Source organism: Castor canadensis, chromosome 15 (assembly GCF_047511655.1).
Source record: "Castor canadensis chromosome 15, mCasCan1.hap1v2, whole genome shotgun sequence".
Classification (NCBI taxonomy): domain Eukaryota; kingdom Metazoa; phylum Chordata; class Mammalia; order Rodentia; family Castoridae; genus Castor; species Castor canadensis.
Window position 1 is genome coordinate 47,186,017 of NC_133400.1, and position 72,089 is coordinate 47,258,105.

Here is a 72,089-nt window from a genome sequence, read left to right on the forward strand (position 1 = left end):
AGTAATATGAATAGTCACTAATCAGAGACCACCATGAAAGATATAAAAGTGATGATATTATTTGAAACACTATGACTATTACCAAAATGAAGTTGGAAAAACATGGCATTGACAGTCTGGCTGGACAGATGGTTCTCACAAACCTTCAATTTGTAAAGAATGCAATATCTGCAAAGCTCAATAAAGTGAAACATAATAAAATGAGATGAGCCTGTATATAAGGGGAAATATGATTGTGTTAGTGCTTAGGAGAAATACTAAAATCATTGAATGGATTTAGAAGATTATTGGAGATTATAAAGCATCTTTCTGGGTATGTCTTTTAGGGTGTTTCCAGAAAGGATTATCTAGGAAGGGGAGGAACATCCATGAATGTGGGTTGTAGAGTCATGCATGGCATAAAAGGGGAAGACAGAGAAGGCTGGCCCAGTGCAGGCATGCCCACTTTCTCCTTCCTGATTGCCATGGGTTGAACATTTCTGCTCCAACATGATGGTCTGAACCCTCTGAAACCATGAAGTAAAATAAATCTTCCCCTCTTTAAATTATTTCTGTTATTAAGTTAAATATTTGGCCATACCAATGGTTTAATTAATACAACCACTGTAACAAAATTGCTTAGACAAGGTAGTTTACAAGCAGATTTGGTGGAGGTTGCTTTCTATTTCATGGGTAGCAGTGTCTTCACATGGCAGAAGAGACAAACAAGTTTCCTTCAAACTCTTTTAGATAAATCCTAACCAGTCCTTAGGGTTCCCTTCTTAAGGTTGCCACAGCAGGGGTTCAAATTCAGTATATGAGTTCTGAAAGACCATAACAATAATTTAACATCGAATCATTTTTTTACATAAAGTAAGACATAGAGTAAAATGTCATAATAAGTAAACCTAATGAAATAAGATATGACTGAAAATGAAATACAGGAAATAATATTCCATAGTTCACATATTTCTTTGGGGTTTTTAGAAGACTTACACTTAAAGAAGGAATTTGAGGAATTATTCTTCACCTTAAGGTTTCTTTCAGTCTATTTTATTTCAGCATTTAAAATATTGGCAGGGATGTTCAAAGATGGTGGCATTCTAACAATAACCACCTTTCTGTGTCTCTACAAACCAGAAATAACACCTCAGATGTGTGGCTGCAAGGAGAGGTGGACAAGTCAGTAAGCTGAAAGAGGACACCATTATGAGAACAAATATTAGCTAGAGAAAATCAACTACAACTAAGCTTCTAAAAGTGCAGCCTGTCACAAAGACAGATTTGCTCTTTCATAAGTCCCTCTCAGCCCATTTTTTAAAAACTTTTCTGGTTTGAATTGCTTCCAGGAAGAACTATGTGTATGAGCCACCCTTGTTAAAGAAAAACAAATGCAAAGAGGGATAAAAGCAGGTCAGCAAGCCTTGACTCGGCCACTAGAAAGAAACCAACCAGCATCTGGAACCCAATTTCAAAGGCAAAAAGGTCAACATGGAAATGAAACAGTGGGATATCCAGTTTCAGATGCAATACATCTGACCCCCAAGAAAAATTTTTACTATGAGGGGAAATTGAAGTTCTACACATGTGACAGTGGAACAGTGGGGATGAGGTGAAGCCACCTGGCCCAGAATCTCTATCCAAAAAAAGGAACAGAGGAAGAAGTCTAATGGTTAGAGCTCAATATCCATGTCCCTATTCTGAGACAAGAGAGGCACAGATGTAATCTAGTCAGCTAACTAGAATTCTGAACCCATACCCCAATAAATAGCATAGCATTTATTAATAAATAAATATTAATAAATGAAATATTAAACTGGAAGCCTAGTCAGAAAAAGGATAAAAACTCATTGTGGCAAGCCAGAGCAACCACTAGACTTACTGAGCAGGGAAAAGCATGGGCTTTCTGAGCAGCACAGTGCTTTCTGACCAACTGCCTGTGCACAGAGCCCCACCACCCACACCTAAATGCTTCCTCATATCCCTGGAATTTGCTACCTCACTATAGCAGCTGCCATAATCCAGAGCTTCCCTTCCAGGCTACATATGGTCAATCTCTGAGGACCCTGAGGGAATATATGAGAAAATACAACAGGAGAATGGAACACAGAAACATGAGGACCAGAGACTGGAGGGAAGCATCAAGGGTCCTGACAGAGTCCAGCAGACATTCATTCTCTGTTCACCAAGAAAGAAATACTGAAATTTTTAATTAAAAACTTTTTAATCTGTTTTCATTGTCATTTCATTTTTCCCCACTTTTCAATTTTTGAGCAAAAAAGAATGACAATAAGATTAATGAGGTGAAAGAAAGCATGCATAAACACCTCAACAAAATCAAGGAGAATACAAATAAACAACTAAATGAATTTAAAAAATAAACAAGTAAGTGAATTCAAAGAGGATAAAACAAATCAAGGGGGACACAAATAGGTAAATGAGTATGTAAGCAATATAGAAAAGGAGTAGAAGCTTTCTCCATTGGACTCTGTGAATAAGAGTGTGGACAAAAAAGAAGAAACTTACATATAGAAGGGAAAAAGAGAGAAAGAGCACTGGGAACCAAAAAAAGAGGGACAGAACAGAAACAGAAAGATGACAGAGTAAATTAAGATGAGTTTGCAGCTCTATATCTACCTTCTGAACCAAAGCGTCCAAGCCTCCACAATAGACTGCAGATGTAGCTGTGGGACAAACCACTCCTCCTGCAAATCTTAACCTCAGTGTGAGATTTGATGGAACAGTGGCTTCTGTATTACAACAGTCCAACTCGCATCAGCCAAGACAACCTTTTATTTCTCATACCTTAGAGAGCTATGGCAAGAGCAAAAAGGGTCTCCTGATTGATACTAATGTTCTGGGGGGATCTTGAAAACAAACAAAGAGCAGTCACAGTTTTAGGCATTTGAGACACCTGGTCACAGTTTATATGAGAAGATGGCTAAAAATGCTCATGGAGAGGGAGAGGTATGAGCTGAGAGGTTAAAGGGAGCTTGGGAAGTAAATGCCTTTACCTTCCCAAGTGTTAGGTGATCCTACCCTAACTGCCTGTGGAAGATTTTAAAAACAAAGCACCTGGGCTGGAGATGTGGTTCAAGCAGTAGAGCACCTGCTTTGCAAAACCAGAGGACCATGTCTTTGCTGGGAGAGAGCACAGGTACAGAAGCTTCCTACAAGCAGCCTTCAGGCAGACAAGCTTTAAGACAGAGCAACTCAGGGGGTTTGAAAGCCACAACCCATGGAGATCTGGGACTCCCAGTCTGTGCACACATGGAAGGCTGCCACCAGAGGCAGACATAGAGAAGGAAAGCTTTTGAATAGGGCAATATGAAAACATCAAAAGTCCCAGAAGTCAGTGGCCCCATCCTAACCAGCAACAGTAGCTCCATTGACTAAAATCAGTTTCAAAAGCCAAGCAACTAGCCTCCACTACCAGGGAGCTCAGGTTAATGAAGCTACTTGCAATTGTCTGCAAACATGTGATCCTTAAGAATGAGCAATCCTGGGGATTTAAAGGGTTGCAGCCTGGGGATTTTCGGGATTCAAAGCCACAGTGCCCACATGAGTCACTGAAACCAGAGGCAGATGTAGAGAGCTAGAGGCATTGAATGGGGCAATCTGAAAAGCAGCAAATGACCCAGAGATTAGCAGAGCGCCCTATCCATTGACAGCAGTTTAATTTACTAAGGTAAATTTAAAAATGAAAACACCTCACCACCATCAACAGAAAGCTTAGGTTACAGGAGCTCCCCAACCTGCTGCTAACCAAGCTAGATTTGAGACCAACCCAGCCTGGTCATTCAAAAAATTAAGAAAAAAATCACAGCTCATGATAGCATTGTTGGGAGAGACATATACAAGAACTGGTCAGGGAAAGTGTGGGGCTCTGACATGGGTAAGCTGAAAAACTAAAGCAGCACCAGGATCTCAGGCTGTGAAGACCCTAGTGCTTGGTGGCCCCGGTCTTCTTGGATCTAGTGCCAGGGAATCACTGCACAAACAGCACCAAACCTGACTGGCACAGTGTTTAGCAACCATGACCTAAGGTATCTTTGGGGGCTTGCTTTCAGGGATAGCTGAAAGCTATGAGCACAGGACCAGTGGTTCACACAATATTTCCCAGCTCATCCCCTTCACAGGGTGATGAACTGCTAGATAATGTCTTAAAGAACTGAAACCAGAAGGTAGAGCAGCTGAGTCTGTGAGTTCTCCTCCACTGGTGCACAGCTCAGTACACTATTTGTTTTCCCCATTGTCAGTGAATTTAGGGGATATCCTAAGGTGTGCATTGCCCCAAGGGGCATAAATGGGGGAAAAATGTGTAATAAGTGGAAACACACTTGGCCTACAAACCAAAAAGCAGCATTAGAAGCAATGGCTTCCAGTATAAAAAGAAGGGAATCCTCTAAAGTAAAAATAGCATAGAAATGGACAACTTAGACATGATCAGTCCAGGCTCAATGTATAACAACATCCATACATAAGGAAACACAAGAGACCCAACTACTCCTCTGTCTGAGTGCTACTGGGAGCCATGTCTGGTGCTTTGGACACATGTGCAAAAGATTTCCTGCAGAGCTAATGATCAGTCTATACTGCAACCCTCCCACTATACAGTCCTGTCTGAACACTCAGAATAATTTGACTACAGACCACTGGTGTTCAAAATGTTCAACCAATAAATATGTCTCAGATCAATAAATCTCAAAGCAGAAACATGAGAACTATGAATGAACAATGCAACATGACACCCCTAAAGATCAAAAGAAACAGATACTATGGATAGTGAGGAAGAAGAATGTCCAAAGAACTCAAAACATGATTATAAGAATGATCAGCAAATAAAAGAGGACACATATAGAAAATCAAAAGAATTTTTAAAATGAAATAGAACATGTATAAAAAGATGAATGAATTCAAAGAATATACATAGCTGAACAAAATTAGGACAAAAGTGCATGATATGAAAGGATGATTCTGAAAAAAATACAAAAATCCTGAAAATGAAGCAGATTGAAATCCCATAAAAGGAAAGCTCAATAAGTCAAATGAAAAAAATTCAGTAGATAGCCTCTTTGATAGACTGGATCAAATTGAAAACAGAATATCAGGGCTTGAAGATAAGGTAGATGTAGCAGAACAACCAGATGAAGAAAAAGGAAAAATAAAGAAATACAAATAGAAGATGCAAGAATCTCTGACTCCATTAAAAGACCAAACCAATGAATTATGGAAATTGAGGAAGGAGAAGAGGTACATGGTAAAGGCATGGGAAAAGTATTTGAAAAATAATAGCAAAAACTTCACAAATCTTGAGAAATAAGTACCCATTTAGCTACAGGAGGCCTCTAGATCTCCAGATATTCATGACCAAAATAGAACCTCTCCACAGTATATTATATTTAAAACATTAAGTACAGAGAACAAGGAAAGAATATTGAAACCTGAAAGAGAGGAGCACTGAGTCACCAATAAATGCAAATCCATCAGAGTAGCAGATTTCTCAACAGAAATATTAAAAGCAAGGAAAACAAAGAATGATTTATTTCAAGTGTTCAAAGAAAATAACTGCTAACCTAGAACACTCTACCCAGCAAATATTTTATTCATAATGAAAGGAGAAATTAAAAGTGTCCCTGGTAAACAAAAACTAAAGGAATTTATGACCAACAAACTACCACTTCAGAAGATACTCAAAGGAATCCTACAGACAGAAGAGCAAGAAAAATGTAACCATGAAAATATGGGAAAAACATAAATTCAAAGATGAAAATATGAGCAAATGAAATTTAGAAAAAGGATTAAACAATACAAAAATAACAAAATGGCAGTAATTACAACATAATTTTCAATACTAACATGGAATGTTAATGGTCATAATTCTTCAATCAAAAGACATAAACTAGAGGATTGAATAGAAAAGCAAAACCCAACCATTTGTTGCCTACAAGAAACAAATCTCACTGACAAAAATAAACATTGGCTTCGGTTGAAAGGATTGAAAACAAACTTCCAAGCTAATAGACCCTGAAGCAGGCACATATAGCTATATCATTATCTGATAAAGTAAACTTCCAACTAAAATTAGTCAAAAGAGACACAGAAAGTTATTTTATACTAAAAGAGAAATCAAGTGAAAATGAGAGGGGGGCAAGAGAGAAGAATAGAAACTTTCTCCATCAGGCTTTGTGAATGAGAGTTTGGATAACAAACAAGAGACTACATAAAGAAGGGGCAAAAAGAGGAAGAGCATAGTCAAACACTAAAGAGTGATGAAATATCTGAGATATATAATGAACCAGAAACACAACACACTAAATCAAGAAACAGTTTGTGGTTCCAACCTGGACATCAGTCCCAGCTTCTCTGGGACAAGGGGAAGCAGAAGCCTCCATCTCACAGTAAGCCAGGCAACTGCCATGATGGATTGGCAGACTTACCTCTCTGAGGCAATAACTATACTGCCAGTAAACCTTAATCCACATGCAGGGATATGATGGAACAGTACCTTGCACAACAGGTAAGCTACAGACAAGAACATCCCTCATTCTCCATAGCTCTGAGAACAATGGCAAGGCACCATCTTGAGAGAGTACCCTTTATTGAGTTTGAATTACTCTGGGGATCTTGAAAACGAGGAGCAATCACTGCTCAAGGCATTTTGGGATGCCTGATGACAGAGAGGTTTTGACTCACAGCAAGATGGGAAGTAAAAGGGAATCAGGGTATGGAAATGACCCCACCTACTTTCCTGTGGATATTCTCCAAAACAAGGCACCTAGCCTTCACTGGCAGAGGTCCCTTGCAGAAAAGCAAGGTTTGAGACTGAGAAATTCAGGAGGTTTGAAAAATCAGTCCAGAGAGTTCTGGAGCTCCCAGCCAGTGTCCATATGGGAAATCTGCCACAGAGGTAAACACAGGGAGGGAGAGAGTAAGACTAAGTAATCCGAAGGTTCCTGGCAGTAAAACATCAAAAAAGTCCCCAAAAGTCCCAGTCTCATCACAGCAGCTCTATTGAATAGGGACATTTAAAAAAACAAAGCACCAAGGCCCCATGCAATGAAACTCTAATTATACCAGCTACTTTCCAGCAAACAACAACAAGCAGCAAGTTTTGAAGCTGAGCATTTCTGGGGATTTAAAATGTGGCATCCTGGGGAGTTGCAGGTCTCACAACCACAGTTTCTGTGTGGGAGACTGCCATCAGAGGCAGACATAGAGAGGGTGAGATTTTGACTAGGGCAACCTGAAAAGCAGCAAAAGGCCCAGATGTCAGTGACCCTGCTCTTTCAAGGTACCTGTGCCCTACTCACAAAATGAGTGGCCCTGGCCACATATATCTTTCTGCATTTCAACAGAAATTATGACCCCCATAATGACAAAGGCAGTACAGACCCACGACAACCCAGAGGGACAAGCTCTTTAAGAGAATTGATCCCAATAATGTTGATCGTGCAATCCCAACTGGCCTCCCCTAAGTTTCCTGCTGCAACATAAGCTAGAGGTGCAGCACTGCCCTCCTGAATCTGTTCCTATAGTAACCAGAACAAGGACTAACTTGAACAAATGCAAGGATACCATCACTTCTCTCTAACAAGAATTTTTTATTTGTTTACTTGTTTGTGGTTTTGATTTTTTGGTTTGGTTTCTTTGTCTTTTTCCCCCTTCATCAAATTTGTTTTTGTTTGGTGGTTTCTCTCCTTTTTCTTTTTTTCCTCCTATTTATTTTTTCTCTCTTTTTAAAGTTGATTTCTAATTGTTGGAATCTTTTTGTATGTTACTAGGGTTTTAACTCAAGACCTCAAATTTGCTAGGCAGGTGCTCTACCACTTGAGCCAGTCCACCAGCCCCTGGAATCTTTTCTTTTACTTTTCCCTATCCCCCAAACCATTCTCCATTAACCTGTTGTAAATATATACATTTCTCTCATATTATTTTCTCCTTCATCTACATCCTCTTATTTCCATCAGTACTACTCCCCTCCCATTCTTATGGCCAAACTTCAAAATACTCAATATCCAATCTTTATAACTTTTAAACAGTGTTAAGATCCTAGATCATCCCCACAGAAACCAGAGCTTTGTTCCCAGATAACCTTAGCAGAGTGGCAGATAAGGGTTACAGTTGTTCCTTACTCATTCAAATACCTGATTTATTCCGAAATTGTTAACCTTGTTACTGCACTAGGTTATATGCTTACATAGAAAGAAAAAGGAAACTTCAACTAATGTGTACACAAATCACAGTCTAACAATTTAAATATGAAAAACCAAGGTAATGTCTCACCTCCAAATCCCACAACTCAGCATCTGAATTCAAAGATAATAAATTGCCAAAAATGTCTGAGAGAGAATTCAGAAGTCCACAGTTAAAAATGATCAGCAACCTCAAAAAGGATTCAAATGAACAGATCAATGAAGTTAGGAAACCAATCCAAGACCTAGATAAGAAAATCAGCAACATAAAAGAGAAACTCAGCAAAGAAATGGAAATTATGAAAAATAAACTAGTAGAAATGTTAGAAATGACAACCTCATAATTCAAATGCACACCAAAGTGGATAGTATCAGCAGACAAGATTAAACAGAAGAAATAGTATCAGAGATGGAGGAAAAGATTTAGGAGTTATTGTATGAAAATAATCAGAAAGAAAAAAATGAATACAGAAGAATACAGCATACAAGAACTCTGGGCCACAATCAAAAGACAAAACCTAAGAATTCACATGGTAAAAGGAAAAGGAGCTGAAATACAAACTGAAGGCCTAAGAAACCCATTCAATAAAATAATAGCAGAAATTTCCCAAATTTATTTAATAATATAGACACCCATGCACAAGAGAAATTTCAGTGTTCAACTAGACATGACTTTGAAAAAGAACAATTCTATGTCATATCCTAATTAAAATGGCAAAACTAGTGAATAATGAAAGCCTAGAGGAGATAAATGTCAGCTTACAAAGATAATCACATAAGAATTACCTCAAAATCTCAAAGTATCTCAGACCTTAATGGCCCAGGAAAGCATACAACAATATAATTGAAGCTCTTAAGAAGAATAACTGCCAATCAAGAATACTATATCTAGCAAAGCTGTCCTTAGCTCTCCATGGAGAAATAAGGACCTCCCAAGGTCCAAAACTTTGAAACTACTACAGGAAGCTGTAGGGGAGTACACTGGAACACATAAGCATAGGCAACAACTTCCGAAATAGAACCCCAGTGGCTCATCAACTAAAAGAAAGTATTGAAAAATTGGACTACATAAAAATAAAAGCTTCTGCACAGCAAAAGAAATGGTCACCAGACTGAAGAGGTAGCCCATAGTATGGGAGAAAATCTTTGCAATCTGTCTATCTGACAAGGGGCAGAATTTACAGGGAGCTCAAAAAAGAAAGAGTAAATGACCCAATGAAGAAATGGGTAAAAGAAAAAAACACAGCTTTTTCAAAAGAAAAAAGTACAAATGGCAAAAAAAAAAATAAGAAGAGATGGTCAACATCCCTGGCCATAAAGGAAATGCAAATCAAAACCACATTAAAATTTCACCTCACTTCAATTGCCATGGCTATCAACAAGAAAACAAACAACAAATATTGACCAAGAAGGGGGAAAAGAACTCTCATACACAGTTGATGGGAATTCAAATTGTTGCAACCACCAATGAATACATTATGGATGCTCCTCACAAAACTAAAAATAGAACTACCATATGATCCAAAGATACTACTCCTAGGGATGTACTCAAAAGAATGTAAGTCAGGTTACAATAAAGACACTTGCACCTCCATGTTTATTACAACATTATTCAAAATAGCTACACTATAGAAATAGACAAGATTCCCTGCTACTGAAGAATGGATTAAGAAAAAAATATACAGGTATATTATGTATACACACACAAATATATACATATATATGTATATACAGATATATATATTTATATTTATATGTATATATGATGGTACTTTATTCAGCCATAAAGAAGGAAATCTTGTTTTTCACATGTGAATGGATGGAATTGGAGAACACTACCTTAAGTGAAGTTGTCCAGGTTCAGAAAGACAAAGGTTTTATGTTTTCTTATATATATATGGAAGATAGATCCAACACAAATACAAGCATTATAATACATTCATATAAATATACATAGACATTTTTTTCCAAAAGTGGGAGTGTTATAGGAGAGTAAGGGAGGAGGAAAATAGGAAAAGAATGATAGACAGTGATTAATAATGAAATATATCCTTTGTTTAAGAATGAGATACAATGAAATACACTTAAAACTAATGAACAAAACAGGGTAGGGGGAAAGTAATAAGGTAGAGTAGGGTAGTGGATCAGACTGACTTACACACAATATATTCATAGGTAAAATACCAAAGCAAAATCCCTAGTGAACAATGAACAGACAAACAATGCAAGACAAGAATGCAAAAGAGCTTATGTTAAGTAAGGGGAGGTCACTAGTGGGAGGGGGAAGGTAAATTAAGAGTGTTAAGGAGAATGAATATGGATGAAGTATTTTCTATACAAGTATGAACATGGAACATTGAAGCCACCTTAAGAAAAGGAATGAGGTAGGAGGGAGAAAACTGGAGAGAATGATCCAAATTCATGTATATATACAAATGCTACAATGAATAAAAATGCTTTAAAAATAATAGAGCAGTACAACTCTGATATATTTTAAGACTTATTACCTGACTTTCTTTAGGCCTGTTATCAAATCTTTAGTAGCTAAAAATCATTTTACTTCAGAGCTTAAAACACAAATGTGCTATTTTCCCACTTGATTTACAATATGCCTTTGCATTAAGAACTGAATTTTCTTGCACATTTTAAGACCATTTTTAGTCAGGAGTGTTCAGGCTAGTCTGTAGCTCAAATATTCTTACTGAAGTAAAGAAGCTCAAAGTTTGTTTTCTATTCATATTTCTACCATGCCACAAAAGCGCCTCTTTTAAATTCTCTATGTTTCTCCAAATTCAAACTACAGTGTACCTCAGACAGTGTGGATGAGACAAATTCAAGATGTTGCTTCACAAATATTTCCTTCCAAAATAGGGTTATTTCTGTAGTATACAATAGAGTTTTGAAGACACTCAAACAGTTAAGTGTAAGTTTCTTTATCATATGGCCTTTGGTTGTAGGAGAAATGGGAAGATGCTGGTCAAAGTATACAATAATTCAACTATAAAATGAATATGTTCTTATGACCTATAGCCATTAGAGTAAATCATGTTGCATTTATCACTTGAAACATCATAACAGAACAGATTTTAAGTGCCCTTACCACGCATATGAAAAAAATGACTATGGGTGGTGATCATGTGTTATTTAATTTCACTGTGGTAATTGGTGCCAAATGTAAATATTTACCAAACATCATGTTGTACTTCTTGAATGTATGTAATTCTTGTTTTTTTAACAGAATGTTTTAATATAAAAATTTTCATTAATTAAAAAATAGAAAATAAATGGCTTGCCTCAAGAAATGATTTTGGCAGAAATGTGCTTTCAACAACAAATTTTCCAGTGTTTTGATTATTTAATATTATTTTGACAGTTCCCTGAGTAGAATCTTATAAACATTATGAATTGTAGATATTAAGTAGGTGATGTCTTTATGTTTTTATGGGCATAGGACCCACATTTAGAATGAATAAGTACTGTAGAATGCAGAAAAATTTTAGAGATATAATTATTTTATCAATTCTCTAAAAGAAATGATATGCTACCTATGGAATACAAAATGTTAATCAGTAATCATTACATATGTTTGAAATGAGTTTTTAGCAATAGAAATTTTTTAATAATTTTAACATTAATTAGAGTGATGTTACTGGTGATGATGATGAAAATTATATGTACCCATTCCAACCCATTATTATTTTTGTGAAACAGGATCTCTCTGTGTAGCCCAAGCTGATCTTCAACTCACAATCCTCCTGCCACCATACCTAGCTACATAAAGTATTCTTGGTTGACAGTTACTTCATTTTCTTTCTTCATCACATCCTCCCATTTTTTCCTGGCCTGTGATGTTTCTGCTGACAAATTTTCTGGAAGCTGTGTGCAGTCCCATTGTGTGTGATATGCCTCCTTTCCCATTCATTCCTTTGTCTTTGTTTTTCATTTGGACACTTAGCATTTTTTTTGAGTTTCATTTTGGGTGGTTTTGACTACTTTTTACTTGGGTAGTCATAGATTTTCTCATATTTTGGAAATATTCAGTTATTTTATTAAATGAACTTTGTCACTTTTTCTACTGTCTTTTAAAAATTACTACAATTTCAGCATTTTTTCTTTTGATGCTGTCTCATATATTTGTAGGCTGTCTTGCTTCTTTTCAATTTTTCCAATTTGTTATTTTTAAAGATTCCTTATTAATGTAATAAACAACCATATTTATGTAGTACAGCATGATTCTTCAACTCTTGTATTAAATGCATGATGGCCACACCCAGCAAAACAGTCTATTTTTATATAATAAAGTAACTTTTAAAAAAATTTTTATTGTTCCACTAAGTAGGGGTACATTTTGACATTTACAAAGATTCTTACAATATATCAAATAAATCATACTTGAATTCAACACATCCACCATTCTCCTTTATATGTGCCTCCTCCCACTTCAGGAATAGTTTCAATAGGTATCTTTTTTCCATTTCCATTCATGTACACAGTATTTACACCATATTCACCCTCCTACACCCTTTTACCACCTCCTCTCCCCTCCCACTAGTATCAATCCCCCCAGGTAGGACCTGTTCTCTGATTTGCAAATATGGTTCTGATTTGCAATAGAGAGAATTAAGAAATGATATTTTTCCTTCTTTATGATAGCTACACAGGGAGTTTCCTTGTGGCACTTCCTTGTGTATATAATATCCTGGTTTGTTCATTTTCTGTATTTTTCTTCTTCCTACTTTTTATGGTTGTTTTAACCAGCTTAAATTTTTTTCATCTGCAGATAAACAGATGTAACTGTAGCACATCATCTTAAGTGAAGTTAGCCAAGTTCAGAAGGCCAAAAGCCACATGTTTTCTCTCATATGTGGAATATAGACTTAAAACAAATGAATAACTAGCATGAAGCACTGGTCACATTAAGGGGAAGTCATGCATGGGAGGGGTAGGGAAACTAAGAACTTGAACATGGTTAATATGGTTGATGTACTCTCTTTACAAGAATGAATATAGAAATCTTAAACTAGCTGAAACACCATAAGAAAGGGATTAAGGTAGAATGAAGAGAATTAGAAGAGATAATCCAGTTGGGGCTAAAATATATATATATACGTATATATATATGTATATACATGGAAATATCACAAGGAAACTCCCTGTGTAGCTACATTTATCTCAAACAAGATAAAATGTCATATTTTTATTTCTATCTTTTCTCTTTTTTTCTTGTACAAAATTAGAAAACAGGAGGCCAGAACAGTTCCCTTCCAGGGGGAAGGGCTGACACCAGTTGCGGAGGATTCATGGGGAAAGAGGGTAGAAGAGTGAATATGATGCAAAAATGTGTACACATGAATGTAAATGCAAAAATGATACCTGTTGAAACTATTCAAGGAATCAGGGTGGGGAGGATAAAGGAAAACCATAGAGGGGATGAATTAAAGTATAATATATTTGCTATATTGTAAGAAACTGTGTAAATGCCACAATGTACTCCCAGCCAGCATAAGAAAGGGAAAAAATTCTATTTCCATTGTCATGTAGAGAGTACATTAACCACATTCACCTTAAGTTCCTTCTCTTAAACTCCCCCTCTTATATGTGGCCTCTCCTTAGCGTGACCTGTTTTTCATAATGTTGTTACATTTGTATTAGGTCTATATTCCACATATGAAAGAAAACATGCTGATTTTGGCCTTTTATACCTGGCTAAATTCACTTAAGATTATGTTCTCTGGATCCATCTGTTTACCTACAAATGACAAAATTTCGTTCTTCTTTGTGGCTGAATAAAATTCCATTGTATAGAGGTACCACATTTTCTTAATGCACTCATCAGTAGTAGGACATCTTGGCTGTATCCATAGCTTTGCTATTGTGAATATTGCTACAACAAATATGGGTGTGCAGGTGCATTTGTTGTAACATGACTTACATTCCTTCTGGTATTCCCTAAGAGTGGAATTGCTGGATAGTATGATAGTTCTATTTTTAGTTTGCAAAAGTAGTTGAACTAATTTACACCATCAGTGTATGAGGGTTCCTTTTCCCTACATCCTTATCAACATCTGCTCTTTGTATTCTTGATGACAGCCATTCTAATAAGTGTGAGGGAGAATCTTAACATGATATTGATTTACATTTCCTTTATGGTCAGGGATGTTGAGCATTTCTTAATGTGTGTTCTTAGCCATTTGGACTTCTACCTTTGAGAAAGCTCTGTTCAGTTCTTTTCCCCATTTCTTCTCTGGGCCTTTAATTTTTTGGTAATTTAGTTTTTTGAGCTCTCTTTATAATCTGGTTATCAAACCCTTGTCAGATGTATAGCTGGCAGAGATTTTCTCCTATTCAGTAGGCAGCCTCTTCAATTTAAAGACCATTTCTTTAGTTGTGCAGAAGCTTTTTAACTTCATGCAGTCCCATTTGTTAACTTTTTCTTAGTTGCTGAGCCATCTGAGTTCAGTTGAGGAAAGCATTGCCTGCACCTATTAATTCCAGTATAGTCCCTGCTCTTTCTTGAACCAACTTCAAAGTTTCTGCTGTTATATTAAGGTTCTTAATCCACTTTGAGTTGATACTTGTACAAGGTGACAAACATGGACCTAGTTTCAGTTTTCTTCAGGCAGATATCTAGTTTTCCCAGTAGCATATCTCCATCATATGTTTTTGGCATCTTTGTCAAAAGTCAGGTATGCATGACTGTGTGGATTCATAGCTGGGTCTTCTATTCTCTTCCACTGGTTTTCATGTCTGCTTTTGAGCCAGTACCATACTGTTTTTATTTCTATGGCCCTATAGTATAGTTTGAAGTCAGATATTGTGATACTTCTAGAATTGCTCTTTTTGGTTAGTATTGCCTTGTCTATTTAGGGTCTTGTAATTCCAGATGATCCTTAGGGTTGAATTTTTCAATTCTGTAATGAATGTCATTAGGATTTTGATGGGAATTGCATTAAACATGTAGATACCTTTTAAACCATTCTATTTTATTCAATATAATTAATAGCTATATTCAATGAGATAAAATATTTATTTATTCCTCAAGCATGATCCTACAGCAAAAAAAATTTGATATGTGTGCAGTCTCCAGGGTTTTGTTGTTGTTCTTATTTTTGTTGTTGTTGAAAAGGGTTTCACTATGTTGCTCAAGATGGCCACAAACTCCTGAGCTTAAGTAATCTTCCTGCCTCATGGTATGGTTTTAATGTTGGTCCCCTCCAAAACTCAAGTTGAAACCTAATAAGCATTATAAGAGTATTAAAAAAGGATATCTTTAAGAAGTAATTAAGTCGTAAGGACTCCAGTCTAATGGGGGGTGGGGAATTAATGACATTATGAAAGGATAATTTAGCTGGGCTTGATGGTGCGTGCTTAGAATCCCAGAACTAGAAACGTTGAGGCAGAAGGACCAGAAGATCAAGTCCAGCTTGAGCTACATAGTGAGACTGTGTCTCAAAAACAGTAAAAAATACAAAAGTGAATTTGGCCCCATCTTGCCCTCTCTCACCCTTCTGTCTTCTACCATCTGATGAGGTGGTAAGAAGGCCCTTGCCAGATGCAAGGTCTATGAATTCTGACTTTCCACTGAGGCAGGATAGATCATGGGAAGTGAAGCATAGAAAACAGGGTCCAGAAATTTGCAGATAAATACTCATTTATGAATATCTTTTTTATTGTTGTAGCACTTATAAAAGTTCTCATAATATATAATAGTTGTTTTCACCCACAATCATTCTCCTTTATCCCCACTCCCCTCATCCTGAAATAGTTTCAACAAGTTTCATTTTTCCATTAACAGACATGTGTACATAATATTTCCATCATATTCCCCCTTCTACACCCTTTCCTCATATCCTGTACACTCCCATTTGTACCTATCCCCTAGAAAGGACCTGTTTTGCTTTCCTGTTCTCCATTTTTGTAAAAAAAAATGACTTAAGATGGCTATACAGGGTATTTCATTGTGACATTTCCATTAATATATGATATATATATATATATGTACACACACATATACATATAATGTATCTATGTATTATAAGCAAAATTGGCTCATCTCTGCTATTTTTCTCCTTTCTACCTTAGTCTGCTGCTTATGGTGATTTCTAAATGTTTCAAAAATTCTACATTCATTCTTGTATAGGAAGTACATCAACCACATTACCCTACCTGTTGAGAATGTCATTAATGAACATTTTGATTAAAAGCACACAGACACCACTTTCTTTAAGCTTCATATTCCCCCCACGAAGCTGCAACAGGTAGCAAAAAAAGGGAGCCTTCTCCTTCTCACCTTGCTGACTTGAACAAACAATTACTACACTCTGGAAACTAGGAAAGGATATCTTAGAGAACTACACTTGTCTTGGGAATAAAATGACTCCTTTGATAACAGAAGTTTTCAAAGGAAAAAATTTTCTTAAGCTAGGACACCTATGCTGAATGTAGCATCTTTTGTTTAAACTAATTCTCAGATATCAGTTATACTGACACAAATTTAACATACAAAACAGCTTTGATATCTCTGAGCCCAATTGATAGTGATTAAATGTGTCAGGTGCCCAGAGCAAAGTTGAACATTCATTCTATGGCAAATTTAGGGTTAACCCTCACCCACTTTTTCACCATAAGTACACTTGATGTTAGAGCACTCCTTGTACCAGTTATAAGATGTGCCCATACCTATTTCTTGTTTGTGTACTCTGCTTTGGTTGTTTTGCTAATTAACTTTTTTAGTTATTATCTTGATGTGTCCTAAAATTCCTTTTAGTGACACAATTACAAATTCAGTACCCAGGGTCCAGGTAAAGGCCTCCTACCTTTCAGAAACCTCCTCCCTGAAGCCACATGAGTTGCAATAAAAAAGCCTCCAGAAATGTGAGAAAATAAATTTCCATTCTTTATATATTATCCAGTGTGTGGTCTTCTGTTATAGAAGCATACAATGAAAGGAGACACAGTTTGTTGCTTAATAGGATAAACGAAAGTAATAGAGTAAAATGGTGAACACACACCATCAGACAAACATCACGATTCATCAAAATGCCTACCATTTAAGTCAGTTTAAGTCTCAGGGTTTATTGCATGAAAGGTAGACAAGATCCCCCAGAGGACGGGGCACAAGAAGCATATGTGTTTGCTTCTTGTGTAACAAATCTTCTATCAAGCAGCTGACAACTATTTATCAAAACAAAGACACAGGCAGGAAGCAAAATCCTTGGATCTCATGAGAGATATTGGTTACAGGGCCTAAACTAACACCAGGGTGGAACACTTATAAAGGCCTGCCTCTCTCATTACTCCTTGCCTAGAAACTGGGAAACCTGTGCAATCAGAACTTTTTCATCTTTCCAATACAAAATCTAGGGTTGCTACCAGCTGCTTTAAGCTTGCTCTTCATGTTTGAGTTCCAATCCATTTTCTGGCTAAAATCTGGTACTGGAACTTCCAGTAAACCAGTTCTTTTGGTGGACTGTTGATTGTTGATAGCTGTCATTTATGCTCCCTATCAAATTATACACCTGCCATGTCCTAGGGTAAATGAACCCATGAGCATACTGTTACAGGGCCCTCATTCTGCCCTGTGTGATGGATTTTGGCTACTGCAGTGCCATGTACTTTATCATTGCTCTTCATTCCCCCTCTCCCCTTCCTTCATGATGGAAATGTGTGCTTCCAGCTGCTGGGGTGCTACTACCTGACAACTCTTAGCTAAGTCACTCTTAAAGTATTTTCCTTGTTTGAGGAAACATCCCAAGACTGTGATCATGCTTTGTTCCTGGAGGCAAACCATACCCAATTAATATGACACAAAGGTAGGATCACCAGACTTATTGCAGGACACCTCAGAGGGCCATTCCAGAGATCCTACCTTGGGTGTCTGAGGCCTTATCTGTGACCATGTCATCCTATGCCCAACTCTGCTTCATTCATCCTATAGATGTTGACCCTAAGTCACTCATGCATGCACTTAGTGCATTTCTGAATGACTCTCCATGTCTGTGAATTTCCAGGATTCCCATGTGTGCCCCCTGGGGGTGAGGAGGACAACAGCAGAGTAAGAGATGACAGCATATGTGTATGAAGTTAGAGGCTTCCTTCAAGAGAATAGTGCACAAGACATCATGATCTTGGCACTTTCACAACTCCAATGCCTGGTTTTATTATGTTTTCAGGCTCCTGATGGAGTTCTTTGTGTTTGTTCTTTCTCTTATCACAATCAGACTTTCTTTGATCACCATTATTATGCAATGGGTTTTATTTAATCACAATGAAGGCTGTTTTCCCATAGGACAGTGGCAACTCTGTATTACCAGAGCATTGTTTTGATTGGCCTAGAGACCTCAGAAACAATAATGCACAGAAAAAAAATGGCAAAAACTTTACTGTAATAACTGTTACACTCTCAAAGAGTTTTCTTTGAAATTTTATATACTAAACAGAGATGGCACATAACTTGTACTCATGTGAATCTTGGGGTATTTCATAGGAAATAAGATAACCTGACTCCAAATGTAGACTGCACGCATTTGACCAGTCACATTCTAAATCAGAGTGGGATTTATCAGTGTGGGAAAATTCAACATTCAATGAAAGAAAGGCCACTAAAATTGGTGATATACTTTGCTTTAAGAAAAACTAAGTGGAAATTACATACCATAAGATCATCTCACATTTTTGACTAGGGCAAGTTTCCCATCACCTGTTCTATGATAAAGATTTCTTAATTACCTGTTTACATTGCTTGGGCCTGGAATTTATATCTATTAGCAGACAAGCCAATGACTCAGAAGCTGGAAGGTATGGATCCAGATTCTATGGGTACCTGGCAGCAGAAAATCTTAAAAGAATATTTGTTCTTAATGACAGGTCATGAGCTACATCCCCAGATACAACCAATCAGTGAAGGGTCTGGAAATAGGAATGTAGCCTGTTGGTAGTCCTGATGTTATTATAAAAGATTTCACTGCATAGACAAAAACATACAACTATGAAAATAAAATATCTCTGTCTTTCTTTATGCATGCAAACAGAAAGATACTATGCAGCACTGATTCTCCCACATTAATTCCAAGAGGGAAAAATATACAAATAAATTCTACCAAGGGCTTCGTTTTGTTAAATCACCATTTTGACAAGAGCTGATATGAATAGCATACTTATTGATCTACCTATTTACTGAAATCTACAAAAATAACATAACAATCATATTATATCACTCATTAATGTGTTCTAAAACCATGAGCACTTTCCAAGGTCATTTATTTATATCTTACCCTTGTTGCTAAATGACACCTCATCATTTTAATGAATCACAGATTTCTGAAGCATGTGGAAAGTATATAGATAACCTGGCAATCTCTAAAATGGCCCTGAAAATTAAACATCTTTGACACCTGGCACTTAGCAACTCTGGTGTGTTAACTTGGCAGTGTTTTTAGCTAAGGCTGGAAGAATGCCACCTCCCATAACAGTTCACTCCAGGCACTGATATAAGTGTGGTGAGCCCAGCTAAATCAGATCTTCCCTCCACAAAGAGGGCATCACAACAGTACTTTTCACAGAGGATGTAGACCAGCCTATTGGGACACCGTGTTTATTTTCTGTAGGTATGTTATGCCAAACTCTTAATATCTGATTTTTTACTATGAAGTTTGAACTATAGCATATGCAATAAACTATTTACCATGTAGATTTTAGAAGAAAATGCTCTCTATTATACATCTTAGCATCTGAAGAATTAAAGTATTTGATAGCCAATGCTGTTATCAGATTAATTCTATTATATAAGTGATTTGTCTATTCCTATGATTTTTCATGCAGAACATAGTGATTTTCATCTCAGTTTCTTGGATAAGAAATGCATAGTTTTAAAATTACATTTTGGTAATGAATTTGGCAAGAGTATAAGAAGGAAACTCTCAACATTCTGAATTAAATGTAATTACCCAATGGTTTTAGGAACAAAAAGAGAGACTCTATGTGTGCCTCTGATTTAATACAAAAAACTTGAGTGTTATGTAAAGATACCATATTTTTCAAACCATTCTAAGTAAAATCTATGGAAGCAGAAGAAAATATAATTAGGAAATCACTAACATCTGAACACATATGAATAAAGGAAAAGGAAATATTTGTTTTTCAGGATAATAACTTTTTCTACCCCCACACTCATCATTCCTCCCTTTAGTGGCAGTTAGTATTTTAGTGCAAGATAAGCTACCTCTTCATTACTAATTTTAAACACTCTATGTATCTGTGGTCATTTTTTAGAAAGTTGAGCTGGATAACATGCTTTGGATAGTTTAGAAACATTTTAATTAGTGGCAAATTGTCTCTTTTATGTAATAAAGGCAGCAACTTTAAAACATTATCATATCCTACATAAAAGTAGTACTTTTCATTTTATTAATTAACACATTTAATTGATCTTTCCATTAAATAATGTAACTTCTATAGTATGTTGATTAGACAGTTAGGTTCATAATGGTTAAGCACATTTATCCATTGATTTCACCTTTAAAAGGACACACATACCACCCATTACCATTTGAAAATCAAGAGCCAATGATTTCAAATGTAAAAATTACTTAAATACAGTTAGAGACATCATAGTAAGAAAATATTTTCTAAACTGAAATGTCATGGTGATTGTTGAATTTTTTCTGTAAAAGCCCATAAATCTGTCTTGCATGATTTAAACCGATAATTCACTGGAGTTGCTATATTTCATGTGATATCTTATTTTCTTTTAATTCTGTAAATAGAGCTAGTGTACTACCAATAATAAATTAGGTCATGCTATATCTGCAGATTCTGTCTTTCCAGTTTCTAAATCTGAGACCGAGAGCCCTTTTGTTTGGAATGGCCTTCACGGAATTAATGAAAGTTAGGGGAAACTATCTGAATCTGGCAATTTCATTAAATTTTGATATATTATAGATGTATAACTTCCATTATCAAGTACCTAACTTATAAGTAACATATTTACTTAATTCAGCTTCTAAGAGTATTGATTATACAAGATGTAATGCAAGTACAAATGTAAATGAATTATAATATAACCTGAATTATTTCTATATTAACAATTTATGTGGGTGTCAGTTAATGGAAAATCACATTTACATGTTAGCTGCAACATTTTGAGAATTTTGATTCTTCATGCTGATTGAGCAGTACTGAACCTGTGGGGTATTTATCATGCAAGTCTTAAAAAGGAGAAAAAGCAGAAGTTAATTTCATGCCCATGTTAAAACATTTTGCAAATGTTGAAATAAGTTTCAATATTTTCACATGAGCAATTTTCTATAAATACATAATTCACCTAGAGCATTGCAAATGATGACACTCATGTGTTTCTCCACTCACAGTGTCATTTCTGTTTGAAATCATGGAAAATGGAAACATCACATCTGGTTTCATTCTCCTTGGACTCCTTAACCACACCAGAGCCCACCAAGTTCTCTTTGTGATGATTCTAACTATTGTCTTCACCTCCCTAGTGGGCAATGCCCTCATGATTTTCCTGATCCACCAGGACCACAGGCTCCACACACCCATGTACCTCCTCCTGAGCCAACCCTCCCTCATGGACATGATGCTGGTTTCTACCAAGATGCCCAAAATGGCCACTGACTACCTGACTGGACAGAAGTCCATCTCCACTGCTGGCTGTGGCCTGCAGATCTTTTTTTCTCACTCTAGGTGGTAGAGAGTGCTTTCTCTTAGCCATCATATCCTATGACCACTATGTGGCTGTGTGCCACCCACTACGATATCCCATTCTCATGAGCTGGCAGTTATGTCTGAGAATGACTTTGGGGTCTTGAGTTCTAGGAGCAACTGATGAGCTTATGCTGGCAGTTGCTATCTTCACTTTCCCATTTTGTAGTGGACGTGAGATTGATCATTTCTTCTGTGAGGCCCCTGCATTACTGCAATTGGTTTGTGGGGATATGTCTCTCTTTGAGCATCTCATATATATCTGCTGTGTGCTGATGCTCCTGATTCCATTTTCCCTCATCCTGACATCCTACAGTCTCATCCTCACTGCTGTCCTCCACATGCATTCCACAGAAGCCCTCAAGAAGGCCTTTGCCACCTGCTCTTCATATTTGGCTGTGGTAGGCCCCTTGTATGGATCTGTCATTTTCATCTACATGATACAGAAATCCTACAGGTCAGCTAACCACAACAAGGTTTTGTCAGCATTCTATACCATCTTCACCCCTGTGCTGAACCACCTCATCTATAGTATCAGGAACAGTGAGGTCAAGGGCACTCTGAGAAAGTGTATTGCCTGCTGGGCTCTTTAACTCATTACTAACAATGCACTGACTGACCCCTTTTATCATGGTTTTATAAAGTGACTTTTCACTCCATTCCTTCCTGATTTTTTTCCTTTTTAATGGAATAGCAGAGGTTTTCAAATGGACTCCCTTTCACTTGTTTCAGATAACCACTGTTGGACACTTTATATCACTTCCTTTCTTCTTCCTGACCTCAAAATAAAGTATGTTTAGTATGCTGACAATAACATCCATTTTTATTATTCTAAAACATAATCCTATACATTGAAAAAGAGGTAGAAACCTAGTAATTCCTGATACAGTGTGCAGACACCCTCTGCTTTGCATGATTCCAATTGACATGAATGGTCATCAAGAGGTAGCTAAATAACAGCAGTTACTCAACAATCTTTTCCATTTCAGTCACCAAGTGTTGATAATTCTGAGAGTTTTCACAGGGCAGAAACAATGTCTGAAATCTCTTTGGTCCACAAATAACCACATACATAATAATTAAACAATGATCAGTGATCAATCATTACCCCTTTCAAAGTATATGTGGTTAGTCACTGCATGTTTATTATTTATTTCACAGACACAAGAATAGGAAGCTATAGTTGTGTTGCCTCCTTGTCTCCAGTGATTAACCCACAAGCATTGTAAAGAGATATATAACTGACATAACTGACCAGCAAACTTGAGCATATAGCAAGGAGAAATAGGCTAGAAGTAAAATTCGACAAGCATGCAAATAGAGATATGGAAGACAACCTTGGTGGGGGAATGCTGTTATTATTGTCATTCTAGAGACTGGAAATGTAGCTGAGAAACCTAGTGAAGGAAAGTGACAGGAATAAATGAGGAAGGTGACAAGCATGAACATGTTACCATGGAAATAACCCTGACAGTAAGTTTTAGGTTAATGGGACTCTGGGAGGTATTTCCTGATGTTAAAAGCACAAATGACAAAAGGTTAGAAATGAATCAAGTCTTAGAAATGAGTGAGACCATTTGCCAAGGCATGGAGAAGATGATGGGCTGGGGATGCATTTCAGAGGTAAGGTATGTGCTTAGGTACACTGGGCCCTGGGTGCAGTCCCCAGTTCCAAGCCACAAATGACACTCACTCTGTATAGTGAATTGTCCAATGAGGAAAATAAAGGGAACACTGCTTTTTTTGTTTACAAAGAAAAACATTTGATTTACAACTTTTCTAATGTTTTGAATTATAGCCTATTAAATTACCATGAGTTTTAATATTTTTCATTTCTTTTCTTTTTTGTTTTGGTGGTACTGTGGTTTTGAACTCAGGGCTTCATAACTTATAAAGCAGGCATTCTACTGATTGAGCCATAACTCCAGGATACTTTGCTCTGGCTATTTTGGAGATGATTCCTCACAAACTATTTGCCCAATCTGATCTTGAATTGCAATCCTTGTGAATTTAGCCTCCCAAATAGCTAGGATTACAGGTGTCAGCCACCAGTACCTACCTATTTTTCATTTCTCATGTATTTAACAGTAAGGTTTTAATATTTTGACAAAAATTTTAAAAGTCACAGAATAGTTGGAATCTTTTCCCAAAGATTATTCAAATAGCTTTGATGGTTCTAGAAAGCACATTATTTTTATGGTCCTGCACTACTGTGCACAGCGAAGACTGTGAATAGAATTTTTTGGATTAGTTGAGTATACAAACTTACAGCTTTCTCTTTTTTGGTGAATTGGGAAAGTGGTGAAAACAAAGGAAGTGGTGTTCTTTTTAAAAGAATAGACCAGAGGGGCACAAGAATCACTTTCAGAGCTCACAATCTCATGGTGAGAGCTAATCAGGGGCTTAATTTATTCTATAATTTAAGATCATAAAATTAGATTCACCACTGCAAATCAATTAATCTACTTATTATGCTTTCTTCAAATGTCAAATATTTTTAATGATTATTCAAGTATAATTATAATAGTTAAATTTTCTAAACTGAAGGCTAAAGGGCAAAAAGAATCTTCTAAAACCTATTGATATGAAATGTTGCTTAAGTGGAAGTCATTGGACCTCAGAGGTAAATGTATAAATGAACACTTCTAACCAAATCAGAATAGACATCTGTAGTTATCCTTCAAATCAGTTACCACGTTGCTGGTCAAATTAGACCTAGTGCTAAACTATACTATACTATTCTTGTGGGCAATGGTAACTATGATGATACCAGGTGAAAGCCTCTTTGTAACACAATAAAAAGCAAAATAAGTGCCCAGAGGTATAGCTCAGTGATAGATAGAGCACAGGTTTCACTTGCATGAGACCCAGGGTTCAATCCCTACTCTCCTGCTGCCCCCAATAGAAAACAAGCAAAGTGGATATATAGCAGTTTCACATTTGCTAATGAGAAATATAATTTCAAACATATGGAAAGAAGCAATTCATGGTTTTACACTTGTTCTTTAGGTGAAAGAACTAAGATCGTTTATCTCAATTACAAATGCTTTGTGCACATGAAGAGTTTCATTACATACTAGCAATTTACTCTGAATTTCTGTCTATGAGCTTCAGTGATATTAAAGGAGATAAAATTGCTGAATCTTGCCATAAGGTTTCTATCCTTTCAAAGGCTGAAGCCACCGGCCTGGTGGGAGGGCATCTCAGCTCCTCCAGTGCCCCACGATGAGAGTTCCAAGACCAAGGAGGAGTCAACCCAGCTGTCCTGGGTTGGCTTGGTGCCCGCTTCCATGTGGCCCGCGGTTGGACGTCTCAGGCCCATAGCATCCCTGCCTTGCCTTCTGGAGAGGCTCCCAATATCCAGCAGCCCGTGGGACATCCTCCTCATCACCTGTGCAGACCACCAAGCACCAGGTGCCAGGACCCGAAGGTGATGAGCACACTTCCCTCCAACTACCTGCAGGGCGGAAGCAGGGGCCGGAGGGAGCTGCTCTGATCCTCATCTGCCAGCCTGGACAGCACAGTATCAGGTGTCCACCCAGCCGCCCCACGTGAGATCCTGGGTCTGCAGTTCTGCATGCTTCCCGCCTGTGCTGCCACCTGTCAGCCCTGCTCTTGCCTCCTGGCCATTCCCAGCTGTTTAAGTGTTGGTGAAATGCCTGAGCACTCCTCACCCCTCCAAGCTCTGGTTCCCAGAAGGAATAGCCAGCAGGCCTGTGAACTGGCTTCAGACCTGGGGCTCTGGACTCAGACTCCCATCAGCTTCAACATCTCCTCCACCTTATGGGAGGGATTCAGCCCTGGTGTTTTGAAGAGAGTGTGTGATGTAAAGAGAGGAATCTTGGGGATTTTTGAAACCACCCCACCCCTCACCCCACACTTGGCCTCTTTTTGACTTGGGTTTTCAGACTCAGGGAACTCTCTCATGGCTTTCTGAATGAAGATTTTAAAAAATCAAATTCCAAGCCATTTACACCCTAGGGGAACTGACCAGGGTCCCTTTTGTAAGTGGGTTCATCTTCTACAAGGTCCAGCTTGTGTATGGCAGGGATTTTGTCAGCTTGTCTTCAGGGAGAAGGTGCAGAAGTGTGTGGGGTGGTGGAAGACGTTCACCTTTGTGTGTAGGCTGAGTGCCAACCCAGCTAAGGGCAGGCTGTACTTTCCATGTGTCTGTGCACAAGTTGCTGAAAGGCAGGAAAGCTTTATTCAAGCTGGGCTTCGCGGACTTGAATCTGGCAGCATTTGTATGTTCCAGCTGTACTGTGGCTACTGCCTATTGAAGGGCTATGTCATGAATAACACCCACCGGGACAACTGTGTCCTGAACTTTACCATTGGTATGTTTCTGCTCTCTGGAGACCCCTGCTTTAAGATGCCACCATCTGCTGCCAAGTCTATCTCCATTCACTGCCAGGAGTCCTCCTGTAGCTGACATGTAAGGGTGGCAGGAGCAGCAACAGTGGCATCAGCAGCACCAACATCCTGACAGGATCCAGGCCCACCCAACGCCCAGCCTACTTTCCTAGGCTCAGGGCTGTCTGAGAAGCCTGGTCAGGGCCTTTCCATCCTGAGGGAGGTGTTTATGCCAGCCAGCCAGCAGTGTAAGAGCTCTAGCTGTAACACAGAGCACTTGCACTCCTCCACCCAGTCAGACTTAACACACCACCACAACATGTTCACTAGCTGGAGGCTTCAGCATGGCTGTGCAGGGTCCTGAGAGAAGCTAGTGGGACCACCTGCACCCTAGAAGCTGCTGTGGCTATTCTAGGCCTGTACATCTGTCAGACTGCCCATTTTTGCAATAGAACATAGTGGTGAGCTACCCAACATGAGTGGACAACAGGCAGATGTTGTGGACAACACTGGAAAAGATCATGCAGAGCCAGGACTTCACAGACAGTAGCAACACTGAAGACAGCAACTACTGGCTGTTTGTTAATCCAGATGGTGCCATCACCCAGAATGGCATTCATCAGGCCAACAGGGTCTTCTGTAGGGTATACAAGCCAGTCATGATTAAAAGCCATTGAGTAGGCCTGTGTCAAAGCTGGAAAAGCCTGCGGTCCAGACCCACATCATTCCAGGAGGAACATCCCTTTGGGCCTCTGCCTCATTTCATCTGTATCTCCTCCATGTCTTCTCCCCCATGGCTGCCTAAAGCATCATCCCATTGTATTGTCCTCCCGTATACCTCGGCCCTTATGTTCCTGTGTCCTGATCATCACAGTGAATATTTTCCTCAGAAACCCTAGAAAGCAGAATAGGTGGACATGTTTTGCAGGTAGAAAGACAGAGCTGGATTAGACTAACCCATTAGAGACTGACTTGGCCCTGGATGAGGCCATGCAGAAGCTCTGCCACATGAAGGAGCACTTGTGGTGGAGGCACCTCTCCCCCCATGAACCACTCACTCCAGGAGTACCAGCTTCAACCAAGCTAATAGGGCTATGTTCCACTGTCCCCTCACCCTTGATGGCCAGATCACCCTCTGAAACCTGCCACCTGAGACTCTTTGCTCAGTGCTTCATCTGTCCCTTGCCTATGTCCTGGGAGATCTGCCATTGACTTCCTCCTGGGACCCAAGACCTCAGACCTACCTACACCACAGATTGGGACTGCCAATTCTAACAGGAATGTTCTCCTGCTGCTCTGCAGTTTGCGCTGTGCACATGCTTGTCCCCAACACAACAACTCTGGCCCTACTCTCCTCCCCTGTCCCCTTACTCAGGACTCCTGGGTGCTCCCTGCATTGCAATCAGGCCCAGGGTCTTGCAGCACTGCTTCTACTCTCCAGCAAGCCATAGCTCATGCCTAAGATTGGAGCCTATAAAGGTCTGAGTGTCACTGTGCCTCCTGCCCAGGACAGTGTCCTGAGCAGCTGGCTTTCCAGAAGGAAGGATGGGGCCCAGCTACGCTGGACAAAGAAAGCCCTCCCTTCCTTTGCCCTTAGTTCAGGAGACACAGGCTGGGGCTTGTGCTGGAAAGGCAGGTGCACCAGAACTGAACAGGCTGGAGCTAGATTTCTGCTCGACATGCCTCAGCTCTCCTCTGCATCCTCCACTTATGGTCAAGGGAGGGGGGTCCATCAAGGGTCAGCATGCTTCCCCAATAGGAGTAAGTTGCCCCTGTTCGCCACCCCACTTCTGCTAAGGCTTCCTTGCAGCACGTTTTTGGCTTATGCTGGGAACTGTCTTTCTTTTTATTCGTTTATTCATATATGCATACGTTGTTTGAGCCATTTCTCCCCCCGGCCCCCCCACACCCTCCCTCTCCCCTCTATCTCCCTCACTCCCCGCTTCCAGGAGGAACCTGTTCTGCCATTTTCTCCAATTTTGTTGAAGAACAATAATAAGAAAGACAAAGCATTTTTGCCTCCTGATAAGGATAGCTTTAACAAGCTATTGCTAGCATTGCTTCCATGTACAAGTATATTACAACCCGAATTGATTCATCCCTACCTGACCTATTCACTAGTTCCCAATCATCTTCCCATATTAACCTCTGTCACTTTAAGTTTACTGTATTAGCTCCTCTGCAGTAAGGACATCAAACACTTTCAAGTTTTGGGTTTCCTACCTATCCCATTCCTCCCATATGTGCTCTCCCCTTAGAGTGTGACCCAAGACCAACAACATTGCTGCATTTGCCCTAGATCTAAAGTCCAGATTTTTGGTCTTCTAAGCCTGGCTAACCTCGCTCAGAATGATGTTCTACATTTCCATCCATTTACTTGAGAATGAAAAGATTTCATTCTTCTTCATGGTTGAGTAAAACTCCATTGTGTATAAATACCACATTTTCTTAATCCATTCGTCAGTAGTGGGGCATCTTGGCTATTTCCATAACTTGGCTATTGTGAATAGTGCTGCAATAAACATGGGTGTGCAGGTGCCTCTGGAGTAACCTGTGTAACATTCTTTTGTATATATCCCTAGCAGTGGGGCTGCAGGATCATATGGCAGATCTATGTTTAGATTTTTAAGAAGCCTACAACATATTTTTTTACAGAGTGGTTGAACAAGCTTGCATTCCCACCAGCAGTGTACGAGGGTTCCTTTTTTCCCACATCCTTGCCAACACCTATTGTTGATGGTGTTTTTGATGATAGCTATTTTAAAAGGGGTGAGGTGGAATCTTAGTGTGGTTTTGATTTGCATTTCCTTTATGGCTAGATATGGTGAACATTTTTTCATGTGCTTTTGGCCATTTCAATTTCTTCCTTTGAGAAAGTTCTTTTTAGTTCAGTTGACCATTTCTTTATTGGTTCATTGATTTGGGGAGAGTTTACTTTTTTAAGTTCCCTGTATATTCTGGTTATTAGTCTCTTCTCTGATGTATAGCTGGCAAATATTTTCTCCCATTCTGTGGGTGGTGTCTTTAGTTTAGAGACCATTTCTTTTGTTGCAGAAGCTTTTTAATTTTATGTAGTCCCATTTGTCCATCCTTTATCTTAGTTGTTGAGTTGCTGGGGTTCTGTTGAGGAAGTCTTTGCATAAACATATTACTTCCAGGGTATTTGCTGCTCTTTCCTGTACTAACTTCAGAGTTTCACATCTGATATTAAGGTCCTTGATACATTTTGAGTTTATACTAGTATAGAGTGATAAACATGGATGTAGTTTCAGTTTTTTGCAGATGGAATACCACTTTTCCCAGCAACATTTGTTCAAGAGCCTGTCTTTTCTCCATCATATGTTTTTGGCTCCTTTGTCAAAAATAAGGTGGGCATAGCTGTGTGGATTCATCTCCAGGTCCTCTATTCTGTTCCAATGGTCTTCGTGTCTGTTTCTGTGCCAGTACCATGCTGTTTTTATTGCTATTGCATTGTAATATAGTTTGAAGTTGGGTATTGTGCTATCTCCAGCATTGCTCTTTTTACTGAGTATTGCCTTGCCTATTTGTGATCTCGTGTGTTTCCAAATGAACTTTAGATTAGATTTTTTACTCTCTGTGATGAATGTCATTGGGATTTTGATGGGAATTGAATTAAACATATAGATTGCTTTTGATAGTATAACCATTTTTACTATGTTGATTCTACCAATCCAAGAGCATGGGAGATGTTTACACCTTCTGTAGTCTTCCTCAATCTCTTTCTTTAGGGATGTATAGTTCTCCTTATAGAGGCCAGGTATCTGATTTTTTTTGAGGCTATTGTAAATGGAATTGTTTCCATATGTTCTTTCTCAATTTGTTTGTTGTTGGTGTATAGAAAAGCTAATGATTTCTCTAAGCTGATTTTGTATCCTGCCACCTTGCTGTAGCTATTTATGGTGTCTAGGAATTTTGGGGTAGAGTTTTTTGGGTCTTTAAGATATAGGATCATGTTCTCTGCAAATAAGGATATTTTGACAGTTTCTTTACCTATTTTTATGCTTTTTATTTCTTTTTGCCTAATTGCTCTGGCTAGGAATCCCAGGACTATGTTGAATAGGAGTGGGGACACTAGGCACCCTTGTCTCATTCCTCATTTTATGGGAAATAGTTTCAGTTTTTCTCCATTAAGTATGATGTTAACTATAGGTTTATCATATATAGCCTTTACAATGTTGAGGTACATTCTTTCTATTCCTAGTTTTCTTAGAGCTTTTATCATGAAGTGGTGTTGGATCTTGTTGAAGGCTTTTTCTGCATTTATTGAGATGATCAAGTGGTTTTTGTCTTTGCTTCTATTAATGTGCTATATTACATTTATAGAATTGTGTATGTTGAACCACCCCTGCATCCCTGGAATGAAGCTGACTTCATTGTGGTGAATGATCTTTCTGATATGTTCTTGGACTCGGTTTGCAAATATTTTATTGAGGATCTTTGCATCAATGCTCATTAAGGAAATTGGCCTATTGTTCTCCTTTTTGGAGGTGTCTTTGTCTGGTTTTGGGATGAATGTAATACTGGTTTCATAGAATAAGTTAGGCAGTGTTCCTTCCCTTTATATTTTGTGAAAAAGTTTAAGAAGAGTTAGTATTAATTTTTCTTTAAAGGTCTGAAAGAATTCAGCAGAGAATCCATCAGGTCCTGGACTTTTCTTTTTTGGGAGACTCTTGCTGCTTCAACTTCATTTTGTGTTATAGATCTATTCAGGTGATTAATATCCTCTTGATTCAATTTTCAATGGTTATAAGTATTTAGAAATTTGTCTATTTCTTCAAGAGTTGTAAATTTAGGTTCTCAAAGTAGTCTCTGATGATTTCCTGGTTTTCCATGGTGTTTGTTTTTTCTCCCACTTTGCATTTCTAATTTTACTGATTTGGGTTTTTTCTCTCCTCATTTTAGTCAGATATGCCAGGGATCTGTCAATTTTGTTTATTTTTTGAAAGAACCAGCTTTTTGTTCATTGATTCTTTGTATAGCTTTTTTTGTTTCTATTTCATTCATTTTGGCCCTTATTTTTATTATTGCTCTTCTTCTGTTTGTTTTGGGATTTGCTTGTTCTTGTTTTTCTAAGAGTTTGAGATGAAGAATTAAGTCATTGATTTGAGATCTTTCTGTGATTTAATATATGCACTCATGGCTATAAACTTTCCTCTCAGACTGCTTTGCTGTGTCCCATAGATTCTGGTAGGTTTTGTTTTCATTTTCATTAACTTCTTAGAAACTTTTAATTTCCTCTTTTATTTAATTAATGACCCTTTGCTCATTTAGCAATGTGTTGTTCAGCTTCAAATTGTTGGCATATTTTCTGCTGTTGTTTTTTGTTGTTGAGTTCTAATTTTAATGCATTGTGATCAGATAGAATGCAAGGGATTATTTCTATTTTCTTATATTTGCTGAGGCTTGTTTTGTTCCCTACGATATGATCAATTTTGGAGAAAGTTCCATGGACTACTGAGAAGAATGTAAATTGTGCAGAAGTTGGATCAAATATTCTGTAGACATCACTAGGTCCATTTGATTTATGGTGTGATTTAGTTCTAGAATTTTTTCATTGATTTTTTTGCTTGGATGACCTATCTATTGGTAATAGGGAGGTATTAAAGTCTCCTAATACCACTGTATTGGCGTCTATATGTTTTTAGGTCCTTCAGATTATGTTTGATGAAATTGGATGCATATAGGTTAATAACTGTTATTTCCTTTTGGTGTATTTCACATTTTATTAGTATGGAACGTCCTTCTTTATCTCATTTGATCAATGTAAGTTTGAAGTCTACTTTGTCAGAGATAAGTATCGCTACTCCTGCCTGTATTGGGGGTCATTGACTTGCTAAATCTTCTTCCAGCCTTCACCCAAAGCCACTGTATTTTGTTGAATATATTACAAATTCCTTTTGCTTACACCTCCTCTCCTTCTTCAATGCCCATGATTCTGTGCTTTGGTCTTTTCATGGAGTTGGTGAGTTCTTGCATATTCCTTTCACTAGTCTTGAGTTGTTTGATGAATAGCTCTTCATTTTTTTTCTTTTAATTTCCATTTTATCTTCAAGTTCTGAGATTCTGTCTTCCACTCGTTCTAGTCTGCTGCAGTGGGCTTCCACTGTTCTTTGTGTTTCTGCTTCATTCTTTTTTCTGAGGTTTTCCATATCATGGATCACTTCCTCTTTAATAGTGTCAATTTTTGCCTTTAATTCATTTATCTCTCTATTTATAGTGTTCTCTGTTTCACTTTGATGTTTATTTAGGGCTCCTATGAGTTCATGTATTTGTTTCTGTGTCTTCTCATATTCTTTATTTTTGGTGTCTTAGAATTTCTTGAGTGTCTCTTGTACATTTTGGTTGACCATATCTAATAACTTTTCCATGAAATTCTCAGTGATTACTTGCAGAATTTCTTCTTTTAATATGTTCTTTTGGGGTTTGCTGGGTTTCTTGGTATCCTTTATCTTTGTTTTGTTGGAGTCTAAAACTTGGTATCTGTTTTCTTCATTTCCCTCTGAATCCTGTATTAAATTATTTTGTGGGGGGGGGAGAATGGTTTCCATCCCTTTTTTGTCTTCCTATGGCTCCACTTGCTACTGTGTAACTATGTTCTTGATAGGCTATTGGTGGTTTCAGTCACCTGTTTTCTTTCCCTTGGTTTAATTTTGTTTTATGAGTGTGTTGGGTTTTTAAGTTTGTGTATGTATGCTATATTGTCTCTGGTCTGTGTGTAATTTAGTATTAGCTAACTCACAATAGTAAAACTAACAAATCAAACGAAAAAAACCCCAAAGAAATCAACAGGGAGAGATGGGCAAACACATACACACAAACAAACAAGAAAGGAAACAAACAAACAAAAAACACACACAAAAAAAAATTCCAGGTTCAGGAACAATAGAATTTCAGTCTTAGTAGTTCTGGCGTTACTCTTTCAGCATCCAATCTTGGTGTTGGTATTTAAGAAGAGGCTCCATCTTAGTATCTCCAGGTGGTTGGGAAGTCTAGCCAGTTTGGAGGTGTTTTTTTTTTCTGTCTTGCAGCAGCAGCTGCTTAGTCAGCTCCACCCTCAGTAAGATGTGGCTTATTCTCAGGTTCCAGAGATCAGCTCTGTAGCCCACCAGCTGTCCTGCTTTGGAGTTGGGTTTTTGCTCTGTTGGTTTACTGGGGGCTTGTTTCTTTGCTTTGTCCCCTTTCTCTGGGGCAAGGTCAGTGATTCATCAGCCAGCCCCCTACTGTCAGCGTGTTGTGATGGTTTGCTGATTATTTTTCAATTTTTCAGTGTCATTTGACTTTGGATGTTGCTCACTGGCTCAGATGAGCCTGTGGACCACTACCTGCCCTATTTTAGGCAACAGCTTTTTGCCTGCCTGCTTCAGACCTTCTGCCTTTCCAGCATTTGTTTACTGAAATTTCATGCAGAGATCAGCTGCTTGCTCATTCTCCCTTCTCTGGTGTGTTTATAGCACCCCACCCCCTCTGCTGTGTGTTTGTTTTCAGTTCCTTGTATATTGTTCAGTTTTTGTTTTTGTTTGGTTTTGGCGGGCAGGGGGGTCAGTCTGTCCAGAGGGCTATGCTGGTTTATCCCAGCAGTGGCTGTGGGAATACTGCATGATGCTTGGTGCCTACCTGTTGGTCTGCTGGATATCTCCCAAGCAGGTTTGGAGCTGGTGTTTTGTGTTGCGGAAGCCCTCCTATTTTCTCAGTGTAACATGGTGTGGAGAAGCTTTGTACAGGTTGGGGGTTCAGGGTGTTGAAGTTTTGATTCTCCTTGCTGCTTTATTTCTGTCAAGTGTGGCTCTGGTGTCTCAGCAAGATTTTTGATTTGTGGATCTCATACTATCTGCTTCTGCACTCTAGTCACCATCTTGGATCCCCTGGGAACTGCCTTGAAGGATAAACTCCTCCCTTTTTGAGTTTCACTTGTTTTGTATAAACCTAGCTGATGTAACTTAGACCTATAGGTTTTGCCCTCTTTATCTTTTTTCTCTCTTTTTGAGTTCATAATTCAATATTTTGTCCTTTCCCAGCAAGGGGAGGTGCCTCTGTTCCTCACCCTACCTGCAGGCTGGGTCCTAGCAGGGCTGGGGGTGGATGGGGGCAAGACATTGGTTTTCTCTGGGTTGAGGATAGGTGTCCTCCCCAGGCTGGGTGGTCCCTTGCCTTGTCCTGGTATGCCCCAGATGGCAAGCATTGAGGTTCTTGATCTTGGAACATCTGATTTGGGGACCAGAGCATGTCTAAGGGTTGTAGTGTCATTGCCACTATTTTAGTCACTCAATAATGCTTTTAGAAAATTAATGTTATAAAGTGTCTGCCATGGGAAGATAGCATGTCTCTTGACTGGGGAAGGCTGTAGTCTGCTCAGAGAATCCCTTCCTCCCTCACAGAAAGTGACCACTGTCTGCAGATGAAGTTACTCTTAGAAGATGGGGGACTACTCTCCTTCCCTTCCATGATCATTAACTCCCCTGCCCTAAGAGGGCATTCGAGTCTGGTTGTAATTTGGGCCTGATTCCAAATTCATAGGCTTTAGGCACAAAGCAGCTGGCATTGGCAGTGTCAGGGAGACTCCCCCAAACCAGAAGCCCCAACCTCAACTAAGTCAAGGTCTGAGCTCAGCAGTCACCCCAGAAGGCAGCCCCTGTGACATCTTTCTGCCATGCTAGACCTTGGGTCTGGGTAACTGAGTAAGAATTTGGCCACAACCAAATGAACACTGGCTGGAACCAGTGGCCTGGAGCCCTGGCCTTCCTGTATGGAGGTCCTTTCTTCATTCAACTGTGGGTCCTCTCCAGCACGCTGATTCCTCCTAGGTGCTCATAGCTCTTACATGTCAAGTTCTATACATAGAGAGATAGAATATATTAGAGATATTTTTGGAAATGAATTGGTCTATGAAAAGCCAATATGGAATCTTCTCCAAAGACAATTTAATGTTTCTACTAGGAGATATCAAAAAGATAAATGTCTACAACATTTTTAGAGATTTTTTTCTGGTCACCCACAACTGATTACACCGAACAATCTGCCAGATGGAGAATGTCCCTGTTTCCTCTCTTGGGAGGTGAAGAGGGATGGAGAATGTCCCTGTTTCTTCTCTTGGGGGAAGGGTGTCATTTTGTTACGTCCCCATCCTTTCTAACAATGTTGACACCACTGTCCCATTCCCTGGGCTGTGTCTGTATCTCTGTCTCAGCTTAATGTAGAAAATAAAGTTGTAAGGGGAAATCAGCCTCGTGTCAGTGTCTTGGTTTAGGAGGAAATTAATGTGATTAAAAAAATTGACAAATTGGATAGCAGTAGATTAAAGACTTTTTGCACATCAAAGGAAACAAATATCAGAGTATAGAGATACCATACACAATTTTTGCCAGCTAATATGTGACAAGGGGTTAATGTACAAAAAATATAGAAAGCTCAAAAAATTAAACACAAAAAGAATAAAAAATCCAGTTGAAAATTGGGCAAATGAATTGAGCAGTTTTCTAAGAAAGAGCTAAGCATGTCTAATAAATACACAAAGAAATGTTCAAAATTCTTAGTCATAAAGGAAGTGTAAATCAGAACTACACTGTGATTCCATCTCACCCCAAAGAGAACAGTTACTGTCAAGAAAACAAACAACAAATCCTGTTGAGCATATAGGGAAAATTGAACACTTATACCCTATGGGTGGGAATGTAACTTAGTACAGCCACTTTGGAAATCAGTACAGATATTCCTCAAAAAACTAAAACATAACTACCATATAATCCTGTGAGATAACTATTGGAGGAATGTAAATAAGCATACAACAGAGATAATTTCATGCCCTGTTGACTAAAGCACCATTCATAATAGCCAAGTTATGGAATCAGCCTATGTTTCCATCAACAGATGAATGAAGAAAATGTGATAAATATATATAATGGAGTATTATTCAGCCATAAAGAAGAATGAAATTATAGCATTTTTAGGTAAATAGATGGAAATGGAGGTCACCATGTTCAGTGAAGTAATCCAGACTCAGAACGACAAATACCACATACTTTCTTTCATATGCATGACCCCTATCTATAAAAAGATCATAAACATAAAAGAGGGACTGTTTGTAGGGGAGCCAATGAGAGGTGGGAAGGGAAAAGACACTGAGGAAGGGAAATATATATGCATATATAGAAACATTATAAACCGATTTTTTAAAATTTTCTGTACATGTATCATTAATGTGTATTACTTTAAAATGCAATAAAAAAGACAAAATTTTGCAGGAAAGGTTTTTAAAAGGGGTTTTGGAGGAGGGAGATAAGAAAGTAGTAGAGGGGATAAGTAGGATCAACGTATACTATGTACAGGAGTGAAAATATCACAATGGAAGCCCTCTCACATTGCACAATTAATATATACTAATAAAAATAAAACAAAACAATCTCTGTAAGAGATTGCACAAAAAGAGGAAAAATGCAACAGGTTTAGACAGTAAATATAAATGTACATAGAATTTTATTACCACATCTGAAAAAAAGCTTATGTTACCACCAAAAATTTAACTGTCGATCATAGGAAGCATCAAATATGTCAGAGGCATATCATAAAGATTATGTTTTCTGAACACAATAAATTAAGCTGTAAATCAATTAAAAGACAAGTATGAAGAATACATGTGTGATATTTCAAACAAAATTCTCCATGTGACTCATAGGTCACAGAACAAATATTAATCAAAATTAAGAAATACAACTGGATTAAAAAGAAAAAGTAAATTTGAAAATTACCAGAGAAAAAGCTAAGCTTGTATATCATGATTCCTATTTTTTAAACTAAAAAAGGATAAACACAAAGAAAGTAGACAGAGATATAAAAAAAGTCAGAAAATAAAGAAAAATGAAATATACCTAAGTTTATATCACAAATACTTTTTTTGAAAAAAGCATAATAAAATTTTAAAAATTCTGTCAAGATGAGAGATTTGTAAGCAATAAGCAGACAAAAATCAATTAAAAAGTAGAACATATAGGGCTGGAGGTGTGGCTTAAGTGGTAGAATGACTGCCTAGTGAGCACAAAGCCCTGAGTTCAAACTCCAGTACTGGAAAAAAATGCAGAAAATATATATACACAATTATTGTACACCACCTATTTATTTTATGTAAATATCAAACATTTTCTAATATTGAACATGTTTGTCCATAAAGCAATTCGCAACATATTTCCAACAATGATTATGTATATAGAATATCCCATTAAATTGGAAATCAAAAAGAAATGAAACATTGAAAATCATAACCTGTTAAGGATAAATAACTCATGTCAATAAGGAAAAACAATGGAATTTTTAAAATGTCTTAAATTCAGTAATTTCAAATTATCAATTTACTCAAACTTCTTGAAAGTTCTTTTAGAAAACATGATTGATGTGCAGATGGAGAGAGAGTCAGTATCACAGCATCACTTAGATGATGTGATGGTGGCTGTCACTTCAAGGATTCATGTGAAGACATTCTGAAGAATGATTCATGCCCTTTATACACATATATTCAAAGAAAGAAATATTATAAATCTATTATAATTATGACACTATAGTGTTTAGACAAATATGATCTAGCAGACTAAACAAAGAGACTAATTCTAGAAACAGAGCAATGCTTGATGTATAAGAAGCTATTGCAGACCAGTTCAGAAAATAGCATGAGAAACAATAGAACTTACCCTCTATTTCACACCATACAAAGCAATTATGATTCTAATTACATGGTAAACTTTAAGGACAAAGGTTAGGGAAAAAATCTTGTTTATATTATGGGATAGTATTTCTTGATTTCTGTTGCATAAAACTTCATAAATGTGACACAGAAAGTACTAACCATAAAATACTGTATTGATCAATTGGCTTACAAAACAATAAAACAATGGAAAGATACCATTAGAACATGAAATGGCAAGTTAGACAGCAACAAATCAATTAACAAAAGAATCAAAAATACATGAACAAATATATAAATAATTAAGAAACACAAGCTAGTAAAATAAAGATAGGCAAGAAACTTGAACAGGACTTCAGATCAGAGGACAGTACAATGTCAAACCTATAAAAGACTTCACCCTATATTACAATCAGAAATGTCCTCAGGATCTAGGAGCGCTCCTGCAGCTGGGTGCTGGACTACCCTCAGCATTGAGTCTTTGCCCACCACTCAGAACTTGTAGTTGAACCCACAGGAAGACATGTTGTTTCAGAAGCAGGTGGTGCATGTTTGCCTTGAGCAATCCAGCAAAATAGGCAAGAAAAGTTACTCCTGGAGCAATCTTTGTAGGTCACTTATCTCCTGCACTTCAGGAAAACCAGATGCAGGCATATTTCTTCCAGTTTGGTGCTCTTACAAGATTAAGAGTGTCCAGAAGTGAAAGAACTAGAAATAGCAGAAGGTAGATCTTTCTGGAGCTTGAGTCTGAAGATGTTGCCAAGATAGTTCCCAAAACAATGAAAAACTACCTTTTTGGTGAAAGACCAAAAAGTGGTCATTTTGGTGGTGTTTACGCCACCAGAAAAAGTCCATGAAGAACTTTTTAAAGAGTGGCATGTTCCGTTTCATAACCCATCATACCCAGCAGTGAAACTCTATAATCAGAATTTGCATTTTACAAAAAAGTATGGATGGAAGTATGAAATGGAAGGAAAAGATACTTAGGAACAGGATAGCCACACATGGAATTGAGTGTAATTTTACTTCACTGCTTTTATGTAATAAATGCATTTCAAGCATACCTAAGAAGTACAAACAGTTTTCAGAAAGCCTTCCTAACACTCCTGAGAATTCTATGGACATCTAGGGCCCACACCAGTTGGTACACCAACATTTTTGGAAAGACAAAACATGAAGTAGATGAACTGAATGATAATGATGATGAAATAGTTTTCAAGCAGCCAATATCCAGTGTAAAAGAAGAAGTACAAGAGACTCCAATCCTTATACACTCAGAGAAAAAAAAGACAAAGAAGAAGAAAGAGCAATCAGTGACTACCCTCTGATAAAAACCTGATGATTTTGTTATAAGGACTATCTTCTACTAGGTGTACAGTGAAATGCAACCAATGATAACACTTTTGAAGGAAAAACATAGTTTGCTCATGCCAGTAAGGAAAGCAATCAATAATTTTGGCTGTGGACACCAGTCTACAATGGCAGGGCTCATTATGCCTTTGTCCTGCTCTCCTCTAGTATTCTTATCAGATTTCATAGCTTCCCTTAGTTTACTCTGCCTGCACAGGATAGTTAATGTTAACTGCAGGTATAAGTACCAAACTGCAACCTTTTTGTCACCAGCAGATAACTGTCCTGCTCAGCCATCTTCATCATTATTGTACAGACTTAACCAAAAAGGGTATTTTAGACTCAACATCAGGTGGGTAAGTAGAAGTTAAAATATTGAGAGTAAGATGACAGTTAAAATGTTAAGACAGATTGAAAAATGACATGTTTTCACCAATAATGTTAAATTAGTTGTTGGTGTACTAGCATAGATTTTATCACTACCATTTTGAGACATTATCATCAAGGTGGAATTGTAATAAACTTCTATAGTATTTATACAAGTTGAATGTAAAAGATTTGAGGAAAAATATCGATTTCTTTCTCCTCATCTGTTTTTTTTAAGTTTCTGGTGCCATGAAATGTGCTTTTGTATTAAATAATCCAAATTCATTAAAATATACTCAATGCTAACTAAAACCACAAGGTGATACAACTATACATAAATGGATACATGGTCTGAACACACACACACACACACCATAATGGACAAACTGGAACTATGGCTCTCACAAATATTGGCGAAGATGTGGTTTCAGGTATCACATAATGGGGGAATACCACAGAAAAAAATCCAATTTCACTTAAGGAATGTAGAAGACACATAGCATCCCTTGTCCCATAGCAGATATACAATATCAAGTTCTAGATAGTTTGGAAGTCTCTTTTCCTGTGTGATGTGAGATTTTCCTTCATTAGACCACACCACTTCTTTCTTTAATGAACTGCTTTATTCCTCAATTCTATCCTGGGTATTGGGAAGCTGCCTCCATGGGTACTGAGACATCACCAAATGCTGCATTCTGCTAATGGAAGTTTGTATACCTGAAGGGTATATCACACCTCAAATACTCAAAATACGCCAACAATGAAAAGTGTGGCTCCTTTGTGAATGCATGTTCTGCTGAACTTTCACAGGCTTCTGATATATTTACTATAAGGGAATTCACTATGCAAGGCAGTAAATCTAAAATTGTTCCCTAAATCTAAAACGGACTTTTTCCATTTAAATTTTGTTCTCCTATAGATGGAATGTCCTCAAACAATCAGAATGGAAGGGGAGTCCATACCCTTGTTCTGATCTATTTTCAGAGTTCATTTATAAAAGTTAAAAATTAATTAGGTTAAATTTTAACAGAAAAATAGTTCTTATTTCTTTGACTTTGCAGTTTAGGAAAAGTTGTAAAGTTGTATTTCCAACATAACGTGCTTACATTTCTTGTCTATCTCTACTCTCCTCTTCTGATTGCAAAATAACCAATTCTTTCCTGCAATATTTTGCTTGCCATTTTCTTCCCATGTTGTTACAAATTCAGCAAACACAAGACTCATTTCCAAATTATCACATACAAGGACTTTGCAAAATGCTTAACAAAAGAGATAATCATGTCCTTCATTCTACTACCTAGTAGAGTAGTCAAGCTATATATTTCTATTGTTATTTTGGAGAAGCCAGTTTATATATTAAACTGGGTAATTAAAATGTTATAAAAACTTAAGTATGTTTAAGCTAGCCACACAAGGCTAAGCCTGATGGTAAGAAAATGGAATGAGAGGACGAGGAGTCCAATGAAACACTGTGGACACCTAGGTGACAGCTAGGTGAGATAGCAAACTATCTCACACTCTTACAATCTCTTAGTGTCTTCTCTTTCTCTTGTCTTTCTCCCAGTACCTTTCTTTTTGCTGCTCTTCTGAACTCACCACAAGTATTTGGGAACAATTATAGATATTTAATGGAAATAGATTCCAAGAAGGAAACAGTCAGAAATTATTCTTAAAAAATAGTAGTGTGAGAAAATTTTTACATATTTTAGAAATATTTAGCTCATACTAAAAGTTCTATGTAAAATCTTTTAGAAAGTCATAAATGCCTATAATCCTAGCCACTTGTGAGGCAGAGAGGGAGGATCTTGACTCAAGGTCAATGCAAGAAAAAGTTAATGAAACCCTACCTCAAAGAACAAACTGGGCAGGGTAGCACATGCTTGAAACCACACCTACATGGGAGGCATAGGTAAGAGGATCAGGGTGTAAGGCCAGACCAGGCAAAGAGCAAGACACTCAACTGGAATAAAACTAAACCAAAGAACTGGAGATGTGGCTCAAGAGGTCGAGTACTTGGCAAAATCAAGGTCCTGAGTTTAAACTCAAGTACTGCCAAAAATTAAAAAAGAAGCAAAATCATGGAAGCTGAAAGTAGAACAGTATTTACCAGCGGACTTGGGGTGGATGGGGGAAATGGGTCAAAGGGTACAAAATTTAATTAAGAAGAAAAACTTCTACTTATATAATATGAGTGGTGTATTTGCTTTTCTTATCACACCAAAACATCTGAGGCTTGGAATTTTATAAGAGAAAGTTTACTTAGCTCACAGTTCTTGAGGTTAAAAGGCATCAGGCTACCATTAAGTCATCTCTGATAAGGATCTCTTGGTAGAGAGCATCACAGTGGCAGGTTCACATGTGAGATGACGAGATCACCTTGAGAACACCCTTATTCTCTTTCAAGATAGGGTCCTCAGTGACTTAAGTAAGTTCCCCAAGGATCTATGTCGTATAATTTTCAACATCACTTCCTATCACCATTGCTCAGGAGACCAGGTTTACCACACGTAAACCTTTGGGGAACAAACCACATGCAAATCATAGCAAGTGTTGTAGGATACATCAATTAATGTGATTCTGGTGGTCATCACACATTATACACATTTATCAAATCATCAGGTTGTGTACCTTGGATATATGCAATCCTCATTTGTCAATTATATTGTCTGAAAAAGTACTACTCTCAGCCCCTAAAAAATAACCTTGCAGTTATGGTTTAAAGAACGAAAGGTGGAGTTTTTATCACTCCCACTTTTGGGATCCTTCAAAAATTATGGAAGTCTTCTGAAATCTAGAATTGGAAAATGAAATATGATGGTAAAAGCATAATGTTGGAGTGGTGTGTGTGTGTGTATGTGTGTGTGTGTGTGTGTGTGCATGTGCATGTGTGTGTGTGTGTGTTTGCTACTTGGAATGTGGGAAAGAAAATAATCCTGGTGAATATTATAATATATATTCTCCCATTTGACAACAGGAGAGTTAGGATAAAATTGCTATAGGAAATAGCAGTCATTTTCTAGAGTTGATTTTCCAAATATCCCTGTAACCTTTAAACATACTGCTTAAACTCATCCCTCCTCCTGGTGAGACATTTCAGGGTTCTATAATGAACTTCAAATGATACTCATTCCCTTATCACTGATACCAGCTTCTTGTTCTGGTCTTCTGTACTTCATTCTTCAAACCACAATGGATAATTCTGTTGTTTTAATATACCACCTTCCTCTCTACTCAAAGTATGTGCCACAATATCTCTCCAACTTCTAAGAACTCCCCCAAAATATCATTACGGAATCCTCCTCACCACTTTATGGTTTTCCACCATAATTTACAATGGAAAGTAAAACTCCATTGATGACAAGAATACACATGTGCAATTACTGCCTCTTTTGACCATGTTCTGGGCTCATGCACTGTCATAGCAAAGTTAAAATTATACAACCACTAAGGAGGAAAATTTATAATATTGATCAAAATGCTAACACATTTGCTTTTTGACTTCACAACTCCGTATCTGGATATTTATCTTACAGATACACTTGAATATTAGAAAATAACCTATGTATAGTGTACCACATTCAATATTATTGGTAAGAAACTGGAAATTGGAAAAAAACTCAAAATCTATCCAATGGAAAAAAACTGATAATACAAATAACACAAAAATAATGAATATCTATAAAATAAAAGAGCTTTCTGTGTTTTACTTATTTTTCATGTTTTCATGTTTATTTTTATATTTTATTATATTTATTTAGTATCTGCAAATACTATTTGTGACAATGTGGGGGGCTTAGATGACTAGAGAATGAGTTTAGGAGTGCAGTGTGAAAGATGAATTAGATTTCAGAAGGTGGGTGTATGGGAGATGTCTAGAGTGTTTTGAGCCATGCAAATATTTATGTTTTAGGCCAGGCATGGTGGTGCATTGGCTGTAACTGCAGTGCTCAGGATTTGAGGTGACAGGATTCTAAATTCAATGTCAGCTTGGTTACACTCCAAGACCCTGTTTCAGAATAAACAAATTAAAAGCAAACATCAAATATATATACATATATGTAAATATATATACATATATAACAGTATATATATATGATATATATGCATATATGTATTATTGATCCTTTTTTAGCTATGTCTACTTATGCTGCATGGTTTATACCTTCATTTTTTTCTAAGATTTCTTATGAAACTATAAATACAAAACTAAATGCATGCAAAACATAAATGTCAAAGGATACAAGTTTTCAATTAGATAGGAGGAATAAATTGAAGAGATGTAATCATATAACATGATGCCTAAAATTAACAATATTTTATGTTCTTTAAACTTCTAAATAGGTACAGTGTGGAGAGGGTACGTGTAATGTAATAAGTACATTACACAATATGTACTTATTTCAAAACATTATGCTGTACACAATATATTCAATAAAATTTTAGCTGTAAATTGGAAATTGCTAAAATGGGTGGCTAAATTAATGTATGAGTGTCATACTGAAACACTCAACAACAACAAAGACTCATATTGCAAATACGTAAAGCACACTTTGGAAATACATAAAACAGGCAAGGTGGAGTAGTTCACTTCTATAGACCAAGCTACCTGGAAGGCAGAGATTGGGAAGTCTCACTTTGAGGACAGCCCAGGCAAAAAGGTAGCAAGACCCCATTTCCACCAATAAGCCAAGTACGGTGGCATGCACCTGTGACACAAACTTCAGGGGAAGCCATATATAAGAGAATCATTGCCTGAGGCCACCCTGGTCAAAAATAGGAGACACTACCTGAAAAATAACCAAAGCAAAAAATGTCTGGGGTGTGAACTATGTGGCAGAGCACCTGTCTAGCAAGATTGAGGTCCTGTGTTAGAACACCAGTACCACCATCAGAAAAGAAGTGTGTGCAACAACCTGGATAAAGCTTACATGCAAAATCCAAGTCAAAGAAGACAGATGCAAACATCAAATGAGGATACATTGGTAACTATGGACTTGATCAAGTCAGCAGTTACCCTTGGAGAAAGAATGACAGACACCTAACTTGTTGTTTGTGCTCTATTCTTGACCAGAATTTTGGTTACATGAACTTCTTTGTAGAAAAATTTCATAGACATTTTATATTTTGCATGCATTTAGTTTTATATTTATAGTTTCATAAGAAATCTTAGAAAAAATGAAGGTATAAACCATGCAGCATAAGTAGACATAGCTAAAAAAGGATCAATAATATATATATGCATATATATCATATATGTTCTGTTATATATGTATATATATTTACATATATGTATATATATTTGATGTTTGCTTTTAATTTGTTTATTCTGAAACAGGGTCTTGCAGTGTAACCAAGCTGATATTGAATTCAGAATCCTGTCACCTCAAATCCTGAGCACTGCGGTTACAGCCAATGCATCACCATGCCTGGCCTAAAACATAAATATTTGCATGGCTCAAAACACTCTAGACATCTCCCATACACCCGCCTTCACAACCATGTTTATTGCCACCATAGCCAAATGCAGAAGCATTCTAAGTACACATGAATGGATGAATGGATAAGTAAATGTACTATTTAAACACAATGAAATTTTATTCAGCCACAAAAAATAGGAAATCTTGTCTTTTGCAGAAACACTTGAATTTTAGAAGATGTTGTATTAAACAAACTAAGCCAGACACAGAAATATCACATTACCTCACTCATATATTTTAAAGCTGACCTTATAGCAGAGTATAATGGTGGTTACCATGGTTTAAGTATCCACAAATACTATTTGTGACAATGTGGGGGGCTTAGATGACTAGAGAATGACAGTTTAGGAGTGTAGTGTGAAAGGTGCATTAGATTTCAGAAGGCTGTTGATACTTAGAATAAAACTCTCTAGTGACAGATGCCAAAAATACTTCCAAGGAAATCTCCCTAGAGAGCACAAAGTGCAAGCCCACATTTTCCCAGGTGGGCTGAATGGTGAATTAATGCCATGTCTAATAGATGTGCAGAAGAAATCAGCTACCTTCAACCAAACCTACAGCCTCCTCCTCGCTAGGACTTACTGATCCTCCTTACTGAACAGGTCCTTCTCTCCCTCTGATCACCCAGAGATCTTTGGATACAAAAAGCGAACCTTGGTGCTACAGGTCAGAGCTGAATAATTGAGATTAAAAACTCACCTGCAACTAAGTGCAAAGATGTATGTATCATACCTTGACCTCTGTTTCTTTTAGGAAAGTTTCAGGGGTCAAGTATATCACAACTACTCTGAGCTTAATTTCAACACTGTTTCTTTGTTTATCATCAGTTATATACAAGAACAATATTTCTACTTTTTCTTAATAGTCCTGTTGGTAGACAGGAATAGGTATCACTGCCAATTTCTGCTTCTATTGGTATTTAAATATCTTTGAAGTCTTCTTCAGAATATTGACAACATGAAGTGATTCATTAACTAAGATGATTCATCTTCATATTTCCTAGAAAGTATATCAATGAAAAATCAGCAGTTTTTCACTGTCATGTTCTCCTTGACTATATTCACAAATGATGTTATTCTAGCTTTGTGTTTGCCTAAATTATGAGTTCATGTATATTTCCTTTGACAAGTGTATCTCAGAAGTACGGGACACACCTTTCTTCACACACATCTCAAAATGAAATTTAGTTAGGGCAAGGTAATGACAGTGGAAACATAATGTAAATTTGCCTTCAAAATAAAATCCAAAAGGGTAGAGAAAAAGAAAACGTGTGCAAATTTATTAAGCATACATAATGCACAAGCTGCTTTTACAGAATTGCCTGTTCAATCCTCATAGAATTCTGTTTAAGTAGGAAGTTTTATAGCCATGTTAGATCTTAAAGACCTGAGGACCGTGGTTAATAACTGGCTATGAACTATCCAGAGATTAATTTATTGTGAAGTCAATGGTCAGGGTACATCCTTTGTGTGAATATTTGAAAAGAATAAAACATAAAACAAAGTGCATTTCTTCTCATAGGGCAGAAGTGGGAACAGAGATTGGAAAACAGCCTGAATAATTTGAAGAAAAGGAAACAGGATATTCAAGGAAAAACACAATAAGGAATAGTTCAGGAAAATGGTAATTGGAAGTTTACTATGGAAATTCATGCACGAGTGAACCAATAACCCAGGAAAAAGAATATATGGCAGGAGGATGGGTTTTTTTTGTTAAAAATGTCATCCACCCCTCAATACAGCAGTACCTCAGTTTACTTGTCTAGGAGATTTCACTCCAATTTCCCAGCTTTTTTCTTCATGCCTTTGTGGCAGTGCTGGGATTGCAGAGTATACATAAAAGGGTTCTCAACCGACCTGGAGATGCAGTTGGGTAAACTGGCTCAATATATAAAAGCCCTTATTGAAGAAAGACAGACTATATTCTTTTTTCAACTTTTTTTTTGTTTTTTGGGAATTTTTTTGGAAGTACTGGGGTTGGAACTCAGGGCCTTGTGCTTGCTAAGCAGGTTCTGTCACTTGAGTCATGTCCACAGCCCTCAAAATCATTTCTGTAATTATATTACATTTCAGGTGCTAATGCTGGGAGCCTGCATTTACAGACATCTCATTACCTTAAGAAGAAATATCATTATATCATCATAAGAAGATATATAAAATTTCCTAGGGAAGGTATGCATGTACTTTTCTTAATAGAACATTTAAAATATACTTTGCTGCTTTTACTGTTATTTCTTACATATTCTAACATAAAATATTTGAACATCTCTAATATTTTGGACAGTTTGTAATTTTAGGGAATGGTACTAGTGTTTGAACTCAGGACTTTGAGCTTGCTAGGCAGATACTCTACCACTTGAGCTACATCTTTAGCTCAAGATTGTCAGTTTTAAATTTATTTTATCAGTATGAATTAGTTGTACAAAGGAGTTTCACTGTGATAGTTAAATAAATGCACATAATACACTTTGATCAAACTATCCCTCTCTATTATTTTCTTAAGCACCCTCCCTTCTCTTGGTATCAGCTTTTAGTGGGTTTTATTATGCTATTTTCATATACATATATAATGTACTCCAATCATATTTACTCACCATGACTGTCTCCTTTCTGCCTCTCCCTCCTGCTGGTTTCTACTCCCAATACAGTCCCCCTTTTACCATCATCACAGGTGTTTTAGATTTAGATTCCTTGTATGAGCAAACATATGCAATATGTATCCTGGTTATAGTCTTATTTTATATAGCCATTATCATGTTGGGGTACATTACTTCCACTCCTAGTTTCTTCAGGGGTTTTATAATGAAGTGATTTGATTTTTCAAGGCTTTTTCTGCATCTGTTTGAGGTGGTCATGTGGTTTTTGTCCTTGATTCTGTTTATGTGCTTTATTACATTTATTGATTTGCATATGTTGAGCCATCCTTGCATCCCTGAAATGAAACAAACATAATCATGGTATATGACATGTTTAATGTGCTATTGATTCAACATGCAAGAATTTTGTTGAGAATTTTTGCATCTCTGTTCAACAAGGAAATTGGTCTATATTTCTTTATCTGGTTTTGGTTTCAGAGTAATACTGATTTCATAGAATGAGTTTGGTAGCATTCTGTCCCTTCTGTTTATAGAATAGTTTGAGGCTCACTGTTGTTAGTTCTTCTTTAAAGGATTGGTAGAAGTCAGCAGTGAATCTACACAGTCCTGGACTATTGTTGAAAGACTGATTACTACTTCCTCAAAATTGTTGTTCATCATAGATCTGTTTAAGTGGTTGGTATCCTTCTGAGTCAATTTAGTAAGGGTACATGTGTCTAGAAATTTATTCACTCCTTCTCAAATTTCTAGTTTAATAGAATACAGGTTTCTAAAGTATTTCTTAATGATCCTCTAAATTGCATTATTATTTGTTGTTTTTTCTATCATCCTTTTCATTTCTAATTCTGTAAGTTTGGATGGGATTTTTTTCTTTCAGATAGTTTGGATAAGGGTGTCAATCTTGATCACCTTTTCAAAGAAAGAACTTTACTTCATTGATTATTTCCATTTTTGTCTTCATTAATTTATACCCTAATGTTTATTATTTCTTTGCACCTACTAATTTTGGTTTGGTATGTTCATATTTTTCTTAGAGCTTGAGGTATATCATGGGGTTATTTATTTAAAATCTCTTTCAATGTTGACACTAATAGTTATAAACTTTCCTCTTAGCACTGCTTTTGCCATGTCCAAAGTGTCCTGTAAAAATTTGTTTTCATTTTCATTTGATTTTATGTTTTTATTCCTCCTTTATTTCTTCAATGGCCCACTGATCATTTGGCAGTTTATTGTGCAGTATTCATGTGTTAAATATATTCTGCACATTCTTCATATTTTGCTATTGAATTCTAGTTTAAATCCATTATGGTCTCAAAAATACAGAAGGTTATTTCAGTTTTTATGTCTTTTGATTTGCTTTTATGTCTTAAATATTATCTATTTTGGAGAAAGTTTTATGTGCTGCTGAGAAGAATGTGTGTTCTTCAGCTGTTTCACAGAATATTTTGTAGATATCTCTTAACTCCATTTGATCTACAGTGTCACTTAATTCTGAAGTTTCTTTGTTGTTTTTTTTCAGTCTGGATGATATATTTGTGGGGGTGGATTAATGAAGTAACCCACTATTACTGTGTTGGAGTCTATTTGTTCTTTCATGTCAAGTAGTGTTTGTTTTATGAAATTATTTGCCCTGACCTTCAGTGCTCTTGTTATCCCTCAACCTGCACTTCTACCTCTCAAGGGACTGACATGGTGTCAATAGGAGGAGAGTCTGAGTTATAACTACATCTTTTTCAAATTTTTTGTTAATAGTTAATGCAGTCAAGGGATTTGGAAATACAAATCCCTTGGTTATCTAGTTCTGCCATAGGTAGGAAATGTCTTCCCTCGAGCTATGGATAAAGTGGATGAAGGATGTCTCAGAGATTCTGATAAATTTCTGTGGATATAATAATATTTTAATATTTTCATAAACATTAACAGCCTATTACATAGTATAATATTAGTGAGTGTTTGAAGTATGTGTGTCTGTCCATGTGCAGGAGCTAGGCATTCAATCAGGTGTTCAGGTGTATCTCTCTCTCTCTCTCTCTCTCTCTCTCTTTCTCTCAGAATAGTATCTAAATGTCTAATGTTTGAGAAGAAATTTCCAAAGAGGTTTGCTTTAGGTATTGCTTATTCCTTGTCTGAAGTACATAGCCATCATGGGTCCTAATAATATTTACAGATAAAGAAATAATAAAGTACCACTCATAAAGAATAAACTTGCAGAAGAAAAAATGTGTAAGAAAATACATAAAATCAATTTGGTATGTAAACCTAGGACTTAAGTGTTTTACATCAGATGTATTCATTCAAAACAAGACATTTTTCCATAGATGCTAGCAGAGTTATTTTTAAGTTAGTCAAAGAAAAGAGCCCTCAAGAAAATAAACAGATTTGGGAATCACAGAGGAAGTAACACCAGTGAAGGGAACTGGGAGAGGAAGTAATCAGCAGTACAAATATAATCATCAGATTCATGCAAACTATGTTAAATTATGAAAGAACTTGGTAAAAACAAAACCTATTTATTAAAACACAATCAATTAAATTAATGATGAAATTTCTGCATGGGTTGAACTGCTGCAAAACATAGAATAGTAAATACATAAGACTGCTTCAAAACATAGAATAGTAAATACATAAGACTGCTTCTTACAGGAAGTCCTTCAAGATTTATGTGGAAGAAAATTTTGGCAAGTGTCTCATGCTTCTTTCCCCCCAGCTACCCCTCTCTGATGAAGAACCTTCTCTCCAAAGCATTGTTATTGTGTCTTAAAATGTGATTAGACTAGTTGACTTGGAGCAAATGTTGCAAACTGATTCATCATCATACTCACATTATTCATTGAAATGGGATCATTTAAATAAACTGCTTCATAAGATTGATTTTTTTCATTGATAGAAGTATATCCCAGTGGACAAAGTAGATGTTTCAATTTGGTGTGCTACTTCTGTTTCTTCAATTAATTGTGTGTGGCCACTACATCTGAATACTCTTCTAAAAGCAGAACTGTCCAATCAGACCAGAGTGACTCAATTCATCCTCAGGGGCTTTTCAGGTGGCTCAGAATTGAGATTTGTAGTCATCTTATTTTTCTTGTTTATTTATACATTTTGCCTCCTGAGGAATATCTCCATTGTTGCAGCTGTGATTAAAGTTAGTTTCACTCCACCATGTACTTCTTTCCTAAAGAATTTATCTTTTCTAGATATGTGCTACAATCCAGTCACCATCCCAAATCAGTGATTACCATCCTTCAAGGGCTCTCGTATCATCTCCTATCTTGAGTGTGCATCTCAGTTTTACATATTTATTACATTTTCTTCCACTGAGTGCTTTCTGCTCACAGCCATGGCTTATTACCAATCTTCTTAAACACAGAAACCCAAGCCCCTACTCTATGGGATCACAGTGAGCCAGAAACTCTGCTCTCAACTAATTGTCATGGCCTGGGCAAGCAGGGCCAAGCAGGGCCATCTACTCAGCCTTCCACACCCTCAACACCTTCTCCCTTCCCTTCTGTGGACCCAGTGTTATTGAGCATTTCTTCTGTGACATCCCTCCTGTCATGAGACTTTCTTGCACTGATTACCACTGAGATGAGTAGACTGGCTTTTCTGTCAGCAGCTGCATTGTAATGTGTTCCTTTGCCCTCACAGTCCTCTCCTGTGTCTGCATTGTCTCTATGGTTGCCCAGCAGTGCTGTGACTGCTGTGCTTTCACTGGATTAGGAAGAAAATTTTCCAGCTTTTCTAATCAGTGACATTTATTACATATTTCACAGTGGTCAAAATGCACATTCAGTATAATACCTAAAGCAATACAAATAAATATTCCCTTTTAAGACCAAGGAGCAGTCAGGCATAGTGGCTCATGCCTGTAATCTTAGCTACTTCAGAGATAGAGAGAGCTAGGATTCAGTTCAATAACAGCCCAGGCAAAAAGTTAGCAAACCCAACTAAACCTATAAAAAGCTGGGTGTGGTGGCATGCATCTGTCATCCCAGATATGTGGGAAGTACCACAGTCCAGACCAGTTGGTCATAAATGCAAAACCCTATTCAAAAATTACCTGAAGCATAAAGAGCTGGTGTTATGGCCCAAGTGGTATAGTTCCTGCCTAGCAAATATGAGGCCCTGAGTTCAAACCCCTGTCCTGTCACAAAAAAATTCAAGGAGCATCCTCTTTATCTCTACAAAATACAAATAGATAGGTTCACAGATAGATTAAAGTATATTGTGGTTTACTCTAACCCAAAATTATACATCCTCTTCCTGGGAGCAAAGTCACTGCTCTTGCAAAGATATGGGAAGGGGGGAAGGAACTCAAATGACTTTTAGGTTAGAAGTATAACCAAAGAAGAAACCCTTCAAGCACAATGGAGACATTCCATTGAAGAATCGCATTCATTTAAGACTGCTTTCTTTGAAAACAAGTCTTCTGTGGAATTCAACAGGTATTAAACAAAGCAACATAAAGTAAGTCTTAGGTGTTTTGCTAAATAAAACTATACAATTGAGTATACCAGATGGCAAAATCATACCCATTACAATCAGAGTGCTGTATTAAAAACACTTAAATACTGAAAGCCTAAATATCAACTGTCTTTAATCTGTCTACATTTATGTTCCTTAAAAGACATTAAATATTTTTAAATTATCAATCTTCCTAAACACAGAAACCCAACAATGTGAACTATTGGTATGCCCAATAGTCATATACAGACTAGCTTAGAGATACGGGTTTGCAACCTATGCACAAGGGGGATTTTGGAGCCCAGGGAAAGGGGAGGCATCTTAATCAAATATGTGGCTTGAGAGAAGAGAGAAAGATACCTTCTACCTTTAAGCTATATGGTACAATCTCATGCTCCACCTCAAAGACAATCTAGACTATGATTGTACCACCTCTTAAACAGTCAGTCTGTAACAAAATACTTATTTGGAATCCAAATATTTGCTTCGTGAGAGTAACAATCATAACTTAGCAGCAAAAGAGACTACAATGCCTCATTTAACTAGAAGAAAGAGAACATAGTGACAAAAGTGTGCATCAGGAAATCAAAAAATTCCCAGGTCTGAGTGCATCATGTTTTGAGCCTGATTCTTCAGCCATCATCCACTTGGTGGTCAGTAAGAAAAGGAATGTAACTGTGATGAGAATTGTAAAGAATTACTCTTCCATTCCACACCTCTCACTAAATCCCACTACCTGCTTAACCCCAGCTCCAATGGCCCACTCCACTGTGGAGACAAAGGCTATGTGCCCACAGTGTTTCTCTGTAACTCAGAGTAGATTCATAAGGATACTCTCTTCAGGAAAGAAATTAAGTATTCTGTGAATGGTGAGAGATATTAGATTTACCAGCAGTCTGTCCCTTGTTTTGTTCCAGATATCAAGGCAGAAACTCAGTATTAACAGCCAGTTTTGTCCTATTTTCTTTAGATTTAATTAAGTACACAAGAAAATGTGAGTGAACATTCATTCCTGTTCTCCATATGTATGTAGACATAGATATAAACACATATGAACATACATTCATGCTGTAGGTTAAGATAATGTTTGCTGCTGAAATGCCTAGAAAGTTACTTCTTGCTTAAAAATAAAATTTGACTAATTATTCTCCAAGTATAGATTTGTCTGTAGTAAACTATTATAACTAGTTTGATATCTCTCTCCCTTTTAATTTTTTGAATAGTTTGAGAAGAATTTTTTTTCAGGATTTCTAAAGAAATGCAATCTTAGACTATTCTTCATTGAGAGACTTTCATTACTGATTTGACCTCATTACTTATTACTGTGGGTTTAGATTTTGCATTTTTTATAGTTAACTTGGTAAGTTATGTTTTCAAGAATTTATCTATTTCTTCAAGGTTTATAATTTGTTAGCATATACTTGTTCTTAATATACTTAATGATTTTTTGCACTTCTGTAGTATGAGTTATAATGTCTCTTTTTGAAATTCTAATTTGACTTACTTGGGCCTTGTCTTTTTTTCTTAGTCTACTATTTCTCAGTTCTGTTAATTTTTTCAAATAACACAATTTTGTTGATAATATGTATTTTTTATTTTCAATTTTATTCATTTATACTCTGATCTTTGTTTCTTTTATTCCACTAAGTTTTGGTTTGGTTTCCTTTTATTGTTGTTTGGTTTATGAGGCAGAGTCTTCTCTGTAGCCTAGGCTAGCATCAAACCCATGATCTTCCTGTCTCAGTCTCCCTAGGGCTGGAATAACAAGTGTGCACCCAGCTTTTTTCTTCTACCTTCTGTAATTCACTGAATTGCATTATTAGGATTTTTGAGATGTCTTGTTTTTTTTTTAGAACTGTCAGGGCCTGAATAGAGGACTTCACAAATGCTTGCCCAGCACTCTACCACTAAGCCACACATCCAACTCCCCAGTCCAGTACTTTTTTGTTGTAAGTTTTATTGCTATAACTTCCTCCTTAGTACTGCTTTTGCTGTATCCCATAACTTTTGGTATGTTGTGTTTCCATTTTCAGTTGCAGCCATAGTTTTTTAAATTCCCCTTTTCAAGTGATTCATTGACCTGTTGTGGAAATATTGACAGATGAGAAACCAAGGGACATTAGGAGAAGTGGAGAACTCAGATGGATTTGCATACTGTATCTGGACAAAGGATTCAAAGGATATTTAAAAGGCAGTGCAGGGCATCAGGTTACAAGGAATGTGCTGGGATTAATTGGGGACTAGTAGTGAGTTAGAGACCTAAAGTTTGTTTAGATAAGAACAGCAGGGGAGATCTGCTTTGGAAAGTTTATTTACAAGAGGAGACAAAGGAAGGCAGGAATGGGTGATTATCTCTGCATGGTGCCCTTTGTCTCTGCCCTGAACTTTCTTTTATAGCTTTAATTTTCAATTTCTCATGCTTTACTGCCCTGTTTGAGGTAACCTCTTTTACAGCTTTAATTGGCAGCTTCCCATGTTTTACTGCCCTGTTTCAAGGTAATCTTCCTCTTCAGACCTACAGGTCATTCAAGAGCTTGTTGTTTAATTGCCATGTATTTGTGCAATTTCCATTGTTTCTATGTTGCTTGAATCTAATTTTATTCCATTGTGTTCAGAAAAATACATGATAAAATTTCAATTTCTAAAAAAGTGTTGAAATTTGTGTTGTGTCCTAACATATGGTTTATCCTACAGATAAGTTCCATGTGCTAATGAGAAGCATTCATATTCTGCAGCTGTTGCATGAAATGTTTCGTAAATATGTGTTAGCATCATTTAGTCTATAGCATAGTAATCTCTGATGTGTCTGGATTATCTGTCCAATGATGAAAGCACTCAATGAACTCCCTATTACTACATTAAAGTATTAATCTCATTTTATATTGAATATTTGTTTCATATATTTGCATCTATCAGTGTTAGATGCATGTATCTTTACAATTTTTGTATCTTCTTGTTGAATTATTTTTTTATCAGAATATATGTAACCTAGGACAAACCTAAATGAACTTCTTCTTAGCAAACTTGAGAATCATCAATTTTGAGAGACACATAGTTGGGCAATGCATTTTTAGTATCCTACTAACCTTGAGTAGTTTTATTGACTCTACCATTTTTGACTAGCAGTTTGTTTTCTTTTAGCACAATGAATATGCCATTCCTTGCATTCTCTGCAAGGTTTCTACTGAGAAATCTGCTGTAAGTCTAATGAAGTTTCCTTTACATGGGATTATTTTTTTCTGGCTACTTTGGAATTTTAATTTTTAATACCAAGATGATAATTTTCTTTGAAAACTACCTTTTCAGGTTTAGTCTATATGAGGTTGTTTGAGCTGCATTGATATTCATGTCCTTATCTGTCTTAAGACTTAGGAAGCTTCCAATTATTGTTTTATTAATTATTCTTTCTATGCCTTTCATGATCATGGAGTTTTGTTTTTTTCACTTTTAGACTCACAATTCTCCTACCTGTACTTCCAAAGTGCTAGGATTACAGTTTATGCTACCACACACAGTTTGGGATTTACTCTTTTTTTTATTGTCAAATTCTCTTATTTTATTTTTGTATTGTTGTACTGTGTGTGGGTACATTATAGCATTTACAAAAGTTCTTTCAATGTATCAAATATATCATAATTGAATTCCACCCCTCCATTGCTGTCCCTCATCCCTCCTCCCCTGATTCCTGGAACAGTTTCAACATGTATGATTTTTTAATTTACATACCTATGCATATGTTGTTTGCACCATATTCATCCTCCTACCCCTTTCCCATCTCCCTCTCCCCCACCCCTGGCAGAACCCATTCTACCCTCCTGTTCTACAATTTTGTAGAAGAAAAAACACAATAGGTAAAACAAGAAACATGACGTTTTGCTTGTTTAAGATGAAGATAGTTACACCGGGAGTTTCCTTGTGTTGTTTCCATGAATATGTGCATTAGAGCTCGAATTTATTCACCTCTTCCAGTCCTCTTCACTCCTCCCTAGTCTGCTTCCCATGGTGGCCCCAGTCAGTTTAAAATTCCTATAATCATTCCTGTACAGTGAGCACAAACCTCATTCAAGATGTTGGTTTCCTTCCCTTCCCCTATCCCTCCCTTGCACCGCTCCCCTTAATGTGACCCTTGTCCATAATATTGCTGCATTTGTTTTAGGTCTACAATATTCATATGAGGGAGAACATGTGGCTTTTGGCCTTCTGAGCCTGACTAACTTCACTTAAGATAATATTCTCCAATTCCATCCATTTTCCTGTGAATGACAAAATTTCATTCTTTTTTGTGGCTGAGAAAACTCCAGTGTGTATAAATACCACATGTTCGAAAACCATTCATCAGTAGTGAGGCATCATTGCTGTTTCCATAGCTTACCTATTGTGAATAGTGCTGCAATAAACATGGGCATGCAGGTACCTTTGATGTAACCCAAATCACATTCCTTCATGTATATCCCTAGCAGTGGTATTGCTGGATCTTATGGCATCTTATGCCATTTCTAATTTTTTAAGGAGCCTCCATACTGTTTTTCATAGTGGTTGTACTAGCTCACATTACCACTAGTAGTGTATGAAGGCACATTTTCCCCACATCCTAGGCAACATTTGTTGTTGTGTTCTAACAGGAGTAATGTAGAATCTTAGTGTGGTTTTGATTTACATTCCCTTTATGGCCAGTGATGGTGAGCATATTTTCATATGTTTTCTAGCCATTTGGATTTCTTCCTTTGAGAAAATTCTGTTCAGTTCAGGTGCTTATTTCTTTATTGGGTCACTGATTTAGGGAGGAGTTCAGTCTTTTGAGTTTCCTGATTATCAGTCCCTTGTCTGATGTATAGCTAATGAAGATTTTCTCCCATTCTGTGAAGGACTTCAATTTAGCAACCATTTCCTTTGTGCAGAAGCAAATAAATTTCATGTACTCCTGTATGTCAATCCTTTCTTTTAGTTGCTGAGCCACTTGTGTTCTACTGAAGAAGTCATTGCCTATGCCTATTACTTTCAGTGTATTTCCTGTTTTTTCCTATACTAGCTTCAAAGTTTCAGGTCTGATATTAAGTTCCTTAATTCACTTTGAGTTGATAATAGTATGGGTGACAAGTATGTCTCTAGTTTCAGTTTTCTGCAGGCAGAGATCCAGTTTTCCCAGCAACATTTTTTGAATAGGCTGTCTTCTCCATCGTATGCATATGGCATGTTTGTCACAAATTAGGTGGGCGTAGTTGTGTGGATTCATATCCATGTCCTCTATTCTGTTCCACTGGCTTCATATCTGTTTTTGTACTAGTACCATGTTGGTTTTATTGCTATCACTCTGTAGTGTAGTTTGAAGTCAGGCATTGTGATAACTCCAGCATTGCTCTTTTTGCTCAGTATTGCCTAGGCTATTCATGGTTTTTTGTGCTTCCAAATAAACTTTAGGGCTTATTTTTCAATCTCTATGGTGATTGTCATTGGGATTGTGATGGGTATTGTGTTGCACATATAGATTGCTTTTGGCAGTGTAGCCATTTTTACCATGTTGATTTTGCCAATCCACGAGTATGGGAGATCTTTCTATCTTCTGTAATCTTCTTCTATTTCTTTCTTCAATGGTTTGCAGTTTTCCTTGTAGAGGTCATTACATCCTTTGTTAAGGTTATTCCTAGGTATTTGATTTTTTTTTGAGACTATTGTAAATGGAATTGTTTTCCTATATTCTTTCTTAATCCATTTATTATTGGTATATAAAATGGCTACTGATTTTTCTAAGTTGGTTTTGTATGCTGCTACTTTGCTCAAGCTGATTATGGTGTGTAGGAGTATTTTGGTGGAGTTTTTTGGATTTTTTAGGTATCATGTCATCTGCAAATGGGGGTAGTTTGATTTCTTCTTTACCTATTCATATTCCTTTTATTTCTCCTTCCTGTCTTATTGCTGTGCCTAGAAATTTCAAGACTATGTTGAATAGTAGTGGAGAGAGTGGCATCTTTGTCTTATTCCTGACTTTAGAGGAAATGATTTCAGTTTTTCCCCTTTAGGCATGATGTTAGCTCTAGGTTTATAATATATAGTCTTTATTATGTTGAGGTACATTTTTTTTATTCCTAATTTCCTCAGAGCATTTATCATGAAATGGTGTTGAATTTTATCGAAGGCTTTTTCTGCATCTATAGAGATGATCAGGTGGTTTTTGCCTTTGCTTCTGTTAATATGCTGTACTACATTTACTGATTTGCATATGTTGAACCATCCCTGCATCACTAAAAAGAAGCCAACTTGGTCATGATGAATGATCTTTCTGACATGTTGTTGGATTCAGTTTGCCATTATTTTAGTGAGGATTATTGCATCAATATTCATTAAGGAGATTGGCCTGTAGTTCTCTTTTTTTGATTTCTCCTTGTCCAGTATGGGGATAAGTGTAATAGTGGCTTTGTAGAATGAGTTAGGTAGTGTTCCTTCCCTTTCTCTTTTGTGGAAAAATTTAAGGAGTATTGGTATTGGTTCTTTTAAAGGATTTCCTTTTTGTGTATTGCTTTTATTAGTATGAAGTGACCTTCTTTGTGTCATTTGACCATGTAATTTGAAGCTACTTTGTCTGATATAAGTATTGCTACTCTTGCCTGTATTCGGGGGCCATTAGCTTGGTAAATCATTTTCCAGCTTTTCACCCTAAACCAGGGATTATTTCAGTCAATTAGGTGGGTCTCTTGTAAACAACAGATTGTCAGATCTTCCTTTTTAATCCAGTTTGCCAAATGGTGTCTTTTGATAGGGGAGTTGAGTCCATTAACATTCAGTGTTATTATTTGAAAGTTATGTGGTTATTCCTGCCATTGAGTTGTTTTTGTTGTTTAAGGATTTGAGTGTGTGCAGCTGATTCAATGCTACTCTCTGAGCGCTTTTCTTCTCATTATATTTGATACTCCCTGTCTTTTCATGGTTTTGTTTTCATCTTTTGTGTGTAGAATTCCTTTCAGAATCTTCTGTAGTGGTGGCTTGGAGATCATATATCATTTTAATTTCTGTTTATCATGGAAGACTTTTATTCCTCCATCAGTTCTGAATGATAGTTTTGATGGGTAGAATATCCTAGGATTGAAATTGTTTTCTGCTTGAAATACCTCACTCCATGCTCTTCTTGATTTTAAGGTTTAAGTTAAGAAGTCTGCTGTTATTTTGATGGGTTTATATATTACTTGTTTTTTTCTTACAGCCTTCAATATTCTTTCTCTGTTCTCAGTACTGTTTTAATGATAATATGCTGAGGAGAGGTTCTATGTTGGTCAAGCCTGTTTGGTGTCCTGGAGGCTTCTTGTACCTGAATGGACAACAGTTTCTCAATATTTGGGAAGTCTTCTGCTATTAGTTTGTTGAATATATTATGTATGCCTTTGGCTTGCACCTCTTGTCCTTGTTCAGTGCCCATGATTCACAGGTTTGGTCTTTTGATAGAGTTTCTTAGTTCTTGTGTATTCCTTTTACATCTTTTGACTCTTTTGTCTAAGAGTTCTGTTTTTTTCCTTAATATCTATTTTGTCTTCAAGTCCTAAGATTCTGTCCTCCACTTGTTCTAGTCTGCTGGACTAGCTTTCCCCTGTATTTTTAAATTTGATTTAAGGAATTTTTATTTCCAAGGTCTCTATTTAATTCTTCCTTCTGAGATTTTCCATATCTTTGTTAAATTCCTCTTTCATATCTTGTGCTATCTTCTTTATTTCATGTATCTCTATTTTTATATTTTCCTCTGTTTCACTTTGGTGTTTGCTGAAGTCCTCTATGAGTTCATTTAGTTGATTCTGGATCTTCTCATGTTTTTTTATTTGTGGTGACTTGATATTTCTTGAGTGCATCTTGTACTTCCTGGTAAACCATGTCTTGTAGATTCTCTGTGAGTTTCTCAATGATTTCGTCCATAATTTCCTCTTTGAGAGATTTTTTCATGGGTGTCACTGAGCTCATTGGTAATATCTATCATTGTTTTGTTGGGGTCAGGAGCTAGGTATTGATTTTCTTCATTTCCCACTAAATCCTGATGTTCTTTTGTGGGGTAGGATTTCCTGGCTTCCTTCTCCCATGCTTCTATATGTTTTGTGTTCCTATGTTGTTGAGTGTCTAATTGTGGATTTTAATCACCTGTTATCTCCCCTTTGGCTCAATTACTATGCTATGACTGCCTTAATCACAGCTAGGTTGATGTGTTATTTCTGTTCCCTGACTAGGCAATAACAAATTTGTTAGCAATAACAAGTCAATGATTCAATGCCAGACCACTTATTAACAAAATACATAGTGAGCATGTTAGTTATATTCTCTATAAGCCATGGAGATTGGGGGGATAATGGTGGTTTTGGAAGACGTGGATACTTAGGTATTGAAAGAGCTGACACTGGAGGAAGGGGCAGGAAGGGCTTGGAGGTTCTAGGGTACTAAGTCCCTAGTGTGTGTTAAGGTATACTTCAGTTGTTGTGGAAGATGGTGCTGTTGTCAGGGATTGCTGAGGGATAGGAAGGATGGGGTAATGTGTAAAGTTGGTATTATTCAGTGCTTGGTGCATTTTGAGGAGACTGAAGTAGTGGAGAGAGAAGGAGGGGGAGGAGATGAAGAGAAGATACAAAGAGATGAGAAAGAAAAAAATAGGGTTGAGAAAGGAAAGTGGGGCAATAGAGGACTGAGCAAGTTAGGGTTAAGACAGAATGGAGAAGGGAGTTAGGTAACAGTAAGATGGAAGAACAAATGAAGAAAATAAAACTTAAAATTAAAGTAAAACAAAAAATAATGAAATAAAACTAAAATAAAAAAATAAAATATGTGTATATAGATCTATCTATCTATCTATACACACACACACACACATATAATCAGTTCAATGAATGTTCTGGACTCTTTGCTCTGATATCAAGTTGAAGTGGTGATGTTTTTGGTTTTTATAGGGGCTTTTGCCAAGACTGTCTATTCTTAAGGTTGGTATGTTGGGTTGCATTGCACTGAGTGTTGCTCTTCCTTATTGGACAGCTTTGTAGAGGTCTTACTTCCTTAGAGGAGTGGATCCTCTGAAGCAGGCAGATTCCTGGAAGTGGTACCTTGAGGGGTTGGTGAATGAGCAGTCACCAGCCCCTTCCACTTACAAGGAAAGCCTGTGAGTTAGAAACCAACCATTTTTCTTGGTGAGTTTGTCAATTTCAGCTTGCTCCCAGTTACTCCATGGCAGTGCAGTGCCTGTCTTTCCCCTACAACAGTTGTATGTAGAAATACTTACAGCTCTTCTCCAAACCTCCTTTGGCTCCCTCATCAACAACCCATCGGGATGATTCTGGGTACTGGTCATCACATCTCTGGTGTCTCAACTCTGATTTACTCTTTGTGATGAGTTGTTCTCATGTGCACTGTCATTTTGTTGTATTAAGCTAAGAAAATTTTCTCCTTTCTTCCATACTTCTGTCCTTCTATCCAGCAATATTGTTTCTGCCTTCACCAACCTTCAGGAAATTATACTCCAGAACTGAGAATTATATTAATGCTCAATATAGTTTTATTTTGTTTTGTTTTGTTTGTTTTCTGAGACACAGTTATGCTATGTAGCATAGGTAAACTTGAACATGTAATCCTCTAACCTAATCCTCCTAAGTGCTAGCATAACAGGCATGTACCAGCGCCTCTAGTTTAATAGTTTCAAAGGTGCTAAGCCAGATTAGAATAAATTCATGATCTGGGCCTTCTCAATTTCTAGAATTTATCATCTCTCACACCAAATTCATTGCTCTATATTTGCATAACTTTCTCCACAGTCCCCTATCAATGTAATCAGTGCATACTCCCATTTCACACCATCTACAGACTCTTCTTTTAGTATTCATATCCTGGAACTCAGGAAGAAGAAACAATTTTTTCATTAGGAAAACCTAAGTAAGCATAATTGCAGATACCAAAGTAGGAGGTGTAAATAGAAAAATTCAGTAACGGGGAAGGTTTCCTTGGACTTCTCATGAATATTATCACTTCTAATCTTCTTAAGAGTTCCATGGGAAGTCAACGAGTATACCTTATCCTAGTCATCTTGTAAAATGACTTCAAGGAAATCCCATATATCCACAAAACCTCCAAGATAATACTCAGTTCCACAAACCAGTTTTTATGTCTCTTCAAATACTCCAGTGGCTATGCCTGCCCCTTTGGCACCAGAAAAACCACCATGGAATACCTGGAAAATATATATATATACATATACATATACATATATATATATATACATATACATATACATATACATATACATATACATATACATATACATATATACCAACTATTTTCTAGAAATGTCTCCTTACTCAGAGGGAGAGAACAAAGTCCCTGTTGTCTACTGCTGGGTTGTGTTTATCTCCTGATTTACATGAGCTCTGCCATGTATACCCATTTTCTTTGAGAAGCTGGAACAAAGTACCACAAACTGGGTGGCACAAAAGGTATACATTCCCTCACAAGTCTTAGACCTAGAAATTAAAAATCAAGATTTCACCAGGCCCATGTATACTCTGTTACTCTGTGTAATAATTCCATTACCTACTTTTTGCAGTTGGAAGCAGCACTTAATTATTGATAATCCTTGAGTTGCAGTTGCATCACTCCAATTTCTGCCATCCCATGTTTCTCTATTGGTATAGGACTCCATTCATATTGCATTAGGACCCACTCACAAGCAAAAGTTGAGGCCTAGTTGAAAAAGACTTCAGAGTGTAGAGTGTGATCAATGAGAGAATCTTTGTCAGGGAGGGCAAGTTTGTCTCATGTTCCAACATGCTCACTCTTGGTTGTCAGAGGGACAGTATGGTTTTTTTTTTATCATGTAAATAGTCTACTTCCTCTTCATGTCTTTTTCTCTGGACTCTCATAAGCTCAGGGGCCAATGTGCCCTGGCAGATAACTCTCTCCATATTCATACACTGGAAAAGAACAAACAAGCAATTACATTTTTTTCTTATTATACTGGGGATTGAATGCAAAGCCTTGTATATTCTAAGCAAGTTCTCTACCACTTAAGCCATACCCTTTTGTTGGGAATTTTTGTGTTGTTATTTGTTGTCTTTCTAGGATAGGATCTAACATTGCCTGGACCGGCCTCAAATTCATAATCCTCTTTCCTCTGCCTCCTATGTTACTAGGAGTTACAGGTGTGCAAAATCTGTGCTTAATTACATGAGCTCCTCTTAATTACATGAGTAATTTGTTCACTGTTAACTGCTTAGGGGGCACCTAAGTATGTTTTAAATTTCATCTAAATCCATAAGACCAACCTTTAAGATAATGAAAACACCTTCACTTCCAAAATTAATATATTTCAATACAATATTGAAAAATATTTTAATGCTTTTTAATGCATATTGTTGCTCATGAAGGCATAAAAGCTCATGAAGTGTTATCATGTCCCATATGATATTCTTTGCTTTTCTCTTAGTTCTAGTTCCTAGTCTGTCTTATTAAAACATCAATCTATTTAAAATACTGCAGCTAACTAGTAATTATTGCTTCTGCAAAGTTGATTTTTCACCACGTTGTTCTGATTTTCATTAATTTTCTACTCATTTTAACCTAGATAACCCTGTTTTTTCATTACTGTTAAAACAACTCTCCTTGCAATTTTATTCATTCTATATATATGTACATCATCTTATAATTATATATTTATGGGATATAATGTCATTTCAATAAATCCATGTGTGATAATCATAGTAACTGGCATATTCATTGACATTATTTCTTTTTGTTGGGAACATTCTAAATCATCTCAACTAGTTATCTGGAAATACACAATTGTGATTCTTATCAACCACTCACTCTATTGTGCTATAAACCATTAGAAGTTTACACTTTTACCTGATTTGACTTTTACCTGTACTTTTACCTGACTTTTACCTGTACCCACTATCATCTCTCCATAAACTCTTCATCCACCTATTTCAGCCACTGGTAATTAAAGTTGCTATTTGGAACATGTTATGTGGTGGCTACTGTGCTAATAACTGACAATTCCATGGTCATTCATTACCCTGATGTGGTTCCACTCATTTATTTCTACTTTTTATATCTCACTCTCCTAATGAATAGAGGTATGTGTGTTTGCCTCCATGATGGTTAATCTTGATGGTCAACTTTATTGGATGGAGAGATGTCTAGGAGATTAAAAAACACACCTCTGGAAATTAGTAAAACACACTGCAGGTATTTATCTAGAGACAATGAAATCATGAGGACTGATATAATCAATGTTTTAATCCATTGATGCTTTCAAAATCTGAAGACCATTGGGAGGTGGTGAGATGTGAAAGACAGGGTCTAGTTCTTGGCCCATAACTGTCTCCTATTTTCTACCTGGCTGCCATGAAGTTCATATATTTCCTCCTCCATGATATTTCTGCATTAGCTTTGGCCTAACACCAATGGATCCATCCAACCATTGACTATAACCCCTGAAGCTATGAACCAAATTTAATTCTTTCTCTTAATTTAAATTTCTTGGGTATTTTGTCACAGTGATGGAAAATCTGACTGGCACACCCATTATGATTGTAGGTTTGTCTACTCTTTTAAGTTGCACTTTACCTGCTAAAGCACAATTGTGAGGCACACACCACCATTCACACTACAACTTTCTGCCATGACAATTTCAGTCGCTACAACTAATGACCACAACATCCAATCCTAAGCATTTCAACAAAGACCAGTGTACAACAGAAGATCCACTTCTTCCAGGTATCTACTAGTTTTTGTTGGAATATGCTTAAACATACCACAAAAACTTTTCAGTAAGTTAATAAATCGATCTGGGGCACAAGCCCAGCCCCAAAAAATGCTAGAGGAAAAGCTAATATCAGCTAATTATTTTTAAAAAACTGTCAAGATGAATTCCTGAATATCTCTGGTAGAACTGGTTATTAAAACTGAATCAAGCTATGGACAAAATATAAGATGGCTGTTTCATTGCCAAAGAATTTCCAGTTGCACCTCCTAGCAATATATTAGAGTACTTTTGCACGTAATAACCATCATTACCTATAGATTATACATTTTACCACGTTCTATGTAGCATTCAATCTGCTTTATCTAATTACTCCTCATTATTACCTATTCAGGTAGATTCTATTATGCCTCTTTATGGAAATTTAGAGATTCCTCAGTTACAAAGCATTTGGTCTACATCCTCATACCTATGCACCACATCTTCATACTTATTCAACTGTCCTATTTAAAGGTATGCAAAATAGGAACAAAAAAGTGAAATTATTCTTCCTGAGCAGGCTTTTCATTGAGTAAAAGGAAATGGGTACAATGGTTTAAATCAAGTTCACATAGTAATAATGAATAACTGTGAACAATTGTGTCCCCATTTCTACGTAAATTATGTTTCTGTTACACACACTGGCCGGTTTTGTTTTAACTGTTAGTTCCAACTGGTGATAGAAACACTAGAGAGTCCTTCAGCAAAGCAAAAAAATTATTTTTTACTTCTGAAGAAGGTTTTACCTCTATCAGGCAGGCAAGCACACTGAGTGGGAAGTCTACTCAGATTTTATACAACCCTTACCCTGCTTTCACAATCTCTGCAATTAGCTATTGTTTGTAACAGGGGAGGGGTTGACATTTACTACTCAAGGTTTTCTAAAGCATTTAGGGGAGGAGTTGACATTTTACAGCCCAGTGAGAAAGAGCTTACTCACAGTTTCTGGAATATGAGACTCAAAGGGATGAAACTTTAAGATGGTAGTGGTTTGGTTCAGCTACTTTGACAGAAGAGACAGGCCCAAATCATACATTTATGCAAGCAGTATGAGATTAGGACATCTGGTGATAAACAGTTTTTTGTTTGACCATAAGAAACTTTGGTCAATGTCAAGTATTCAGGCAGCAATTTGGGGATGTTAGTTGGCATCTACACAATGATAGTTATATTATACAGTAACTCCTTTGACAGAAAAGACCTGGTTTAGTTGATTCTCACATTAATTTCATGTTAGGAAGAAAGCTGTATTATTTACTTAAGATGGTTTGATGACAAAAGCCATATACATTTATATATGCTACAAGAATAAAAAAGTACACAATATTTAAAACTGTATAGTAAGATGTTACAGAAAGGAATAGCATTTAATATGAAAAGTCTTAATGTAAGTCACAATATTTATTACACAAAGTGTGCATATTATCTGGACATTTGTGCTGGACCCATCAAGAAAAGTGTCTGATAACATGAAACACCCATATGTGTACATAAGGGGATGTTCTCTGTACTTTAGGCTGGTTAGCAGCATCTCTGGACTACACTCACTTGATGCCAGTAGCAATTCCCAACTTCCAATTATGACAACCAAGAATGTCCTCAGACATAGCCTAATGCACTCATACAGGCATCAATAGTTTATTTGTATGTAGTTAGAATTTGAAATAATTTCTAATACTGTATTTAACATTTTTACTAATAACATACAAATTAAATAAATTGATAATTTTCCTTCATCAATAATTTCTGATACATATGAATGTGGAAATGTTGTTTCACACTGATAAAGAAACTTACAATAATTTACCTTAATCTGTATTCAATGTAATGTTTGTGATAAGGTAGCCACAATTTGTTATAGTTTTATTTCATGATTCTTATCCCCCATAAATTGTCTTGGGAATAAAAGGTGACAACAAAGTTTTCTTTTATGAGTGAGTTTTCTAAAATGTAATGAAACTTGCCTTTCAAAGCTTATAAAGAGAATCTGTTACAGTGGCTTTGCATTATGTTACATACATATCATGAAAAATGGCTCAAAAGTTATTTTTCACTCATGGAACTACACAGAGGTTCAAGGACAGACTTAGAATGACCTCTGCTGTCTCCAATAAGATACACTTTTCTTAAACCACATTAACTTTCTGACAATGTCTCCCCAATACTCCCTGGAAGTCATTCTTCAGGTCTACAGCATATAACAACCAAGGGATAACTTAGTGTAAGATTTTTTTTTGAACCAGGCAAGAAGTAATCAACAACCCATGTACTAACATTCCACTACAAACCTCAGTGGGATGTTCTCACACACACTAAGAGAATGCAAAATTCCAGCTATAGGTCCCAGGGAAGAGAAAGTAGATTCTGGCAAGCACAACAACACTCCATTTACAGAGTTTTTTGCCTTTGTGAAATCATTATCATCTGCTGAGGCATGCCATCTTACAAAATGTGTTCCCATTTTCATTACCATTTTAGGGTGTGTCCCCTGTGTGAACTCTGATGCCTGTTGAGATCTGACTTATGGTAGAAGGCTTTTACACATTCATTACACTCATAGAGTATCTCACCTGTCTCAGTTCTCTGATGTGTGGAGGTTTGACTTCTGGTTAAAGATTTTTCCACAAAAATTACAGTCATAGCATTTCTCATCTATCAAATTCCCTGATGTGAGTGGAGGTTTGACACCTGGCAAAAGATTTTGACACATACATTTACATTCATAGGGTTTCTCCCCCATGTGAGTTCTTTCATGTACAGTGAAGGATGACGATTGTTTGAACACTTTCATAAATTCCTTGCATTCACAGTGTTTCCCACTTGTGTGAGTTCTCAGATGTTCATGGACATTTGTCTTCTGGTAAGAAGTTTCTCCATATATATTAAATTCATAAGGCTTCTCACCTGTGTGTGTCTTTTGCTGTGCCAGAGGGATGAAATACGCCTAATTTCTTCCTGCATTCTTTACATTCATAAAGTTTATCAGCTGTGTGAGTTCTCTGATGCTTGTGGAGGTTTGTTTTCCAATAAATGATTTTTCCACATACATTACATTCATATGGCTTCTCCCCTGTGTCTTCTTTGATGTACAATAAATAATGACTTACATTTGAAAGTTTATCTACATTATTTATATTCAGATGGTTTCTCACCACGTGAATTCTCTGATGTCTTCTGAGATGTGACTTCTGGGAGAAGTTTTTCCACAGACATTATACTCATAGACTTTCTCACCGGCATGAGTTATCCGATGTAAGTGTGACTTATATTTGAAAGTTTCCTACATTCTTTACAGTCACAGTGTTACTTACCTGTGTGAATTCTCTGAAGTGATAGACAAAATACACTTGAAAATGTTCTGGCATTCTTTACATTCACAGTGTTTCTCACCTGAGCAAGCTCTCTGATGTGTTTGGAGGTCGAACTTCTTGTTAAAATTTGAGCAAGTAACCTGCATTCATAGGTTTCTCACCTGGGTGAACTCTCTGATGCACGATGAAATTTGATTTCTGGCAAAACTGTTTACCACATACTTACACTTCTAGTAAGTATCTCACACAGAATTTTCTTTCTGTGGATGTTCAGATGATAAAACAATTTCCTGTCTTAGGGGCTTTATCCCCTAAATGCATTCTCTGATGTTTTGTAAGGAATGATTTCATAATGAAGGTTGGCTGACAATCACTACCATTAAAGCACTTCTCTCCTTTGTATATATTCATATGTTTAGTGAGCATAGACTTTGTATGGAACATTTTGCCACATATATTTAGTCAAAATTTTTATTCCTTCTATTAACCATCTCTTGGGCAATAAGGGTTACCTTATCAAAGGATTTCCCATATTCACAGACATTACTACAGATATCCCCCATATGAAATCACTATGTGTCCACAATAATTTCATGCTGAAAGTTTTTCTTGTCCACAATTTTGAAAACACTGTTGTCCACTATGAATTACTCAGGATGTCTGAGGGCCTTCCTAGTTACATTAAGACCATCAGGTTCCTTTCCAGCTTGCATTTTATCAGGCTCACTATGAAAGCACATTCTGCCAAACATAAATGCCTTTGGCCTCATTCTTGAAGCATTTCCATTCTTTATCATCGGACTTGAAACATGGTTTGAGCTCACATTAAATATTTTCCCTCTCTTCAGTTTATGCATTGCTGTTGGTAATTACAAGATGCCACAATGTCTCTCTTGACTTTCCTGGCTGGTCTCACTTGGATCATTCACTTTCTGAACATCTAAATTGAAATAAAAGTAGCCATAGTCATTAACATCAAAAGAATTTCTTATGGAATTCTCAAAAGAAGGTGAAGAAGTGTCTTCTGAATGATGTAAAATTTCAAAATAATAACATTAACTTATGATAAGTGTATAAATTTGTCCCAAATGAGTGAAATAACTCATATAAACATATTTTATAATGTCAAATCATCTTTGTTGATTTAAGGTGTTTCACTCTTTTGACATATGGAGTAATTGTTAATTAAAATAGTAATATAGTTTCTAGCTGTAGGTTCCATCAGCAGTTATTTTCATTGAACACTGTCTTTTCCTGTTCTTTATCTCTAGATGGATTTTGTAACAACAGTGGGTAGGATCTCATTTTTTTGGCAGTATTAGGGTTTGAACTGAGCTGCTCCACCAGTCCAAATCTCATTCTTAACTGGATGTTCAGATTTAAAATAAAAGGTGTTCCTGGGCTAGGTACTTATCAATGGCATGTTTTTCTGTCACCTAAGCAGGAAGTTGTGGAAAGGATTGTTATTCATGTATATTTCATTTTTACTCTTTCCAGGGAAATGGAATTATACATGTATGAGGGTCTTCAATATAAATTACCTTCCTCCCTATACTAAAGCACAGCTCCTCAAATTCATAATTTAACGTGAGTTAATCAAAACATGTATATAAATCTCCAGTCTGTGTTTTGCCTGGACAAAAGGATTTGGTGCTACAAACCAAGCTGTACCTCCTTTCTTTGAAATGTGTTTTTGGGGACACTTCTGAAAGCAATAGCAGTGGCACTTCCCCACTAGTTCTGAGCACAGGCACTGCTGCTTATTAATGCATTGCTTCTCTAGGTTTTTATTTTGTGCTATGGAGGTTCAGCTATCTTCAACTTTCAAACAAAATGAAATGTTCTCCACAAATCTATTGTGTCAGTTGTATTAGAGTGATTTCCACAAAGAGAAAGGTAAAATGTTATGCCTGTAATCCTAACTACTTGGGAGGATGAGATCAGGAGGATCACAGTAAAAGGTCAGGTCAGGCAAATGGATTGTGAAACCCCATATCACAAATAACCAGAGCAAAATGGATTGGAGGTGTGGCTCAAGTGGAGGAACACCTCCTTTGCAAGCATGGAGCCCTGAGTTCAAAACCCAGTACTGTCAAGTAAAGAAAGAAAAGAAAGGCCAAAGGCTAATAAGAAATTATACTTCCACACAAAAAACCTAATGCATTCAATAGGAAATCCTGGCTTTACTTGGATTTCATGCCCAAAATATGCTTGATACCCCACCAAGCCCAGGATTAACCTTTACCATAATTCTATACCAGGTGTTCTTCAGTTTCATAAATTTTGATGATTTGGTCCATGATGCTTGATTCTGGACATGTTTTATTTTCTTATCAATTTCCTAGGTGATGCTTGAAGAACTATGCTTTAAATTCTTGCATTTAAGTTACTGGTATCCAAGTTTGATTTTCAAGTCTAGATTTTTAAGTCTGCTTATGTATTATGTAATAAAGTTGGAAAATAGATATTTCAAAATTAAACTGAAGAAAATAATAATTGTTTTATTTCCTGAGAAGGCAGTTTAAGCCATTCCTAAAATAACATGTTGGGAAGCAGTAATCTCAAATTAAACAAATAATTATCCCTGTAAAACTGTCTTCTCCTCAGGCCTTTTCTAAAGTAACATTTGAAAAATAGTTATCTCATTATGTAAACCAAAGAAAATGAATAATAATTTCATTAAAACTATGTTGTCTTTAGACATTTCATATGTTTTTTTCTTTCTCTCATCCAGGTAAAACACTCATTGTGGTTCTTTTCTCAACATCAAATAATACAGATTTGTTTAATGTTTCTGTTTAAGTATTTGTAAAACTTTTCCAAAACTGCTAAGTCAGGTTCACTGATTAGCCCATAAGAGAACATCAAAACATGAGCTCCTTAAGAGAAGATGTGCTTGTTTGATTACTATTGTTTCCACAATAACAGAGCCTATGAGGGATTGAATAACAGGTGCTAAAACACAAGACATGAATAAATGCTCCAAAACAGGAAAAACTACAGGAAAGGACAAGTGAGAATTTAGAGACAGTACCTAACCAACAAACCTGTTTAAGACCCATAGATGGACTTGAATTTTGTTAGGTCTAAAAAATATACAACAACTTAAAGTAGAGGTGGATTTACATGTGAAAGCCTCCTTGGAGACAATATAAATCAAGTGTCTAATGCATGAGATCAGCTGTCTTTAGGACTAGGACACGGCAAAAAATTGTAGAAAAGAGTTCAACATGGACAACTTCTGATGAGCTCTCCACATCCTTATCTCCTAGTATATATTCATTTACTAACCTTTTGCGACTTCTTCTACCATCCATGGCCCAACCCACTGCTCCAACTTGATCACCTCAGGTTTGGTAATACAGTAACCTGCCAGTGAGAAATATTGTAGGACTTCTGCTAAACTGCCAGGTCAAGTCCACTGAGAAATGACATCAATATTGGTTTCAAGAACTGCACAATGATGGAACCAATCTGAACAGTTTTTTAGAAGGTTTATACTCACATTCTCCTGGACTGGAATTGTATGATGAAGTAGCAATAACCTTTCTGATCAAGAATTCACAAGAAGGTTGTCTTCATATCTGGGTCCACAGGTTACTCCAGAGGCACCTGCACACCCATGTTTATTACGGCACTATTCACAATAGCCAAGTTATGGAAACAGCCTAGATGCCCCACCACTGATGAATGGATTAAGAAAATGTGGTATCTATACACAATGGAATTTTATGCAGCCATGAAGAAGAACGAAATGTTATCATTCGCTGGTAAATGGATGGAATTGGAGAACGTCATTCTGAGTGAGGTTTGCCTGGCCCAAAAGACCAAAAATCGTATGT

The 72,089-nt window shown here is 36.9% G+C and overlaps 3 pseudogenes; all 3 read left to right on the forward strand.

Annotated features, from left to right (window-relative positions):
* Window positions 1–21,561: 21,561 nt before the first annotated feature.
* On the forward strand, window positions 21,562–22,556 carry LOC109680498 (olfactory receptor 2T8-like; annotated as a pseudogene).
* Window positions 22,557–26,232: 3,676 nt separating this feature from the next.
* LOC109680501 (early estrogen-induced gene 1 protein pseudogene) lies at window positions 26,233–26,923 on the forward strand (annotated as a pseudogene).
* Window positions 26,924–27,791: 868 nt separating this feature from the next.
* On the forward strand, window positions 27,792–51,473 carry LOC109680497 (olfactory receptor 5T7-like; annotated as a pseudogene).
* Window positions 51,474–72,089: the final 20,616 nt, after the last annotated feature.